General features: G+C 31.8%; 1 protein-coding gene across 2 annotated transcripts; it reads left to right on the top strand.

Moving 5' to 3' along the window:
* Nucleotides 1–1856: 1856 nt before the first annotated feature.
* On the top strand, nucleotides 1857–30451 carry LOC143066431 (uncharacterized). Of its 2 annotated transcripts, none has more exons than XM_076239361.1 (6): nucleotides 1857–2121; nucleotides 3892–4014; nucleotides 13931–14780; nucleotides 23402–23442; nucleotides 25082–25228; nucleotides 29477–30451. In XM_076239361.1, the coding sequence occupies exons 3-6, from the start codon at nucleotides 13946–13948 to the stop codon at nucleotides 29531–29533; spliced, it is 1080 nt and encodes a 359-aa protein (XP_076095476.1). In that variant the 5' UTR covers nucleotides 1857–2121; nucleotides 3892–4014; nucleotides 13931–13945; the 3' UTR covers nucleotides 29534–30451. The 2 variants fall into 2 exon arrangements, with proteins under 2 accessions (XP_076095476.1, XP_076095475.1); XM_076239360.1 differs by lacking the exon at nucleotides 1857–2121 and adding an exon at nucleotides 2139–2286.
* The last annotated feature ends 30497 nt before the right edge of the window (nucleotides 30452–60948 follow it).

The following is a 60948-nucleotide window of genomic DNA, read 5'->3' as shown; positions in this document are numbered from 1 at the left end:
AGCAAATTATTAACCTATTATGCAATCATCAAATATTTTATTGGAGTAATATAACTCCTAGTGTGCTGGTTTAATGCTATCACAAATGGAAAACAGAATACCTATGGGTTTTAAAGGTTTTTTTCAAAGTTATTATTTTCACGTAGCAGATCTAAAAATCAGTTTTATTAATCAAATGACGAAAGTGATTTATCACAGAACTGGCATAACAAAATCCTCGGAGGACAAACATTTTGTTTTGAAAATAACGAATATCAATTTAATTGGTAAAACGTTTATTATTTTCTGAATTTAATGAATACAAATAGGATCTTTAAATATCGAATGTCAGGATTAAACATACACAGGGTAATCAATCATATTCCTTGAATCGAGATGACACATATTTTAGCACGTAGAGGTATTTTCAATGAGCTGTGAGGAACAGATTGCATAAAAAGAATCCATTGGGATACAAAAGGGGAACAAATAAAAAGAGTGAATTAAACATCTGAAGTTGAAGAAAAAAAATAACACTATGACGAAAGAAAAGATGAACAAACCAAGTTCTCAAAACACAAATAAGACGCGTAACACGCGTGACATCCATCGAGTAACTCCTGTATACACATATTTAAGGATCATTTGGAGGATGTGCAATAAAAGAGAGGAGAAAGATACTAAAGGGACATCAAACACAAAAAAAGTTGAAAATAAACTGACAACGCTATGGCCGAAAAAGAAAAATGCCAACAAACAAACAAGAGTACACGAAACACATCAAGAGCAACTATTTAATCACCATCGAATAAAATTCCATTTAACTCATTGATAATTCTACATGTTTTGTTTTCGATTTGTTCTTAAACAACAGTATTAAAAAATCAATCCGAGAGAACAAGACAACATCAGGTGACGTTTTGTTGACATTATAGAAGTTGCTCGTTGCAACACGAATTTATGAGATTTTAACCATGTATGATCACTATATTTTCAACAACACAAATTACCTACCTAAAAATTCAAGTAAACAAAGACTGTCATGTTGACCGTTTTATTTTTGTACTTATGTGCATGTGTTTTTTTTCTTTTACCATAAATTAATATCCGTATTTGTCATTCATTGATCCCACAGAGTAATTGTAAATAAGTATAGGATAACAACTGTCATATTCCTATTTTGATACAGACATTTTCTTATGTAGAAAATGGTGGATTAAACCTGGTTTGATAGCTAGCTAAACCTCTCACTTGTATGACAGTAACATGAAATAGACAATAGACAATAGACAATAGAAGAAAAGTTCTAAAAATATTTAATTTTAAGCCGACCAACCTTCACATGCTCTTTGAAAATTTTCAGTACTAATCGTAAAAGTCGATTAGGCTTGAATTTGTTTCATTTCAGTTTGACCTTTATTTTTTTTATAAAACCTGATCTTTTCTAAAAATAACCAATCAGATAAGCCCATTGACTGAAGTTAGGAAAAGTAATAAATACAGCAACATCAAAGTTAAAAGGATAAAAAAAAACATTATTATGATGAATTTTCACCGTTAAAGTTAGAATCTCTTTATTCCAATAAAAATACATTACCAGAACGTATTAACAAAAGAATAACAACTTATAAGAAATGAAAGCTATATTCATAAATACATGCCTATAGTCATATGTTATGTTATTGAATAAGAATGTAAAAGTACAAAGTAATCATTAAAACATGTCTAATATTTCTTACAAAACACACAAACGCATAGTAACCCCATTTGGTATCATTATCGTATTTCGGAGTAACAAATAATCATTTTAGAAATCTTTGTTTGAGAACTTTCTGGTTGCGAAGAGAAACATAGATGTTCCATTTCAGTTTGGCATTTCAAAAATGACACAAGTATTTTCGTTCATTGAAAAGTTCATTATATGTTAGCTACGACTAACTTATGCTTAGCCTACCAATAACAGGAACGGAGAGTCTTTCATGCTTACAGATATTGGCTTTATTGAAAAACTAGCTTTAAGTGCTTGTATTGTAGCGATGATGCTCTGTTATTAGTGAGAATTCCAATACAAAGATGTAATGAAGGAAAATTATTGGATTTATATTGTAAGTACATGACGGATTAATAGTGAAATGGACAATAGTAAGTCGAACCTTTTATTTGCTTCATATGGATAATTCAATTATATATTGATAATGACATAATTAACAAATTTTTGCCTACCTCAAATCTTACATCGAGTATATCTTTACGCTATTGTTGATGTATATCGTTAGTAAATGGTGGATGCTAGGGAAATACACATAAGTAAGTTAAACCTTTTATAGATAACTTGATTTTATTGTAAAAAATTTAGACATATTCAAAATCTATATAAATTTTCTGCGCCTTGCTTTTTTTTTTTTTTTTTTACAAAAATGATGCTTTTATTTTTTGATTTTATATAAACTTGACTGAAATGTCATTTTACCTTTTTCTCTACTGACTCGCAAAATATTTTCACAAACTTTCTTTTGTTTTCTATATTTTCTTAATGACGTTACCGTATGAATTTATCTCTATGTACAACAGACGATATTAGGTATAAGAGATTATTATTTCTGTATCGAATGAATATACTTTTGTTTGAATTAAGCAATTGTAGGCAGGTTCAAGACAAAATTATCATTTGGAGTTAAACACACAAACAATTTGTTCTGATATGATTTTTCAGCATTGTTTTTATTACTAATCTTTTGCTTTGAATAAAACAAGACGTGAAGCTGCCTTATATTTTACGTGACTATTCAATTTAATACGTATTCAAAAGTTACATAAACAAAATGCCATGGTATTCGGTGCAATAAAAACAATTATGTTTCTGACAGCTGTAGTATATCACATTGCAAAGACACATGTATAAGCAAACCAATAGTCCAAAACACATATTGAGGCACCTTGCGCAGATAATATGTCTTGTCTTGGACAGTGTCAGTGAGACGGTTGACGATTGCGATTGTTGTTAATATGCATTTCAATCAATCACTACTTATGAACACGTCAACTTTTAACATTTTATCAGTTAGATTTAGCGTCCCATACATTCAAAATTGACGAACTGAAATCTTTATTGTTAGGTTTGGTATCAACATTCAGTCACGAATGTTTGCGGAATATTTGCAAATGTTATTTTTGTTCATTTTATCTCTATCATTTTGGTGGTTTATTATTTATCAATGCAGTAAACAATTTTACGAACAAAGATCGGAAATTATAATAAAAAATCCGGGTTTGTTTTTGCTAAATCGAATTATTACTTATGAACAGCGGTATACTACTGTTGCCTTTGTAAAACATATATTACAACCTCCTTGTTTCTGCGACCATGCTCTTGATTTTTTGATTTGACAATTAAGTCGGTATACTATTATATGAGTTAACATCTGTATGTGATCACATTTTTAATATTTTTAAGCGTTAGAAATATAAAAATTATTTTCAATGGTCCAAAACTACTGAAATAAAAGACATCAACATAGCATCATAATTCCTTGATTTTTCGTTTTATAGGATATTTCACCGCACACCTCAAATAAATTTCAATATTTGAAAACCGTTTTTTTTTTTTTTGTATATAAATCTGTCTCTCTTTTGCAAAAAAGTGAAACCCTCACGGGTTAAAATGCAAACATAATATACAAAATTGACAAGAAACATAATACATGATAAATGTTTTAAACAAGTGAAGTTATAATTAATAATATATATATTTAATACTTTAAGTATATAAGATACGTCGTTTGTTTCAATGCTTGAAGTCATAAGTTCGAACTTGGTTTGAAAATCTAATATTTTTCACATTTAAATTTGTTTCTTTTAACAAGATATAGTGAAATTTGTTCCGAATACTACATATATTTTGATTAATTCCAGAGAGGCTTTAACTTTGTGACAGAGATTTGCCATGACGAAAACTTTAAAGACAAATTTGAATCAAGCGATACATTAGTCGACGCAGGATCTGGTTTTACAGACTGTGGAAAGAACCTATATTAGGTGAGGAATTATGCATGTTATTCTGTTATTGTTAAGAAGATATAGAAAAGGCTGATTTATTGTTTTTGTATTGCATTTATTGCAAGATAATTTAAATAGACTATTGAATTGTGAATAGCTTTTGTTCGTGACGATTTAATTTGACGACAATCCTTACTGGTTATACTTTTAATTGTCAAAGCGCTAAAGGAGAGGCGAAAGATACTAAAGAGACATCCAAACTAATAATTCGAAAATTTACTAAGAAGCCATTGCTAAAAATAACAAAAATGTGTCCAAATGTACCCGACTCGCACTAATTTTCTATGTTCAGTGGACCGCGAAATTGGGATATAAACTTTAATTTGACATTAAAATTATAAAGATCATATCATAGGGAATATGTGCACTAAGTTTAAAGTTGATTGGAATTCATCTTCATCAAAAACTACCTTGACCAAAAACTTTAACCGGAAGCGGGACAGACAGACGGACGGACGGACAAACGAACGGACGCACGAACGAACGAACGAACGCATAGACCAGAACACATAATGCCCCTCTACTATCGAAGGTGGGGCTTAAAACCCAACAAACAATATCACACAAAACACAACGTAGAAAATAACAGGCTAAGAAAAACTAACCCCACCCTAAAATTAGGGACACATGTTATTCATGTGTTTGTTATTGTAATACTTTGAAAGGCCAGTGCGACATGATATCGTCTTCACGCATTTTTTAATTTTATTTACTTTTTTTCAGAAAATATTTTTACAGCCTATGGATGGGTTTTAGCCATCTCACATTGTGCAGTGTACAATTTAATTTTTGTTCTGTCATTAAAAAAGGTGACATATTTGATTCTCCTATTTAAATTTAAATGAATTATAGAAGCAGTTTCTGCAAATAATCGTAATCTCGGTTTAACCAAGTAAAGTAAAATTCAAATACAATAGTTTTTAATATTTGTATTTTGATTTGTCAGATTTTGTTTTATTCATATTACTATGAGGTAGTACATACTGTCTAACAAGTGAGAGGTTTAGCTAAATATAAATACAAATTTAATCCACCATTTTCTACATAAAGAAATGTCTATACCAAGTCAGGAATATGACAGTCGTTTTCGATTCGGTTGATGTTGTGTTTTTTTTTCTTCGATTTTTCCATTTGATAAGGGACTTCTCGTTTTGAAGTGTCCTTGCAGTGCGGTATTTTTGAAATTTTAAATTTTTATGTATGGTTAGCTGTTAATACTGTTTTTTTTCGTAAAGAACACTTCCATTGATGTTGACGTTTCAGTTTCGTTTAATATTTAAACGCAAACTGAACAAAAGTCCTTTAAATAAATAAGTTGTATTCCCCCAAAAAAGTTCAATTATGTTCTTCATACTTAAATAGAAATAAAAAACAAACATCTTGTTAGAATAAAGAATAATAGATGGTATTAATCCCTTATACAAAATTTCTTAAATCAGTTAAAGTTAATGGAAAAATTCCAATGAATATTCCGATCGAATAGCTCAAATACTACAGGCACTTTCCAAATACATGACTCATTACACAAAACCTCCTACTAGTGCATAAATTAACAATTCTACATTGAAACTTGACATGATAAAGCCAACCTATTCGTCAAATTTGCAAATACAGAATAGTCGCTAAATAAGGAGAATATGTCTATCCATTTCAATCCTAGTATGTACGAGTCGTAGTTATTTGTTTCTGTTATTCTATAAGCTGGTATAAACATAATTTCGTCAACTTCATATTTTTCTTCGAAGTAGAAAGTTCCAGATGCCAAACTGTTAAAAAATTATTACTTCTAAATAACCCTTGTGTTAAACAGTGTAAAAGTGTGTATCCGTTCGTTTGATGTGTTTGACCTTTTGATTTTTCAAGATGATTAAGGACTTTTCTTTTTGAATTTTCCTCGGAGTTCAGTATTTTTGTGATGTTACTTTTTACTCATCTCTTAAAATAATTTACTTTTGAAAAAGTCAGTAATAATAAAATGTATTGGAAAGTCTACAGTCTCCAATTTTGGTTTCAATACGCACCAATCGTAACAGAAGTGAATATGGCGGAACTGTTTGTAGTATTGCATAATTTTGAAGACGGAAATTGTTATCAGCAAAAGTATTGTTACATTGATAAAGTCTTCGTCACCCTATTTTGTGACTGACATTCCAATTATTGCCGATAATCTCGTTTTTTCAAACAAGAGCACAAACCCTTTTCTCTTGAATTTAGTTTCTTATGTAAATGACTGTGTAACAGACACAACACAATTAACGAACAGCTGTTTCTAACAAATACAAATATAAATACATTTAGACATACAATTCAGTGCAAATAAAGAAAGAGTTAATGAGTGCAGTTACATATGACTTCTTATATTTAATTCAAAATATAATATAAGATAAACCAGTTTACAACTATAATAAAAGAAAAAAAAAGTAAACTGGCAAAAATATTGGAATATTGTTTGCGTATGACAAATACAAAATTATAACATAATATATTAAACGATTTAATGTTTAAAAGTTTTTTTTTCGATTGAACGAACACAAGAGGAGTGGAAAAAGAGATAAGACGGAAAAAATACCAAAAGAACATTCTTAGTAATCAGCTGAAAATAAAACTGACAACGCCATGGTTAAAAAAGACACAAAACAGTTTTCAAATAAAGTTTGTTAAAAAAAAAACCTTCCAAAAGATTTAAGGTGGTACCTAACACTACAGGGAGATAACTCTGTAATATCAGCTAAACGTTGTATTCACGTTGTATTGTTAAGGGAATATTAAGCTTCTCGTTGATCAAAACTAGTCTTTGTCAAACTGCTATGTAACCAGTGTATTTTTCTGATAAAATGGTTGGTTCAAATTTTTTGAAATTTTTATATTTTTGTCAAAGGGTTAAAGTAAATACTTTGTCAAAATTTTATGAAAATTAAACGAGCCAAATTAATTTTAGTAAAGGTGTTGGGTACCACCTTAAGACGAACCATATGAATATTAAATAACAAAGCCTATTTAATAATTTGCTGGTCTACAGTTTGTTTACGTTAAGACAAGTGTGTTCATACATGCATGATATATATGCTTACAAAAGCTCAGAGATATGTATACGTACAGGTGTTAAAGCGAACTTTTCTATAATAGCACCAGACACATACACATACTCAATTGATCAGCAACCCCCCTCACATAAATTCATATACGAAAATATAAGTAATATACATTTCTAGTGAACAAACGATTTATCTATCATTCGTATCAATCTACACTGTTTTTCTAATATCAAGTTTTCTATGCAAATCAAGAATTTCTTAAAATTTCAAAATATTTTATCGTTGTCTCGCATTCTCATGTATCAGTCGAAGTAAGTTCTAAATCAGAAAAAAATTGTGACCGTGTTCAGTAGACTAATAAAACAAACGAAACGACTATTGTTTCTTGATCTTTTCTAATTCCAAGAAAACCTTTTATATTCAAATCGATATCGTAAAAGATTTGAGTAATTGGTTTCCATTATATTGTTTGAAACTGATAATTCTATTATGTGACTTGCAATGACACACTAAAGATAAACTGATACGTAAGACACCAAAAAAAAAAAAACATAATTAGTCAAAAACGAAATCTGGTTGCTTATTCATATATTTATTGATCTAGTTATTAGTTCATAATAGATATTTCTCTCTAATGTAAGCACTTTACTAGTACTCGACTAATGCACCAAATCACCCACTTTTAGAGGTAACAATTTGCATTAGAAATTTACATGAACAGGCCTACATGTTCGTAAAAATGCAAATGGTAAGAAAAGTCATGTAAGTTGGGGAATATATATCAGGTCTATTCTTATAGCAATGCTTGATAATACTGTTTCCTTTAGTTCTTTCGTAAGCTGGTATTATTTTTTTGTCTACCGAAGAAATAGATTTCCATAGCCGTATTTCGCAAAACCTTTCACCATTTTGGGTCATCAAAGCTCTTCAACTTTGTTCTTTATTTGGCCATTTTAGCCTATTTCATTTGAAAGTCAATGAGTTGTCTTTTGTCTAAACGAAAGTGCGTCTGCCGTAAAATATTTTAAACCTGTCATTGATGATGAATTATTTTCTCGACTAGTTCTTTATCCACTAGGCGAAAAAATCAGATGCAAAACTTCTAAATAAACCTATTAGTGTTGCACTCCTATTATCCATATTTCTATATAACGTAATAACGTATGCATACCCTTGTTTTCAAAAGAGACACCAATAATAATATCCTTATTCTTATTGTCCATCTAAAAATGTATTCGAAAGTTTAAAGATCAGCACTTGCCTTCAGTCTCCAAAAAATGTTTATACTTAAATCAACCGAAATAGAAACATATCTGATAGATCTGTCATTTGTATTGCATAATATTCCACTAGGAAATCGGTATAAAAAGTATTATTAAACTCACAGCCTCATGAAGTGACTGACATTCCAATTATACTCGATAAACTATTTTTTTCAACAAGCACACACTCGTCTTTTTTAATGTCTAGTTTCGTATAGCCTTAACAGCTATAGCAGACCAAATACAATTACCGGACAGCTGGTAATAACAGATGCAAATATATAGATGTAGGTTCTAACTTCGAATTCGGTACAAATGAAGAAATAATTTCTGAGATTTTTTTTTACATAAAATAGTGTATGCTATTCTCTCATAAATAAAATCGACGATCTTTCAAATATAAAAAGATGCAAAAAATTATTTTACCAAATTGCTAATCTAATATTATTATATTATGTTTTTCGAATGCTTCGTATTGAAATATTAATGATATAGACAAATCTGGTAGTCACAAAACATCAAGTTTAAGGTCAATTGTTATGAGAAACACGTGCTTCCTTAACATTTTATTCACTATTTCCATTAAACGTTAAACGTTTAACGTTAAACCAATTCACAACCGTTACAAAAGAAAAATAAAGAAATACTAGTAATAAAATTCATTAAATGGTCTTTGAACCCAACAAATATAAAGCTGCAATATGAATGAATGAATGAATATTTCAATATTAAAGTGCAACCTGAATTATAGCAAACAATGACATAATATACAATCAATTTTCAGCCAGCCAAATAGGCTTATGATGCACTGTACAAATAAAATAAATAAATAAATATAGTTCAAATTTACACGCAAATTATAGCAAATAATAAAAAGCTATATTATAATATTAAACGAATCTATTTAAGCAATGTTCAAAAGAATTTCGATAGTTTGTTTTTTGGTGTAACATTATTTAATCTTAAAGCCTATCTGAGTAATTATTTTATGGTTTGTATTTCTGGTCAAAGTAAGTAAAACAAAACTATTCAAGGTAGACATGTTGATGAAAATTAGGAAACGAAGGGTCCAAATTTCGTACAATGGCCTAAAACTTCCTGCTATCACTTCATTTTTATATCTGGTGATAAGTTGTCTCTTTTGCAAACATACCATATCTCCTCATTTTTATAAAAATAATTTCTTGATCTTTCTAACTAATAGAAAACTTTTTTGTTCAAAGGGATATCATGACATATTTGAGTAATTGGTTTCCGTAGAATTGATTGAAGATGGTGAGTTGATTATGTGACACGCAGTGACACGCTGTAGACTGTAATCAACATATACTTTCTATTGATACAAAAAAAATAATTATAGGCCAAAACCTTCTTGCTTATTCTTATATGAAATAATTTATAATTAATTTGTTTATGCATATGAAAGATTTTTCTCTGTGAAGTATTGCTTTTCACCGAATAATTATATATTATGCCATCATTATTCCTAGTAAAACAGAAGCGAATGAAACCGAAGATGACTGGTAAAATGCATCATTCCTCTTTTATCTTGAGACATTAAGATAGAAAAAATTTTCTGGGCTAAATGGTGACGATGACAAGATTTAGTTATTTCGCATTCTACCAAAATAATAAAATTTATCCTTATAGGAGTTTGTTATTTTAATCTTAATCGAAAAAGTTTTTTTAACTCATTTTCGTCTTCATTATATTATCTTAAAACATATAACTGACAACGCCATTGTTAAAAAAAAGAAAAAGACCAACAGACAATAGTGCATAAATAAAGGTAACAGTAGTATACCGCTGTTCAAAACTCATAAATCTATGGACAAAAAACAAAATAGCATAAACATCACATAGTAAATTCAATTGAATTCATAATTTATTTTAACAAAATTTGCTGTAAATTTTTAAACACCATTCTTAATTGGTGTAAGTATCTTGCTCATTCATATCTCTTATTCTAAAGTCCAGTTTTATCATTAATTTGGGGTCTTTTATGTTTTGTATTTGACATATTTTGGCCACTAGCATTACAGAAGAGACATTTATTGTCGAAACATCCATGTGCTTCGATGAAAATGGTGTATGTAAAGATATTATTTAGAGAATGCATGTGTTTACCACAAAGATTTACCTTGATGACAACATTATAATATATTTGGTTCTATATTCTTTGTGAACAAAGCCTATTCTCACCGGAATTCATACTTTTAGTGCCATTCCTTTATAGTCTTCAGTTATCTAACATAATAGACTAGTTCAATCAAGGAAACATTTTCAAATTGTAATTATTGAACATTCCAATAGAAAGCATGTTCTTTAATTAAGACTGCACATTTAAGCATTAGTGTAATTACACAACGAAAATGTATTACTATGTAAAATACTAATCATGCATTCCCGGAAATAATTTCCATTACAATGTAAGCTGCAAGGTAGATTACAAATTAAAACTCGTAAAACATCGAAAGAAAATTACGAAACTAGTTTATTAAACGTACAATGAAAACCCATGTGTCCTTCTTTCAAAATGGGTAATGGAGAGCAAGGTATTCATGACTTGATAATATTCAAACTGTTTGCCGGGTCCGTGCAAAAAATTATTTGTAAATGTGAGGGGTGGTCTTAGTAATTAAAAACAAATATTTAAATTTCGAGTCAAATATCGGTCTGATGTGTTATTATCCATAGTTAAAGGAATCGTCTTATAAAACAGACTGAGTATATACCTATAAAAATAAGGAGATGTGGTATGATTGCAAATGAAACCAATCAATACAAAATGAAGTATACCGTATTTAAATCATGGGTTAAACTCAGTAATCAGGGAGGGTTTTAATAGTGTGATCTTTTAGTGAATCATAGATACTAGGATTGAAATTGTGTATTTGCGTCAGACGCGCATTTCGTCTACAGAAGACTCATTAGTGACAATCGATTTTTTTTTTAATAAACCAAAAAAAGTACGAAGTTAAAGAGCTTTGAGGACCACTCTAAAGGTTTTGTCAAATACAACTAAGGTAATATATTCCTAAGGTAGAAAGGCCTTAGTATTTAAATTTTCACTGAATTGGTCCTTTTAATTAAAAGTTCAATGATTTGTCGGACTCGGTAAAGTCGTCAAAGAAACTAAAGATCTGGATTGTTTCTACCACACTTGGACAATACTTTTGACATCAGTGACACATATGTGCAAAGAAAGTGAAGCACATCAGGATGAGGTCCGTAAATAATTTGAAGAGATGACTTTGAGTGAGAAAATCGTGACAGGAAAAGCATGCACCAAAATATCAAAATAATATATATTCCACAAACAGAATTGCTGAAATGATGCTACATAGAAATGAAAACGCAATTGGAAAACTGAAATTGTCCCTGTAATCGCAAATAATGGTTCTCAAACGATCATCTTTGTCCATTTCTGGACATAGACAAAACATATAAAAATATGAATCAGATCTAACTGTAACTGTGTATCCATTTTGTCACGTAAAATGGATTAGTATAAAAATATTCACAAAAAACTTCAAATTACAGTGAGGATACATTTTAGATCATAAAATATTACCAGGGCAAACACATTTGAGGAAATTCCAACTTCCGCCTACATGTATAAAAGTTGAGTTATTGGCTAATCAGAATCAATAACAATAGTAGAAGTCAGAGAATGGAAAGTCAGCCAAACACTGCAATAATAGTTATCAAAGGTACCAGGATTATAATTTAGTACGTCAGACGCGCGTTTCGTCTATATAAGACTCATCAGTGACGCTCATATCAAAATAGTTATAAAGCCAAACAAGTACAAAGTTGAAGAGCACTGAGGATCCAAAATTCCAAAAAGCAGTAAATACAATTAAAGAAGATTGATGACCTAATTGCCTTAATGGTTCTGATATTTTCTTTAATTATTATTAGTACAATAACCAGGCATATAATGCAGATTATAATTGATAGGTTTGGCTATTATTTGTATGGGTCCCTTTCGGTAATTAAGCTCTTCACGTGTTTTGGAACGTATACATACTTGGCTTTTATTTTATATTTGTCTTTGAGCATTCCTGATGAATGTAATTTGAGAACAGAGCAGCGGACAAGTCAAATTTATAGTGTTTTTCGTCTTTCTGGCAATTAAAACAAAAATTACTATCCATTACACATGCATTTATGTATTTAATTTGAAACTTAATTTAGCTTAGGTTTCAATTTGTTTGTCAAAGTTTTATAAGTATATATATACATTGAAGGAGATTTGAGTAAATGAAAAAAAAGAATAAAACCCACAAAATAATATCATATTAAAAAAGAGTTTTTCTAACTGGTAAACAGAATGCCTATTTATGATATATAGTAAACTTTCTGTCGCCCGAAGCTTGACCGAAGCTTGAAAACATTAACACTATATTTAAAAAGTTACTTCTACAAATCTAACGCCAACACCAAGCTATTTTTAAGAAAAGAAAAACAATTAAGATATTACCAATGACTGAGAATGTCAATGTATCTAAACTGGGACAGCCACATGAATATTTGGCGACATAAAAAAGAATTTATTATTCAATCCCTCCCCCCCCCCATCATCTTCGTGTGATTAAACTAGATATAGATTAACCTATGAATTACATCAATCGGCAAATAAATATCATAAATATATACAGGGAAATATGATTGATAGGATATGAAGCTTTGTAAAAACAGCGTACTTTAGATTCCTATCTCATAAATGTGTCGTGCCCCATGAAGACATGTCACCTTTTTCTGGCATACTATTTTCTTAAGTTATCTGAGGTCGGACTTTCAGTTTACTCCTAAGTGTTATGGACGGAATGCAGGGAATGACAATTGAAGTGTATTCCTTTTTATTTTGGGGATGACTGGGTATAGAAACAATAACCTCCCACTCGTAGCGTGCGTGATTAAGACGAGCATACTACAGACGAGCGTATTATAAAGACGAATGTACAATTGAATTAGTTCTCAAGGATAATTCTACAAATAAATGAATCCATAGTAGTTTAGTGCACAAGACCCTGAATGTATGTCCACATTGACCGAATTCTTATAATGGATCCAATTTGACATAAGCTGCATGACTTTCATAGGGATCTTTGTTTTAAAAAAATGTCCAGTATTATTTTTAAGTATTGATTGACACTGCGATTTTATATTTATAGAATATTTGCATCAATGAAAAAACAATTTGCATTCAGTAGTTACACAGGTCAGAATAAATGTATTTAATAGAATCTCACATTATCGCTTTAAATAGTGTATTCCTTGGGGTCTATATTTAAGCAGTTTTCTTCACTATAGGGAATAAACTACCGTACATTTCAGTGTCATTCTAAAATTGCACGGTTTAAATTATATATTTATAATGTCGGAACAAATAAACGTTAGTTGGAAATACTCAAAACAGTTATAAAGCTGGGCCAAGTCTGATTTTTCTTCGGGGTTAACCTCGTATACATACTATTCATATTCATAACAAATTTAATACCGTTGTTATCTGTTTATGGCCGTGTACTTGACACTTAATCTTGTTTCAGAAAAAACAACATGTACTTACTGAGTTTGTTTTATTTTTTTTAGAGCAATGGACCTGAAATGGAAGTGAAAGTTATCATGTCAAGAATAATTGATTTTAGTTTGTTCATATGCCTGACGATTTTCGTGTCTAATGTTTCGTTATTGAACGACACTGACGTTTATTTGTATCAGCTGTTGAATATTACAGATACAAATAGAACTGAACGAGGAGTGTTGTCACATGTAAGAAAATTGTCTACTGTATCTGATCGAAACGTGTCAAATGGGGAAAGTTTTTACGCCTCGAATACAACAGAAAATATATTCAAAACTGATGACTCAGACACAGAAAGAAATACCGATTACGTGAAAGAACCATTGAAAGATTTAGACAAATTTGATATGTTTAGGGATAAAAATAAATCAACTAATAATATAGGAAGAACTAATACAGAAACCCCAGTACACACCATGGCATCTTTGTCATTATCTGATTCTGAATCAAGAACCGAAACGATGATCCAGACGGAGAGAAATAATCAAATGAATTATACAGTTCCTCTAGGAACAGATACACGAAGTAATAGGTCTAAGGAACATTTTATAGTCAATCAAACAGATTTGATGACTACAATAAAGAATTTTCTTAAATCAAATTTTACTTCTGTTCGGACTTATACAGAAAGCACTGAACAGAAGCGAAACTTATCTGAATTTACAACATTATCTGAGGAACATTATCAAAATGTAACGAAAGTAATTACAATAAACAAAGAAGATACGACGCTAAATCTTAGTCAGATGGGAACTACTATTCACGAAGAAAGACACTCAACAGCTACAATGAAGTACTCTGTACATCAATCTCCAATCCGAGTACAGCATCACCATCCAATGCACCACTTAAGCTTAGGTTGGTAAATGTATTGCAATCTTGATATTTATTTATTATGCATAATCCCTTGAAACGGTTTGTTAGTTCACTTGTATTCAAATCAACTTGAAGGATGAAACTATAAATATTTGAAGCATCAAATATATTAGGCTTATAATTTTGTAACCAAGCGCGTGTTTCTTATAAATATGACACCCTAAAAACGATTCATTTAGAGGTTGACCAATTGATATTCGGGGGAGGGGAGGGGAGCAAGAAGGAGGACTTTTAATTGAGAATGCAATGTTAATTTTTCTCTGTTGCCATACAGTACATAAAATAAGGTTCTTGTCTGAATAACTTTTGATCACAAGTATTTCCGGCATTGTCCTGGCAAAATATTTATTTTTCTGCTGTCTTGAGCAAAGTTATTTCTTTCCATTTATTACCTTATTACCAGGCCAGAATATTAATTTCCGAATTCTGCACTTGCCCATGATATTAAATCGTGCATTCCGCTAACTTTATCGTTCGGACTTTACAGATTATCCGTTATTTGTCTATGATAAAGAGTCAGTTAGAAATTATTTTACCTAAAAGTTTACTCTGACGTCAAAAATTGAATTCTTAATGTTTCTATTTATCAAAGAAAGTGTTCACAATATTATTGGTTTATTGGGACATTTTATTAGAATGTTCATTTATGTATGAAACCGGTACGGTAATTCTGTAATCTCATCATTAAAGAAGGATTTTTTTTTAAATAATCCAATTAGAGTTCATTTGACATGAAAAACAATAACATGCACTGTACAATGTAGAAGTCTTATTAATTTTATAATGCATGTGATTCTTTTATTGAACAAACTTGGATATTGCTTGTTGAAAAGATTTTTTTTAACACAGCGAAACAATGAATGGTGATCAGAGATACCAGAAGTTTATCATATGACAAATGCGCTGTTCTTTCTACATGAGAATAGTTATAATAGTTACCTTATCAGGACATTAGCAATTATGAAGTCAAAGAGAATTGCAAATAAAATTCTAGCCTCGAAAATGATATTTGAACGTAGCTGATGATGATTTGTTGTTTAACTTTCAGTGGCAAATCAAATGCATATTTGGGACGAAAACATGATAATTTGACTATTACAGCTCTTCATCTTTTATATAAGCTTTGGATTTCAAATATTTTGGCCACGAGCATCACTGAAGAGACATGTATTGTCGAAATCCGCATCTGGTGCAAGAAAATTGGTACCGTTAATTTTATTATTGACTATAAACCCTGTTTTGTACTATACTGACACGCTAAGCTGTATTTTGAGTGTACTAGATCACAGGAGAACATGTTACCCTGACCGGGCTTATAATTTTGACTCCGTACCGACCTGTTTTGCTCTTACTACTAAATGCCGGAAGCTTTTTTTGATTTTAAAGATTTAAACGTTTTATGATTATTGTTATTTTAAAAAACTAACACACAACTTGATTTGAATGTATTCACAAAGAGTGTTGGCTACTGGAATAGTGATTCCCTCAAGGAAGAAACAGTGATTTTGATCCAAAGACAGTTAAAATATTCTTAAAATACCAAAGTAATACATTTTTGTGTTCGAATAAAAAAAAAGTTTTGACGAATGTTTGCTTAATCCGTTTATGTCCGTTGTGGAAACGCATTCGTGTTTCGTGTGATTATAGTAAGGAAACCTACATCTCAAGATCTATAACTGTTGCATGTGTTAATGACTGTAAATAACCAAGAATACTTTAACTAGATATGAAATAAGACGATAGTAGTTTACTGATGTTTAGATATAAGAAACAAACAAACATGAGGGTTTTCTCCAAGGATCGTAAACAGGTACGTGGATTTGCAAATTCACATGTTGTTAAAATGTTACAACCGGGTATAAGACATAATCGATTAAATTACAGGTCATGCTATGATACTACATGAAAACTTCTATTACTCTATATAATCTATATTTTGGTTTTGTTAAGAACGTCGAAGGTTTGGTGAGGAAATATTTATGCCCCCTTTGACATAATTTGGAAAATAAAATATCCCATCTAATTTATTAATGTATGAATTTGAAATTTTGTGACCAGCAGCACTAGAATGTTAACTATTGTTGGCTGATAATAACCCGAGACTAGATTTTGTTTTCTACGTCCAATGGTAGTGACGTTCTTATATTCGTAACTTTTTAACAAGCAAAAATTAAAAATTAAAAGATTTGGTTGATGAATAAAGGCAACTATAATACACCGCTGTTCAAAAGGCCATCAATCGATTAAGACTAAACAAATCCGGGTTACAATCTCAAACAAAGGGAAACACATCAAAGGAATGAGTAAAACAACGAAACAAAAGAAACACTAAAGTTCAACTACAACGAACGCCAACATTCATAGAAACGAACAACAACTGTCTGATGTCTTTGTTTAAATTGTTTCACATTTTGTCCTGTCAGGCCCGTTAAGCTGACTTAACGATATGAATTTTACTCATTGTTGAAGGCAGTACGATGAGGGTCATAGGTTAATATATAATTGCTTAAATATACGTTATCTAGACTGTTGGATGGTTTTCTCAGTGACAATCTTACCACATCTTTACCTTTACTTATAAGCATTGTTGCTTTTTTACGAAACTCACAGGTTATGATGTTTTTTTAATTGTCAGCTAGTGACTGGTCATTGATTAGTTTGTTACTTGATATAGAACAATCTAAAAAAGGGAAATAAAGGCCCAGTTTTTAGACCAGCACCTCCACATCATTTTTGTTATTCTATCTTTTCATTTCACGAGTTATGACTATCGCTAGTAATGCCAGACAAGGTAATTTAACGATTTATTTCTTATAATAAATCAGTTATTTTCATCTGTCTACAGGATATTCATTTTGCGTGTCTACACAATATTATCAAAGATAATATGATATCCAATGCATATTAAATGGTCAGAACTTCCTTTATGTCAGTTGATTTATCTGTGGCAAAATCTATTAAGGCAACACTCGATTCATTGCTAGTCTTTTTATATTAAGACAACTCGTGTCATATTGTATCTTTTGTAATGGAACAACAAGACATAAATCGCTGTTTGGTACTGACAAATAAGTACAATAAAGAATCGAAATCTTTCTAGTCAAATTAAAAAGACCTATCTATAGGGAATTGTACAATGGTTAACGTAATTGCATTTGTTTATTCCTTTCTATCTGAGTTGAAGGATATGCCAAACAGTCCGTTTTCACTTTTGATCTTGTTTACCAATAAATATCGGTTATACCTACTTCCTAGTTATCCCAGATTGACATATAGCTTATTTGAAAATTGGTATTTGTCTGAAAACTACCACGCAACATCTACTATTCTAATTCCGGTAATCTCCATATTTTGTTTAGCTACTCTAACCTGATTGTAATAGCTTTGAATATGTATTCAGTATGGCAATGCCGAGATTACTATAACTACTTTGTGATTATGTTAAAAGGAGGTCAAGCTTTCCTTTTTGTGTGTAAATTAGAACAAATGTTAATAGGTAAAGTTTGAAGAAAAGTGCGTCTTAATATTAAATTCATATTTTTTACCAAAAATTCTATATGTATTCATAAAATTCAAGCGTTATTTAGCCTGATACAATGCAGTTTAATACAATTATGATAAAAAAAAAATTGAAGTTCTACATCATTTTGGAAACCTTTGCTTTCCGCCTAAAATGAATTGAATTTAATGGCAAAACTTTAGTTATTGTAAGGAATGTACTACCTTAAATTATTAAGGAGATATGAAATGATTGCTAATAAGTAAGTATCCACCAGAGTTCAAAAAATGTAAATGTAAGCAATTATAGACAACCGTCAGGCCTTTAACATTGAGGGAAAAATACATAACGTAAAGTCGTCTGTAAAATGTAAAACAATTAAATTAAAACGACAAAAACTAACGGCCGTATCAGTTATAACAAAAAAATAAATACGTAAATATCATACGACAGACATGAGCCAACGACAACCACTGCATTACATGCTCATTACTTGGGACAGTCTCATACAAAATGTCGCTTGGTTAAACATGTATGTGTTCAACCCTATACTAACATGGAGAGCACACCACAACTTGAGAACAAGGTGAAAAAATAATTAAAAAATCGTTACGTGAGAAAAAAGTTAAACAAAAATTCCTAACTGTAAGGTAAATTGAAAAAGGGGGAAGTCCATAAAAGCTGACATGTTTGCGTTATAACACACACACATTTGCGTTAAAGGGTATACGGTACAGTTTCGATCCCATGATGATTTGTTTTACAAACATCTCAGAATATGATAAATATTCTTTGATAAAAAGTGATGAATATTAATTTCAATCTAGTGAGTTAGCTTTTTAAGATACCTGGATAGCAATTTGAATGTAGAGAACATAATTATGATAATAAAACATCTTCATCTTATACATTTATTGCAAAAGGGTACCTTGTTTGAATCAAGCTAATCTTGTCATTGACATCTAAATACTAGTATTTTGTCATCGATTTTTAAAGAAAGTTTATGCTTTTTTTTTTAGATAAGTTTGTGATTTAGAATTATGAAATCAAGTTTTCATTCAATTCAAACAATCGTATGTGAAATAGCAGTCATACAACCATGACAGAACTTCATATGAGTAATTCTCATTTTGATTAAAATGCCAGTCTCTAAAGAAAACAATCATGTTATTAATCTTAGCTTCAACATGGTCCTTTGAACTCGTTGATTGAATTCGTGACTACTTTTTTTTTTTTAAAAAGATGATATTGAAAAGACAAAATGTCGTTATCAAAACCTTTACAGTACACAGTAACTGTTTGGTGTAAAACTGTGTACCTAAAAAAGAAAGTATATTTACCTTTCAGAATTCTTATTTTATATTTTGTAAATTTAATTAAAAGTAAACTTGTCTCCGATTTACCGAATCTTTGACAAAATTCATTTTCATTTTAAAGAAAATGTATTCCAAGTTGTAATTGTTTTCTGTCATTAAGTATGTGGTGGAGACATTAAGCTGTAGTCTTTCGGAAGTATCCTCAACATCGAGTTCACTGTGGTTTATGCCATGTAGGTAGTAATTGAAATTGTTTTTGTAGCGACAGGACATCAATGATTTAAAAGTCAAATTAAATAACTTTGCAATGCGTTTACTTTTTTTCTTTGGGAAGGTTCTTTGTGAATTCTGCTTATTACAGGAATGAGTACAAAAACAAATCGGACAGTAGTAATGCATAATAAGTACCATCAAAAGTCTCTGAAATATCCATCAGCAAATGTGTTGTCCATTAAAACTTCCAGCACTTAAATGATACCTTTGGTTTATTTGTTGTGGTATTCAGTGTGCTTTTTCACAAGGAAATTTTGATTATCGTGACCAATAATAAGGAATTTGTGTCGGCATTCCCAATTGATTTGTAGTAAAAGTTCTGATTAGTGAGACAGAGTAGTCGATATTCCATATGAGCATGGGAAAAAGTAGTATTAAGCTTCTGATATAACTGCAAATTGTAAATTTTTGTGATTGAAGATTGCGGAGTAGATCTTTAAAATTTATACGAATAGTCATTTGATCAACTTCGCCTGTTGAATATACCGTATCATTATCAACAGGATAGTTATCTTCATATTTATTAATAGATTTATGATCCATGGACGTTGGTCCATTAAAACATTATTTGATGAGTTGAGTCAATTCAAACTAAATTTTACATATTTTATTATACTATACTGTGACATTATTGTCCACGGTTAGGAGGGCACTAAGGCCTCACAAACATGTTTCTGCTCGCTACAATCGTTTTGTGTTCCTGTCTAGAAAGGCTGGAATATATAGCTCAGAGGTTGCCGTTTGTTACACTATTCGTTTTCGTTTTATGCGATTTGCATCAATCAGGCCGTTAGTTATTTTTATTTGATTGTTTCCCATTAAGTGATTCGGGCCTTTTAAATCATACTATAGGCAACATTGGGTTTGCCTATAGTTGACGGTTGTACGTTTAACTGTAGTTATCCACATCCTAGTTTGTTGGTCTTTTTCTAGATACCTGGCTCGTGACACCCGCTTCGTATCTTTTTGTTTTTATATGAAGCACTAGTTATCTCATTTTATACTTTGTGCATGGCAAAGCTCGTTAATCCCAAAACTGTCCATCTAATTATTGTAAAAAATCTACCCATGAATATAGTCGCCGATTTGGAGTGTAGGTCAGAGTGATTTGACAATCGACAGGCTATGCATTGTACTGTAGTCGTCCTGTCATTAACTTTCAGCAATCTTAAATGCAGAATAATTTATTATTATTTTCCATGTACCTGTGCTTATTTTGTCTTGTATAAAGATATCACAGGAACTGAATGTTCTCTGTACTTTATTTGTTTTTTTTTTATCCTTTTATATTAAGATTTTATTGAACTCATTTTTGTGTTACTGCTTTTAATGCATTAACGCGATTAAGCGAATTGAGTGCTTAAACCGATTTTAAACGATTTTAACTCTGCAACAGGTTCTTGTGTCTTGTAAGCAGTTGTCTTTTGTAATTTATTTTAATGTTATAGTACCGTTAATGATTTTGGTGTCGATGTCTGATCTTTCAAAGTCTCTATCAAAATGGCGTTATACATTTAATAAGTGTATTTAAACAAATATGTTCTAAAAACTATTTATCTATTAACAACTTTTATGAAAATTTGAAAAAAATGTGTTTGTACAGTCATCATAAAACAACGTAACAAGAACATCCATGTTTTAATAGAATTCTTTATTTGAGCGGTTAATGTGAACACTTATGTCCACCTTATATTTGTGTCGGCATAGTTTAAGCGAAGTACAGCAAGGTTTACAATGAAAAAGTAGTTTACTCTTCGGTTGATGGCATTCTGGGTTTTACAATCCTCAGGGTATCGTAGTCAGCCAAGATAGAACATGTGAGTGTTATTGCATATCAAGACAATCCACTGGAGAAACCATATGACATTAATTCTTCTTATCATTAAGCCAAATGATTATAATTGAGGATTGTACTTTTGTAGTTGTGTTGTGCAGATTAGACCTTTGTTATCGTATTCAGCATGTATTTCATCATCTTAGCATCACAATAATTAGTTTTAGAGATTTTAAAACAAACCTCTCTTCAACTGATAACTTTTACATCAAATGAAAATTACACCTTCTGGTTTTGAAAGATAACTTGTAAGTCGGAAATTGATTTGTTTGCTTCATTTCACTGACAGTGTAATTCCATCACGACTCTAAGTAATTTGTTCTCAGCACGGCGGAAATTGATATAAAGACAATGATACAATCCATAGAAAAAACATTTTGTTATCAGTTTTTAATTCAATTTGATAAATTGTAACGTACTATCTTTTGTACGAGTGATACTAATGGACAAAGGGAATATAAGTCATTTTATGGTGACTTTAAAACATTCATCACAGCTTGAATTCATATTTCGTTTCTTTGAGTAATTTTTTTCCTTATAATTTTTAAAAGTGATCTTGGTTTTCCCTTAATTGATTTTGAAAGATGAACCATTATGTCATAAATTACATGGTTAGCATGTCTCTGGCTGATGTTTCCGTGTGTTGTTTCTAATGAGATCACATACTATGCTGGAGTTGCTGATTAAATGTCACTTTTATACAGAACTTTTCGTTATGCTTTTCCATATTATATAAGATGCTTTGAAGGTAAAAAGAAGTAATTTTGCAGACAATAGCATTTTCATATTTTAAAAAAAAGACGGAAAGACAAACAACAATGCACATATGTATGAGCAAAAGCGCCTTTCAATTGCTTTGTATAATTTGTTCTTATGTTGTTCTGCTATACTAGTGTTCCAGATTAGGGAATGTGATTAACACCGCCACATTCTGTGTATGCGTGTCTCTATTCAGGAGCTTTCATGTCATGTGTGTTTGTGTAATTTATCAAATCTTTTTTAAATTTGTTTTATCGCAACAAATTAAGCCGAAACGTTCTACATGAGTCATTTATGAGTATTTTATAGTCTTTGTGCGGTATGGGTTATGCCCATTGTTGAAGCCGTATATTGACATATATGTGTTCCTTCTACCTCATTCGCTTTCATATAGTGGGGAGTTGTCTCACTGGCAAGTATACTACTTCTTCTTATTATAGACTGACGAGGGAAGGTAACATACGGCCACCGAAAGCTTTATTTTTGAAGCCCAGGTGGTCGTGTGGTCTAGAGGGACGGCTACAGTGGTGCAGGCAATTTGGTGCCACGATATCTCAGTAGCATGGGTTCGAATCCCTGCGAGGGAAGAACAAACAAATTGCGAAAGCAAATTTACAGATCTAACACTGTTTGGTTGATGTTTAGACGAGTTGTTTAGGCGAGTTGTATATATATATATATATATATATATATATATATATATATATATATATATATATATATATAATACATCGCAGTCATAGACCAAAAGAAATAGTTTTATAGTGGCATAAGATCAACTGATTAAAATGTTGTATGTGAAATATTTGTATAGCACCAATTAGTTAAAGCTGCAACCTTTTTCGTGAAATTCATGTTTCTACTGAAACGAACAATTAGTTCCATTTATTTAATCAAGTTCTTATGTTTATATGTTTTTTAGTACCTATAGAGGATGGACCCTTTGGAAGTCTGATATGGAAGGTGAGTGTATGTATGACAATCAAAGGCTGAATCTATTTCAAATAAGGTAGTTATCATTTAAAACGCCAGACGCGCGGTCGTCTACGTCGTCATCAGAGACGCTCAGATAAAAAAAAAATAGAAAGCCAAACAAGTTCAAAATTAGAGAGGAATGTTGACTTAGAATTCAAAAAAGTTGTGCCAATACAGGTAAGGTTATCTATGCCTGGGTTAGAAAATTCTTAAATAATTCATATTTTTGCAAACAGTAGATTTATGAAAATTATATATCATTGATATTCATGCCAACACCGAAGTACTCACTATTGGGCTGGTGATACCCTCGGGGACGAAACATCCACTAGCAGTGACATCGACCTAGTGGTGTAAAAAGTTATTAAAGGTACCAGGCTTATAATTTAATACGCCAGACAAGTAAATATTGTAAATCCAAATTGATCACAATTTCACAGTTTGGCATTCTGTCTTAGATTATTTTGCAATTTATGATATAAACTCATGAGATAACAATACCTGGAGACAAAGGATTTCTAGTGCAAATACATAAGAAACCCGAAGTATTGAAACTAAAAGGTGTCTATACCGATAAACAAAAATAATCTATAAACTGAAATTAATAAATATAATCGTATCATTTGTGTCATGACAGTATTCAAGCACGATGAGCGGATATTTGATAAGGGACTGGCCCCCTAACGTCATCGGCACATACCAGTGGTATAGTTGCTGTTCATATATCATGCAGAATTTTATGAATACCAGATTTGTTGATAAAATAACCTGCTAAAGATATTATTATCTTCAAAATTAGAGATTAAGAAGTCAGATACATATGATATAAGAATCAAGAAAATGTAAAAAGAATCACTTAAACGAAAATTATCAATCTAAAAAATTAAGCAAACGGGATGAACTTAGATGCTCGGAAAATGGTTTGAAATATTTTATATCTGGGATACTAGTGTATATCCTTTGGATAGCAACCCAACGGCACAAAAACACCAACAAATTGAACAGGGCAAGCAACAGTCGTCATCAAAATCGTTCCCAAAGCTACCAGGATTATAATTTAATACGCCAGACTCATCAGTGACGCTCAGATCAAAATAGTTATAAAACCAAACAAGTACAAAGTTGAAGAGCTCTGAGGACCCAAAAACCAGATGTTAAGTCTTTTATCGTCCAGTGTACAAAAGTCTCAAATATTTTAAACAAAAGCAATGAAAGATCTGCCATTGTCACTATCTTCTCCAAATACTGCATAATTTGTTCTAAGACAACCACAAATGATGTTCTTTACTTTGTACAGTCAATTTTTATACACGTATGTAATTTCAAATCTTGTGCACATACAAATAAGATCTTACTTTCGATCTAATTGATTAAGGATAAAAGGGACTGCGACGTTTGCTGCACTTAATATAATATGTAAAGACATTAACATGTTTTATTATTTCATCATATGTACACCTTAGTTATTTCAAAAAATATATATTCACAACAGACTCATACCTTGGAGTTCGTCATATAAAGCTTTGAATTGAGTTATTGACATGTATTGTTGTTTATGAGATATTGTAACTTTTTTTTTGCCTTTTTAAATTTTATATACATTTAAACATGATATTGTTGTTTACAGGATAAAAAGTATCTTATTAGTGTTCTGATACCGATAGTGATAGGAATAGTAGGAGCTGCTTGTATCATCGGAATGACCTATACTGCCAGATATTGTCAGAAATATGAAGCTAAAATAAGAGATATACGATCGACTATGATCGAACAGGTATATGTTAAGATTATAATGATTTTTTTATTTCATTATTTTTGGTTATGGATAAAATTTTAATCTTAAATGTAAATAACTCATCATAGATACCAGTATTAAAATTTTATATTTGCACCTGACGCGCGTTCCGTCTAAAAAAAGACCCATCAGTGACGCCCGAATCCAAAAATGTCAAAAAGGCTAACTACAGTACCAAAATGTATAGCGTTGAGTACAAAAATTCCGAAAAGTTTTGCTAAATACAGGTAAAGTAATCTATACCGGAGGTAGAAAAACCATAGTAATTCAAAAAATCTAAGTTTTGTTAACAGTCAATTTATAATTATGACCATATCAATGACAATTCATGTGATACCATCGGGGAATAAAAACTACACCATCAGTGGAATCGACCCAGTAGTTGTAATTATCACTGGTCCATTCACAATGATTAATTATTTCTTCTCATTTCTATAGTTCATACATTGACTAACCGTTACTTGGAAAATGCCGTGGTGTATTAAATCATAAGCCTGATGTCTTTGATAACTACTTCACCTGATTTTTAATAGCTCTTTTTTATGTTAAGGGGGCAGTATTAAATTTTGAAACACGGCAATGCTAGTGAATAGAAACAAGGAATGTCTTGTCACGAACTTAATGTATTGAGTTCATTATTCTGTACCCTAACACATTAATGCAGATAGTGACTTCCATTAAAAGTAATAATCATTATTTTATAGAAACTTGGTTTTAAAACACTTCAAAATGTAGCAGATAATTTTGTTTGTGAACTGAAAATCCATTTGAATAGTGCTTTATTTAATTAAAAAAGCTTTCCACGTCACTTGTCTGTAAATTCCAAGTTTACTTTCGGAAATAATAATAATGAATTATCTTTAAAACTAGAAAGCCGTACCTAAACAAATACTTTATCGTATTAAATGTGTATCTAATAAAACAAATATGTCTAGAAACAAATATGGAAAAATAATGTTATATGAAGAATTGAAGCAGGTCTAAAATATGAATAATTGTATTGATGGAAACATAGATGGGTTCTGTAGTTATGCCATTTATATTTACTCACTCGTTATCGATTGATTTTCTTACAGTATTGTATTCGATTTCACGTTTTATTGATGTACAGACACCTGCATATATATTAGTTTAAAGTCATATGAAACGTGTTTCTGGTATTTATGATGATAAGGAAAGTATCAAATATTTATAAAATATCAATTGAAATGGTTTAACTCAATCAAAAGACATATTACCACAAAAAAGTGAACATACACTGAACGAATAAATTTGATCGATGACACAATGTAAGCACAAAATCAATAAGATAAGGAGTGAGATGTTAAAAAATTTCAAATTACAATTGTGACTGTGTCGTTATAGATTTGCTGTATCAACGCAAAATCGTAACAATGTTCTATTTTTTTGGACGGTGTCCTGTGGAACGGGCATGTTCTGGTGAAATTTTTCAGTTCTGTTATTTTGGCGATTGAGTTCAGATTGCACCAAGATCCTACCAAATCCTTTGTTCCGGTGTAATTCAGAACCAATAAAACCTATAATATTCGTACGGTGTAAGAAAAACACTAAAATAATAATTTGCTTGCATGTCGAGCTTTAGAAACGGAGAAAACCCTGGCTTGCCGAGCTTTTTTATCAATAGATTTCATGTTTTTCTACACTGTACGAATATTGTTTTATCATACAATTGAACATTGAGCTAAACATTCATCCCGCCCCTCACAATCGTTGAATATGATTCTAAATGAAATTGACATGACTTAATCGATGAGGACCTAAAATGGAATTATGATACAAACATTCATTTAAATACAACCGTTCGCTCGCAACAAAAACTGGATACTATAAGAAAATAAACGTCAAAATACGTGTGTCTCTCCTTGTTATTTGTACACCTTAATTTGTGTGATAGGAAGATCAACTAAAGTATTATCGTATATAATAATATATTCTTTTAGGTGTAAAACAGTCATTTTTGTTTATTTTTGTTTATTTTAAAATTTGCAAAAACATGTGTAGCATTTATCTTTGTTTGGAATAAAACAAAATTTGTATGAATAAAGTTTAAAAATAAACAATAGTAAAATAGGTGAAAACCCACACTTTTTAAAGTTTTTGATTGGAAATATTTGAAATGTAATTTAGAAAATTAGGTTAAAAAATGTTTCAAAATATCTTTTTGAATTTCATCTAAATTTTCCAAGTTGAATTTTATTTTTCGCCATTTTGTTATGCTTTTCTTCACAAATATTATGAATTGTGATAAATATTACGGTTTGGTTTGAATTTAGTACACTTGGTATGTCAATAGACGAATTTTTTTCACGTTTAGAATAAAAAAAAAATCTTTAGAGCTGTTAGACTTATTATTCAGCATTGCATGTTTGTCAGGAAAAGAGGAACCATTATTTGTTGGATAAAATGTTATCTTAGAGTGATATTTTCCCAAAAGTTTAATGGTTTAATGACGTTCTTATACACATATTATTAAGTTAAATAACAAAAATACCGAACTCCATGAAAAATTAAAACAAGATCCCTTATGGCAACATCAAAAGCTCAAAATTATCAAACAAATGGAAAACAACTGTCATATTCCTGACTTGGTACAGCCATTTTTCATTGTAGAAAAATTATTTCCATCATGATTTATATTTTTTTTTTCGTTAAAGTAGAGTTATCTCTCTTACGATTCTATATAAACAAAAGAAAAGAAAAAAAAACCAAAATACACATAACTTTAAAATTCCATAAAACATAATGTATTAGTAAAAATTAACAAAATATGCAAAATATGCAAAACATTAAACTCAAAATTACAGATTGAGTAACATGAAATCCCCTAAAGCTGGGGTCACATTCACGATTTTTACTGCCGTCCTTAACAGGACCATTCCCGATTGAAATTTGTCAAAAGTCTTCATTCCCGATTGAAATTTGTCAAAAGTCTGATCAAGATCCTGTGAATCGTGGATGGAAATTCAAACTTTAAATAAAATTTGTAAAACAAATAATTTTATCACGACAACAATCAGATATTGTTCAGGAAGCGTCGATATTCAACCGTTTCCAAGCGAATTTATCCCGATAATCCCGTTCTCAATCCGCTTCTTATCCAATTTGTATCTTTCGCCAGGTAAATTTCGACCGAGTGTGTTACGACTGCGTCCCGATTCTACCGAATGTAATCCGACAGAGATCAGACACTGACCAGACAGTGAACCGACGTTGACGGAAGTTTTCCGTTCGAAATCTGTCGGCATAATCGGGATCAGCAGGTACTGTCAGAACGTAATCCTATCACGGTCCGCTCTATCGCATTGCAAACGGCTTTGTCTGGTCTCAGTTGTATTGTATTCTGTAATTGTTGGGACTCTGAAGTGGGTATTATTGACGAATTTCGTATTAATAACGGGACTGTTCCGGAACAGTTTCCTGCAAAAACGGTTCGCAATCGACAAGATTTGGATGCAATCTGGACTCAAACGGCAGAAAAACAGCAATGAAAATTTTTCCAGATCATTCCCGTTCCACAGGACATACCCTAGAATACACAGAACATTGTTGGGATTGTGATCCAATACTTCAGAATCTGTCACGACATAGGCACGATTGTAATCCGACTATACTAAATCGGCTGAGTTCCCCCGAATGTTACGGGACGCACCTAACTGTCGGGGTGCTTCGCCGAACTATTCGGACTCTTCCCGACCCGTAGGAATCTGTTACGAACTTAAACGACTGCGATCAGACAATGGTAGGACATTCCAGATAATTGAGGATAGTTATCCGACTTTTTCACTTTTCGTTTCGTATCGCTGTCTGATCTCAAACGGGAACAATAATCGGCAATGTGTGAACCCCGCATTAAAGAACGTTAATAACTCGGAAGGGTTGGCTGTTTCTGTTTTTTAAGTGACGCATGTAGTGTTATTTGTTTAAAGGTTCGTTTATCGAAACCAAGATAATCGTTGTAACAATGAATTATTTTTAAAGGTTACTGATAAATGCAGTTTATATTTCTTCTTGTCTTTTTAAATATGTTAAATTGCAAAAATAACCAAAACAGAGAACCGGCACATATTACACCATTGAATTATTTCTCGTGGGTAAATTTTTCTTACATATTTTCAGAAACACTACAGAACAACAATAAGGGATAGTTCTATAACAATGACTTCATCATCTGTACTGAGTTGAAGTTTTTTTTTTTTTCATTTTCAGACTTCAACAAACAACGATCAGATCGTTTTGCTGACAGATTCTTCGGACGAATTATGACAATGGAAGATCCTCAAAGTTTCTCTTACCAATAAATATCACAAATATTGTATCTGTAAATATTTATCAACTTATACTATCTGCAAATAATATTCGAGTTTCAAGATTAAAAGGAAGGATAGAGTAGTGTTCACATATGTACACATTGATGTTTCTAACGAAAAACAATCATAACATTGAATGATATGATATTTATAAATATGTTTTATACATCGTTTCTGAAATGTGTTGGAAGCTTCTGGTGTTCAATATGTCAAAAAAATATTGATTAACAAAAAAGTTCTTGAGTAACTAATTTCAGTTGGATAAGATTATGTCATAAGAAGTAAAAAAATCAAGCCAAGGAGAAGCGAAAGACCACAAAGTGATATTTAAGTGTACCAGTTTAAATCTTTAAAAAATGTACAAGTACAGAAGCACTAGGAAATTTGGTATTAAGTCGTTCATAATTATTTTTAAAATAGAATAATGGGATAACGTTGAAGTTAGGAAGAGATCAAATTTTCTATGCATGTCTTATTAATGTGTTAGTTGTTTTAAAGTTCTATTGGGGAAATAACAATTTTAACGACTATGACATCCAGTTTTATTGAAAGATCATTTATTCAATTTAATCTGAAATTTTCCTTTTTTTCTTAAATAAATCCACGCTGTTTAATTAGATTGTGTGGTAGTGTATTGGTTATACAATCTGATTAAAATACAGAGGATTCTGCTATCATTGTGAGCGAAACCTGGACTCAATGGTTATACAATCTGGTTAAAATACAGAGTATTCTGCTATCATTGTGAGCGAAACCTGGACTCAATGGTTATACAATCTGGTTAAAATACAGAGTATTCTGCTATCATTGTGAGCGAAACCTGGACTCAATGGTTATACAATCTGGTTAAAATACAGAGTATTCTGCTATCATTGTGAGGGAAACCTGGACTCAATGGTTATACAATCTGGTTAAAATACAGAGTATTCTGCTATCATTGTGAGCGAAACCTGGACTCAATGGTTATACAATCTGGTTAAAATACAGAGGATTCTGCTATCATTGTGAGGGAAACCTGGACTCAATGGTTATACAATCTGGTTAAAATACAGAGTATTCTGCTATCATTGTGAGCGAAACCTGGACTCAATGGTTATACAATCTGGGTAAAATACAGAGTATTCTGCTATCATTGTGAGGGAAACCTGGACTCAATGGTTATACAATCTGGTTAAAATACAGAGTATTCTGCTATCATTGTGAGCGAAACCTGGACTCAATGGTTATACAATCTGGTTAAAATACAGAGGATTCTGCTATCATTGTGAGGGAAACCTGGACTCAATGGTTATACAATCTGGTTAAAATACAGAGTATTCTGCTATCATTGTGAGCGAAACCTGGACTCAATGGTTATACAATCTGGTTAAAATACAGAGTATTCTGCTATCATTGTGAACGAAACCTGGACTCAATGGTTATACAATCTGGTTAAAATACAGAGGATTCTGCTATCATTGTGAGCGAAACCTGGACTCAATGGTTATACAATCTGGTTAAAATACAGAGTATTCTGCTATCATTGTGAGCGAAACCTGGACTCAATGGTTATACAATCTGGTTAAAATACAGAGGATTCTGCTATCATTGTGAGCGAAACCTGGACTCAATGGTTATACAATCTGGTTAAAATACAGAGGATTCTGCTTCATTGTGAGGGAAACCTGGACTCAATGGTTATACAATCTGGTTAAAATACAGAGTATTCTGCTATCATTGTGAGCGAAACCTGGACTCAATGGTTATACAATCTGGTTAAAATACAGAGTATTCTGCTATCATTGTGAGCGAAACCTGGACTCAATGGTTATACAATCTGGTTAAAATACAGAGTATTCTGCTATCATTGTGAGGGAAACCTGGACTCAATGGTTATACAATCTGGTTAAAATACAGAGTATTCTGCTATCATTGTGAGCAAAACCTGGACTCAATGGTTATACAATCTGGTTAAAATACAGAGTATTCTGCTATCATTGTGAGGGAAACCTGGACTCAATGGTTATACAATCTGGTTAAAATACAGAGTATTCTGCTATCATTGTGAGCGAAACCTGGACTCAATGGTTATACAATCTGGTTAAAATACAAAGTATTCTGCTATCATTGTGAGGGAAACCTGGACTCAATGGTTATACAATCTAATTAAAATACAGAGTATTCTGCTATCATTGTGAGGGAAACCTGGACTCAATGGTTATACAATCTGGTTAAAATACAAAGGATTCTGCTATTTTTGTGAGCGAAACCTGGACTCAATGGTTATACAATCTGGTTAAAATACAGAGTATTCTGCTATCATTGTGAACGAAACCTGGACTTAATGGTTATACAATCTGGTTAAAATACAGAGGATTCTGCTATCATTGTGAGCGAAACCTGGACTCAATGGTTATACAATCTGGTTAAAATACAGAGTATTCTGCTATCATTGTGAGCGAAACCTGGACTCAATGGTTATACAATCTGGTTAAAATACAGAGGATTCTGCTATCATTGTGAGCGAAACCTGGACTCAATGGTTATACAATCTGGTTAAAATACAGAGGATTCTGCTTCATTGTGAGGGAAACCTGGACTCAATGGTTATACAATCTGGTTAAAATACAGAGTATTCTGCTATCATTGTGAGCGAAACCTGGACTCAATGGTTATACAATCTGGTTAAAATACAGAGTATTCTGCTATCATTGTGAGCGAAACCTGGACTCAATGGTTATACAATCTGGTTAAAATACAGAGTATTCTGCTATCATTGTGAGGGAAACCTGGACTCAATGGTTATACAATCTGGTTAAAATACAGAGTATTCTGCTATCATTGTGAGCAAAACCTGGACTCAATGGTTATACAATCTGGTTAAAATACAGAGTATTCTGCTATCATTGTGAGGGAAACCTGGACTCAATGGTTATACAATCTGGTTAAAATACAGAGTATTCTGCTATCATTGTGAGCGAAACCTGGACTCAATGGTTATACAATCTGGTTAAAATACAAAGTATTCTGCTATCATTGTGAGGGAAACCTGGACTCAATGGTTATACAATCTAATTAAAATACAGAGTATTCTGCTATCATTGTGAGGGAAACCTGGACTCAATGGTTATACAATCTAATTAAAATACAAAGGATTCTGCTATTATTGTGAGCAAAACCTGGACTCAAGATGATTTGTTTCAATCACATCATATATTATACAGAGTACATACATCATTAATGTCAGCAAATACAAGTTGACATCTGTGCTTTTTAACACTCATGAAGTAGTTAAAACCGCAAGACAACAAAAAATAAGGAGGTTTCTTTCAAGTGATGATAGGTTTAACTGGGTCTAAAGAAAACAGAAACGATACTTGCGTCTTAATTGACAAAGACTAATTTATTAAGACGAGTGTTTTTATTTAGATAAGTAGACGATATGAGACACCAATGAGACAACAACTATAGGTCACTTTAAAAAATTCACAAATCATTTTAAGTAAACTCTATTCCGTATACCGGGCAAAATGAAATTTCTAACAATTTGATGAGAAAAACAACGGTCTGATATATTTTTGAGCAATAAGTGGAAAACAAATATGGCAAAAAAACAAACAACGATAACCATTGAGTTACACGCTTCAGACTCGGGAAGATACATACAGAATACAGCGAGATTGAAAATGTTTGTATGCACTTAATCCTTTCTATATATCCCGAACATTGATGTAACAACACACTATAAAATAAACTGTAAATTTCAAATATGAAAGGGCATAACTGATAAGATCGACGAACAAAGCAACAAAAGCATATGAAAAAAGTAAAATCACAAAAAAACTGAACTTAGAGGAAAATCAATTCGGAAAGTCCATAATCACATGGCAAAATCATATAACAATACGCATCAAAAACGAATAGGCAAGAATTGTCATATTCCTGACTTAGAAAAGGCATTTTCAAATGTAGAAAATGGTGAATTAAACCTGGTTTTATAGCGCTAACCCTCTAACTTTGTTGACAGTCTCATCAAATTCCGTTATATTTACATTGATGCGTTAACTAAACAGACACAATAAATAAAATTGTCAAAATATGGGTACATCAGTCATCATCGTATAACAATTTTAAAAGGAACAATTTAACAGAACACAAAAACATCTTTCATTGATTTGTGTGTCTGACGTCAGAAAATTTTATACGTCACATAAATTTGTCGTTCAATGTGCATACAAACAATTTTAAAATGTACATAGGCAATGTAAACATACAGGGTTAAAAAATCAAAAGTATGTAAGAATAAATTTCAGAAATAGACCGAGATTTAAAATAGTCCAAAAGTTGTATATAGAATTCATAAGAATCCACAAATAGTTAATTTCACTACGCGATTGAATGATTTTGACGTTTGTGGATCAACGTTTTTTGTAACTCATAATAAAAATATATCATAATGACATAAAATAGAACAATATCATACTGACGGGATCTTTTAAAGTACAGAGTCACGTTATAAGAACCAAAGAAATACAAAAAATTGCACATACAAAACATACCACCAAAAAATGAAAGATAATACAAACACATTGAAGAGATGTATAAATACCGAGCCACGTCAAACGGATATCATATAAAACCATTCAACAGTAAAAGTAATATTAATAATAGGACAAAGACAAATGAAAGAACTATAAAACACGATATTAAGATGATAAACAACACCAGTACGCAGAATCTATACATCAAGACCATCGTGTATTATTTGTGAAGTTGATACGGAATATTTATCAACAAGGTATTGGTACCTTCCGATGAACTTTTTTAAGAAAAAGGACGAGACGTTCTTTGACATACCCCTGGTTCATCAACTTTCTACTCAGACACTGATGACGTTTTACACAGTTTGAGTAGGAGCTGCAAGCTCTTGAATATCGAATAAGTTGGGAAATATATATCCCATATGCAGGTGAAGTTGGTATATTGCTACTAAGGTGGGGGAAATTTATAATTTCAAAATTAAAATCGTCTTGTTTGTCATAGATTCTGGTACTGAGATGACTGTGAAAGTCAAATTCGAGATATAAGTCTAAAAATGAGGCGGAGGAAGCCGTGTCTGTTGTTTCTTTAATCTCTAGTTCTGGGGGATATATTAATGGAACCCAATCAGAAAAGTTCGGATTGTTTATGGAAAGAACATCATCAATATATTTGAAAGTGAAATTAAATAATCTGGCTTCTTTGATCCTCTTGTTTTTGACAAGTGTCTGGAGGAACTCCGATTCATATGAAAATAAGAAGAGGTCGGCAAGAATAGGCGCACAGTTTGTTCCCATAGGAATGCCGACAATTTGTTGGAAAAGTCTACCTCCAAACTAAACAAATATGTTGTCGATAAGAAACTCCAGCATACTGACCCTTTGTTCTTCTGTGTAGCATGTTTTACCTTTTTGTTTGTCAGTATTAACGAATTATGCCTTGTGAAATCCCAAAGTAATAAATTTATAGCGTATGCTACCATTTTTATGTTGAAAGGCATTGTGGATTATTTCTTTTAGGCGATTTTTCAATTTCACATGGGGAATGGTGGTATACAGGGTTGAAAGATCAAAAGTTTTGATAGAACTAATTTCAGAAAAAGACCGAGATTTAAAATTGTCTAGAAGTTCTTTAGAATTTTTAAGAATCCACATATGGTTAATACCACTACGCGAGTAAACAGTTTCACAGTATTTCTGAAGACCCTCTTTCACTGCGGACAGACTTTTAGTCAATCTAATGGACAAGTCTTTAGGGGAACATGAAGATGAGCCAGCAATATACCGTTTTTTGTACGGAATTTTATGAAGCTTTGGTATCCAATACAAACAAGGTAAGTCCTCCGATTTGGTGTTCAATGTAATGTTTATTGAAGCGATGAAGGACTTATGATTTGCTAAAATCTCATCCTTGTCAAATGATATGTCTTTGTATGTGGGATTACCTGAGTGCTCCTTTATACCCAATTCTTTTACAAGACATTCGTAGTAATACGATTTACATACAAAGACAATATTATTTGAAACTTTGTCCGCAGGAACAATAACATACATATCATGAAGAGATGATAGACATTTCATGGCCTTTTAGTCTCTGAAAACGGACTTTGATCAATCGTTCACACAGTTTTTCAAATTGTGAATGCGACGTTTTATCAGAGACCTGATAGTTTAAACCCATTCTGACAAAGTGTCCAGTTCAACTTCTTCTCGTTTAGCCATTGCTCTGGCGTAGTCCTCAATGGAATCCATAATTATTTTGAAGTTATGGTTCCAATTGATGTGTTGGGGTTCTCTAAACTTAGGACCATGAGAAATTACCTTTCGAAGATTTTCATGTTGAATTATGTTTAGATCCCCAGTTATAACATGACCAGAGGGGCTGTAATTATAAGGCGAGTGACACGATCTTATAGTACTCGCAGCTACTGAAAGCTAGTCAAAACAGGTTTCAAATTATAAATAAATCCAGTTGAGAATGTTTCCAGACTCAAATATCAATTAAAACCAATTTAAGTGTAAAAGCTCATCAAATATATCAGGCTCGAGACCTTCTCCCCGTTACCTTTCTCAATTATTTTTTTTTATATTTGAGAACATCAGACCTACGCTTCGACAACTGAAGAGATATGAACAGTATGAAAAAGGCCTGAGCTTGTGCAATATTAAAATATATGTATCGATAGAATGTAGAACCAGGAGTTTTCATTACTGCATAACGATACATTTCTAGTTATGTTGTTATATATCTCTCTATATATATTAGCAAGTCTAAACAAGTTACAACTATACGACAGATTCATTCATTGGATCACAATTATTGAGATACACGGCTGAGAACACATTATATATTTATAACTACTCCAAATATCAGCACAACAATGGTAGTTGTTAAATCTGAAAATTTGCGGAAGCAAAGTTTAATTCTTCCCTCGCCAGGATTCGAACTCATGATATTGGTATATTGAGATAACATCGCCTGCACTGTGTCCACCGCAGACGACCACTCGACCACCTAGACTGAACCAAATAATTCAGCTTCTGGTGGCATACTGTTAACTCCCTCGTCAGTCGAATCTAGAGTTGTGTAACAGTACATGAAATATTACGCATGAAGATGGAATTGATTGCAGATAAGCTAAATATCTATCGTAAAGGACAGTAAGATACAGTCACAGAAATACTTATTATAATTAAGTATGACTAAACAAGTGACACCTCGGCACATTCGTACCGTCAAAGATACTATTAATCCACATTTATACTGTGTTAAATTAGTAACTTTTATACAAGAGAGGAGAATCGTAATGTTTACAGCTCTTTACATGAACAATATCACTGTTAAAATAAGGATGTGATATCTAATTCAATAAGGTTTCTAATATTACAACAAAACTTATGAATCAAAAAGTTTTAGAAAAGATTTTACCTAAGTTATAGTAACTAAAACCTTGATTTAATAGTTTACCAGTTATACATAGATTATGTTCATTGAAACCTAAATTGTCTGATATAGATACAGTCATATCGAATGATGTGGATAATGAAATAGGGGGGAAACCCTTTTTTTCTTTAGTCCTTTTGTCGTAATCATTTGTATAGAAATTCCGTGTTAAACTGTAATATCAAAATCAAGAAAAGTGCAATTCATATAGGATTTGTTTAAAAATGAAAGTACGAAGGCGTGTAAGACAATAACAATCAAAACCAAGGAGTAAACAAAGACTCATAAAACCAAAAGATATTTACATCAACAGTTTACCAATGAGACATGTAACCACCTTAGACCAAATAACGTTGAAATAAACATTTATAGGTCACCGTACAACTGCCTTCAACAATGAACAAAACACGTACCGCATGAAAGAAAATCAAAGGCCTGAAATGAAAAATGAAAATCTATCAAACGAGAACAGTTGCAGAACAATAATTCCCTTTTGTGACTGTCCTCAATATGATGAGAGTAATTCTCGAATAAGCAAAGCAAAAACATTATCATTGCAACATACGTGTTATGTTATTCGATCTATTAAATTGAATATATAGTGAAACTTATCTTTTTGCCATTTCAAAACATGAGTCTTAACTAATGGTTAAACTTTGAAGTACTCAGTATTCAGTAAAAAGTGTCAATCGTAGCTTATCCCATCCATTTGTGCTTTCTATGTCACACCAGTCAATTATGGTGATGTCGTTTTGGAATTTTGAAAGTTCTGCTAGAGGAATATCTTCCGTACTTGCATTTCTCATAATGACTATTATTTTTTGTAAATATTTTGTAAATTTTTCCAATTTAGCTCTTTCGATTTCAAATCTACCCCATGGGTAATCCTTATAATTCTTGGAAATAATTATGATTACATGTCTGCTCGTTTCAATAGCATTTGCCAGGGCATCAGCATGAGCATCACCAAGTAATATATCACGATGTTCGATACAAATTTTCAAATGCCAAGAGTTTTCAACTTTCGGAATCAACTCGTTTTTAATCCAATCTATACTATCGTCTGCATACGAAACATAAATGTCAAACATAAATTTACGGCGCAGAATAACTGTTTTGAATTGTCTATATATCCAAAACAGGATTTGCCATTTAAAATTAAAAATAACGGCTACTATAATTGTTATGGTTATGAATGTAAAAAGACTCCACAGACCAACCTTCAACCAGATGCCATTACTGCAGTGAACAAATAGCCGATGGAAGTCGTTGTAAACGGTCTTTGTATCAGTAATAGGTCCATTACTTAGCTGACAAGTATAATTTCTAGACTTAATATCGAAATTCAGCTTCGATCTAAAGATCCACTTTATAAATTCAGTAGTGTCACAATTACAAAGGAACATATTGTTCGAAAGATAGAGTTTGAATTTATTTTTCGTTCTCTGGTTTTGACTTTCCATCCACGATCGCATCGTTTCGTTTATCAACTGTAACTGATTATCTCTTACATCTAGTGTTTCTAAAGAGTCTATATGTGTGACTGCAAAGGGTATATCCAGCAAGATGTTACTAGCCAATATAAGATGATTTAATGATTTGCTGTTACTGAACGTGAATCCATTCATATACCAAATATTGTTTTCAGAAATATCAAATATTTTCACTGTTGAAAGTATTTTAGAAATCAGATCACTGTCACGAAATATTTGACCAAGATTAGCATCTATCATTATAAGTGTACTTACACTTGTGAACGAATTAAAAAACGGTTTTTCAAGAAGAATTTTAGTGTCAATTCCAGAGACATCTAAGTGTTCAAGGTTTACTCGTCAATCAAAAGTAATTTCATAAAATTTATTCATTTGGAAGTAAGAAAAATCTAGATATTTTAAATTAGTCACATTCTTGATAATAAGTCTCTGGTTATTATATCCATGAACTGATAAATAATTGGACATTCTAATAGTATGTAGCTTACTTGGAATTGTTAAAGTTAATGTTGGCGGATCTTGAATATTATCTTTAAGTGGTGATTCTAAACATTTGTAATTTTTATCAGATTTTCTGCTTAAACATTTCGTTTGCTTGAACTCGTGAATCATCTTCTGTTCTACCAATGGTTGAAAAATAGTGGTATCACTTAAAAACGGAATGTTTAAATACTGTATTTTCTTTTATTTTATTGGATTATACGAAAAGTCAAATGTTTTCAGATTGGTCAATTCAAAGAGCAAACCAGTAAATTGTGCAACATCAGCGAAAGAAACTAAGGAAAATCTATTTCCAGACAATACAATCGTATTAAAGCAGTGGGAATATTGAAAAGATGCCAAGGTGTTTGGGCCAAGGCCAACAATATCATTTTCTGCTAATATCAATGTTTTGACACACATCTTTTTCAAATATGATACCATTGTTTCTGTAAGTATAACTGAATTTCCAGACGATATGCCAATTTTTTTTAATACCACCGCTTGCATAGACTTATTTTGGAGTGGATATAAGATCTCCAAAGCATCAGAAAGTCTGCATAGCATCCATGTCAAACTTAACACCTGAAGATTTGGAAATGGCTTCAAAAAGTCTCGCTCCACAATTGATATATATGGAATATTGTGGATGTTATTTCCGAAATAAATCTGTTGTACACTGTCAGGAAAATCTTCCAAAGTTATATTTTTCAATGCTGTTAAATAACAATGTTCAAACCGTATAATCTTTAGTTTTGTCAATTTTTTTAAACCACTCAAGGTAAAATTAGGGTTGATAGTCAAGTCAACATATAAATATATGAGATGATGCAAATGTCCTAAGTATGGATATGTCAATGATTGGTCCATGCTTTTAAAATTTAGTCGAATATTTAAAAGTTCCAATGATTTAAGAGGACGAAATGTTTCATTTGTATTCATTTTAGAAAGGTCAATAGTATTCCATTCCATTGAGAGATTCAACAATCTTTTAATTCCAGAAAAGGCACCAGTTTCAATCACAGACAATCTGTTATGGTCAAGAATTATTGTTGATAACATCGAATATCTTTCGAAAGATTTGTTTGACAATTTAAAAATCTTATTCCTGTGCAAATTTAATGAAATGATATCTACGGGGAGATCCTTCGGTACGGATATAAGTTCTCTATTACTGCAGTCCACTGTATTATGGAATATAGAACAATTATGGCTATCACTTGTTGCCAAGGAAAGTAGACTAAAAACAATACATATGGTGAACGGCATTGTAAAAAATCTGAAGCGTAAGCTATTCTAGATGTAACCTCTTTGTTATTCTTTGTTAGGTGTCTCGTATTGTAGTCGGAAACATATTATATACATGCGTGCGCTAAAATATGTGTTATAACATTATATTCTAATCAAACAAGTCATAATAAAAGTAGATTACAATGTATCGCTTGCCACAGATTTCTTCTTGACCAATCAATGAACGTTGCCTTTTATTGATAACAGTTTGTTGACATCTAGATTTATTTTTTTTTATTTTTTTTAGTTCTTTGATTTCTAAACCGTTGATCCTCTTGCCTATATTCAAAGCAAATTGTTAAGGCAAGAAAATCTGCTTCATATTTTGATATTTTAAATGTTGAGAACAAATATAAACTATTCAAATTAATAAATATCTTATTCAAAAATATTTAGATTTTTACTGTCGCCTTCAAGAAATGATTCATTGATTCTAGTACATGGTCTCAGTTGCTAAAATCACTAGGCCAACGCTGTCATGGTTTAACATTGACTCTCGGATTAATTGCAATGTTTGACATAAAGTGTTAGTAATCTTTTCATTATGAAATGTCATAGAGTTCAAATAAGGAAGTAATTTATGAGGGGAAACCCCCGTAGCGAGAATTTTGCACATCATTTGATACTTTAATTGTTGATAATTATTTGAACATTGGGTGAAATATATATATTTATATCAAATATTTGTTTATTCTTTTGATTACATGGCAATTTTGAAATTTGAAGGGTTTACGCCGTATTAATATAACATCTACTTCAAATATCTTTTAGATCTATATACATCTTATAGCCAAAATTTATAAAATATTTTTTAATTTACCGTTCTCGTTTAACACATATATGGATTAATATATATAGTTTATTGAATAAATGCACATCTGGACCCCAATGGGGTTGAAGGCATACATAAATCAACACAATAGATCATACAAAAATAACAACAAAAGAACAAAACATTGTACATATATGTTTCTATCATGCAGTTGTTGAGTCCACCATCCTCAGTGTCCATGACTTTTTAACAAATGGAGCAGCATATATGCATAATCAAGCTGAAATATTTGACTATACGATTTAATTACATCTTGTTTGATTATAACTATCGTATAGCTATATCGTTGCACAAATCTTAAGACTTTTATATATTTTCTTTGCAGTGTCTCCTATTTATCAGATTATTATGAAAAACTGGTATTATTCAAAATAGATGAATTATATATACGCCTAAATAGTGAACAAAACCAAAACAAAAGACAAAGGGGAGAACTAGTCAATATGATGATATACTGAATCTTATCAATCTATAATTTAAATCTCATAGTTCAGTAACATTGACGGTGCCAATTTTATTGCATCATATCCTGGATTTTAAATAAGGAAGTACCCTTAGATGAAGAAAACCCGGAAGCTTGAATTGTGCACATCAATACTTACTCTAATTGTAGATAAGCATTTGTGCATTAAGTGGAATGATAAATGTCAAGTATTTATGTACTCTTTTAATGCAAATTGAATACAATCTTTATTTACAAATTACACCAATCTACGTCAAGCTAATACCTGTCGGACTCGGACTTCTTTTAACATAAGTTTCACAGTGAGGTAAAGGGTCAGGGTTTGGATCTCAAAAACATGTTAAACTCCGCTGAACTGGTATACTATTTTGTCACTTTACTGTGAAGTACCTTCACTAAAATGCATGCTTCTTTCGAATGCAGATTGCAAGCTTAAATTTTCTTTTATGTATATGACAAAGTTCATTTATAGAAAAAAAGACGCGAAATCCTATATGTTATCAAAAAGTGAGATGTGAGACTCTTCAATGATTACACGTTCCACGAGAATGCCGCTACAAAAAGCTAACACAAAAAACATTCAAGCAAATAGTAAAAAAAAACATTATTTTTTTAACAAAAACAAAATACCCATATAATGTACATATAGTAAGCTATGAGAGTAACAGGCTGAACCTATCAAAATTGTGAAGGGAACGGTCTCACTCTATATTTCTACTAGAATTAAATTTAACACGATGAATTTTCGTCAACCGAGATGCAGGATTTTTAATTTTTTTTAAACAAACCGAGAAATTTATTTTAGATTCTCCCTCGCCAAGTTCGTCCTATTTTATGGTATTCAATGGGTTGGTTTCTCGAACTAATTTCTTGTTTACTCTTGCCATACTACTTTTTTTTTAATTAAAAGTACTGATTTCTACCAATCACAAATCACATAAATAAAGGCAACAGTAGTATTCCGGTGTTCGAAACTCGTAAATCTATAAATCTATGGACAAAAACAAAATCGGGGTAACAAACTAAAACTGAGGGAAATGCATTAAATATAAGAGGAGAACAACGACACAACATTAAAATGTAACACACACAGAAACGGACTAAGCATTAGACAAAATCCGATGAGAATAACAAATATAACATCAAAACCAAATACATGAATTTGGGATAGAAAGGTACCGTGACACGTCTTATAGTAATGTGAATTCACACTCAGCAAAACAGTCACAATCGGGAGAAGTCACGTTCGGTAATTTAAAGATTAGACGACGTAATGACAAACCACAATCTACCATGTGGTAAAAATGTCCCTAGCTAGTTTGGTCAAAGACACATCGTATGGATCAACTAATTCGTGATGGTGTCCATAAAATTTACGGAGTGTCAATTTTAATCTGTCCTCCTCGTAACTTTGTTGAAGCAGTTTCTGTGTAAGGAGCACACTTCTGTATATGAAGTCCGTATAGTGTGAACAAGCACGCGAATAACGTATCGATTGTAAACACCATACGAAGGGGCAGAGGGTATGTTACTGCTGAGAAATGGGAAATTGATAATTTGGAAGTTGAAATCGTCCCGTTAATCATAGATTTTCGTGTGAAGTCGTCCATCTGCGTCAATATTGAGGAAAATATCAAGGTATGCAGCAGTCCTTCTAGTATCAGTAGTATCCTTAATTTCAAGTTCGCTGGGATATATGAGATGTAAGTATTGGCTGAAATATGGTTTATCCAATGAAAGAACATCATCAATATATCGGAAAGTAAAATTAAAGAATTTCGCAAGGTGCTTTTTCTTTTTGTAATACATGCAATTCACATACCCGCAACTGTATAGAATAGAAATATGAATAAGTTCGAATTGTCGTATCTGCCATCACTATGTACCTTAAAAGGGTACACTAAGAAATGCGCTTTGAACGCATAAAATTTATAAAGTGTTATTTTTATTCTTTTATCTTTTATCTTTTATTCTATTGTTCCAATTTCACCAGTTCCTTCATTGTTGTAATCGTACAAACTGGTTTTGAAAAGTTTGTTTAGTGATAAAAAAGAGGCAAACAATACCAAAGAGACATTCAAATTCAAAATAAACTGACAACGCCATGGCCGAACAAAGAAAAGGACGAACATCAGTACAACAAACCCCATAGACAGAGAAACACAATCCCAACCAAAAAACTTGGGGTGACCTGAGGTTCTCCAGAAGGGTAAGCAGATCATGCTTCACATGTGGCACCCGTACTTTTGGTGATGTTAATTCAAACCCGGTATATTGTGTAATTCAGTAGGTCACATTCGGAGGAAGGGGGACGAGATTGTAGTGACGACAATTGAAACAGTTCGGTCGTCATCTGTGAAACAGATATTCCATGCCGTTCGACCGACTTGTGATGGAGTCCGTAAAATTTAAGAAGGAATATTTGACCTTCACTACTTGGAGTTATTAGTTAAATAGCCTCCTTTGGAGCAGCAACCTTCTCCCAAGAAAGTCTTTATAGTAAAGACGAGTCCTCGAATACGTTTCAACTGGGTGATATATACCCTGAATGCGAGCGCTGTTGGAATGTTGCTACATAGAAACGGAAACTTCACAATTGGAGCTAGATTCATCTCTGTTGTCTTATAGTTTTGTTTTCAACAGACCCTCACTGTCAATTTCTAGATGTAAGTCAATATATTCGACAAACTTCAGTATCTGTTGTATCCTTTGTCTCAAGTTTAATGGTACAAATGCGTACACCATAGTCCCCACATTTTAAATCATTTAGTGAGAGACTATCATTTATATATAGCGGAATGTGAAATTAAACGTTACTGCTAACTTCTTTTCTTTCTTCCTAAGAAGTTCCTGTATGAAGTGTCAAACCCCGCAACATTCTGTATGTATGTTCCTGTCCCAAGTCAGGAGCCTGTAATTCAGTAGCCGTCGTTTGGTTGTGTGTTACATATTTGTTTTTCGTTCGTTGTTTTGTTAATAAATTTGACCGTTAGCTTTCTCGTTTGAATTGATTTACATTTTTCATTTCGGGACCTTTTATAACTGACTATGCGGTATTGGCTTTGCTCATTGTTGAAGGTCGTACGGTGACCTATATTTGTTAATTTCGGTGTCATTTGTTCTCTTGTGGAGAGTTGTCTCATTGTCAAGCATACCACATCTGATTTTTATATATACAGTGATGTGTGACTTCATGCTTATATACATTGTGTTTTGGGTAAAGAAGTATACTTACACATGGTGTTACATTCTAAACAACATAAAGTACTCTTTTGAACAAGGCATTGATACAGAATATAGTTATCGAAGTTTTCATTTGTTTTATTTTGTATATCATGCAGTATTATAAGTAGTTTCATCCTTGTGTTTTTTTATAACATAGATATAACAAATGTGGTGTGAGTGCCAAGGAGACAACTCTCCATCCAAGTCACAATTCGTAATAAGTAAACTATCATAGGCCAAAGTACGGTCTTCAATACGAAGCATTGGCTGACACCCAACAGCAAGCTTTAAACAGCCCTAAAAATTACTAGTGTAAAGCAGGAAAACCAATGGTCAAATTCGTATAAGAAACGAAAACGAGAAACACTTAAGCACCATATCAACAAACTAAAATCATTTAACAACAGGTTCATGACTTAGGACAGATGCATACACATGTAGCGGGATTTAACGTTTTAATGGGCGCAATTCTTCGTACTAATCAGGAATATAGTGTAACATTACAATATAGAAAGACACATCATAAAATTTCAATTGAAATGTCTTTACTTAATCAAACACACATATTAACAAAAACAAGTTTACTTTTTATAGATTGTGACTTGGATGGAGAGTTGTCTTATTGGCACTCATACCACATCTTCTTATATCTATAAACACACATTGAAAGAATACATTTGATCTATGACACATTATAAATACAATATTGTCATAAAAAAGGCGGAAGGAGATGTAACACAATATCAAAAAGACAACTATAACCTTGTACAAAATGGCTTTAAATCTAAAAAAAAAAAAAAAAAAACGTACACAGGTAAATATTATAATTGTGTTGTATTGAGTACATAGAGTACGGAAATATTTTTACAAAATAAATATGTCTTGTCCATAGTACGAGAACAGAATTTAATTTTTTTTTAAATAATGAGATGAGATATTACACCAAATAAGTAAATATTTGATAACAAAAATGCATTACTAATTAACAGGTAAACTCGAATTGAGAGACTCACAGTTACTGAAAGCTAGTAAAAGGCCAAAAAGGATTAATGATAAATCACTATTATCAACAAAGGAACTTTTAAAGGAAAATTCAATTTCAGGTCCATTTTACTTCAATCGTTGATACCTAAGGTATGACATACTTGTGTAGCTTTTACTACCTTTAAACGTGTCACAATATTCTAAAGTTTTCTGTCTTTTTACAAAGGTATCTTTACCATGAAGTGAATCAATTCTACAATAATCTACAACCAAACAGGAAAACGTTTTAACCCACATCATAAACTTGGAATACTTTCAATTGTTCCCTTGAATGTAAATATCAACCCCATATTACTAAGTACTAAAATTGAGAAAGGAAATGGGGAATGTCTCAAAGCGACAACAACCCGACCATAGACCAGACAACAGTTGAAGGCCACCAATGGGTCTTCAATGTAGCGAGAAACTCCCGCACCCGTATGCGTCCTTCAGCTGGCCCCGTAAAAAATATGTATTATAGTACAGTGATAATGGACGTCATATTAATCTCCGAAATATACACAAGAAACTTAAATTAAAAATCATACAAGACTAACAAAGGCCAGAGGCTCTTGACCTGGGACAGGCGCAAAATTGCGGCGGGGTTTAACATGTTTATGAGATCTCAACCCTCCCCCTATACCTCTAGCCAATGTAAAAAAGTAAACGCATAACAATACGCACATTAAAATTCAGTTCAAAAAAAGTCCGAGTCCGATGTCAGAAGATGAAACAAAAGAAAATAAATAAATGACAATAATACATAAATAACAACAGACTACTAGCAGATAGCTGACATGCCAGCTCCAGACCTCAGTTAAACTGATTGAAAGATTATGGCTTCATCATATGAATATCAGGCACAATCCCTCCCGTTAGGGGTTTAGTACCATACTATCATAAAATATATGAGAAAAAACATAACTCGTGTCATGCCAACAACTGTTTTTTTTTTAAATAAATGCGTTTTGTACCGATGCAAAGACTCTATAAGTGAATCAATATTAAAGCCAAAATATGCAATCTTTAATGACCTGACAACAGTATCGTAACTATATCCCTTCTTAATAAGTCTGTTTTAAGGTTTTGTAAGCTTTTGAGGTGAATACTGACATGTTTGTGCTTTGTAAAGAATATTACCATAAAAGATTGGATGTGAAATACCTGAACGTATAAGATGTATACATGTTGAGTTATATTTACAAATTATTTCCTTATACCGATGATAAAATTTAGTAAATGTTTTGACTAGTTTGTGATATCGAAAACCCTGGTGTTATAATTTTTCAGTTATACATAAATTTCTCTCATTAAAATCTAATACGTTGTTACATACACGAGCGAATCGTACAAGTTGAAATATATAAACACCATAAGATGGTGACAAGGGAACGTCACCATCTAAAAATGGATAATTAACGATAGTAAATGAAAAATCATCTCTTTTATCATAATTTTTTGTATTAAGCTGCCCGTTAATGCTATAGATATCAAGATCGAGGAAAGGGCAGTGGTCATTGTTAGTATTAGCTTTATTTAAAGTAAGTTCAACAGGATAAATTTATTTTAGTTTATTCAGCATATATAAATAGTTATTGACCTGTTATAAATTAAAAAAAATACACACAAGTTAATTAATACAATATAGCATTTCTGAAAAATGATTTGACAATTATGCAAGCTAATACAGTGACTCTAATCTAGTGGTGTATACACATATGAGTTCAATGAATAGCCCTAATAAAAAAAAAATACTATTACAATTGTACTTATAAAATTATAGAAATATGCATTCGTGATAACATTCACAAATGTTAGAAGTTCCAATGTATTATTTGTAAAACTGTTTCTAAAATTTAGGAAGGCTGTTTGAAATTGCTGTATGTCTTGTATTCATCATGAATCATGTAAAAGTCAATTTGACATAATCAAACTCAGACTAAACGCTTTATTCACTTACGACTCTGGAGTACGTGTCCTTAGGTCAAACATAGAATGTCATGCATACTTCCAACTTTTCTTTTTTGCATCTTTAAAGTAACTTGAATTTTGAAATTTTGTCCTTCAAAATATGTGAAAATCTTAAAAAAATTCTAACCATCAAATAAAGGCAACAATAGTATACCGCTATTGAAAAGTCATAAATCGATTAAGAGAAAAAAAAATCCAGGTTACAAACTTTAAAGGGGCACTAGCTGTCAAATTCATGTTCACCGATTTTAATCAAAATCTCATATTTTATTTATAACAATGTAAAACATTTATCCAAACTATTAAAAGTCTAAAAATAAATAATAAACAGGGCACGAGCATGAAAATACGTAGCTTCGTTTCGTGTGTATTTTAGTCCAGACTCCATCTAATTGTCTATCGAGTTAACCTCTAAAGTCATTCGATGACCATATAAGCGATGTAAACATAAATATAGATATAAATAGATTAAGCAAACTCCCGCTGTAGGATTATTCTAGGTCTGTTTAATTTCATTGTATAGATGAAAAATAAATGTTTATCATCTTTTCACTTGTATAAGAATGAATTTTTGTGGATCGAATCAGTCAATCAAATGATTTATCTTTATCACTTTCAATGTTGACATACTTTTCCTTTAAATAACTTTACACATACACCTCACGTGTTATCCATCTGAAGCTAACGGGTTAAATTGAAGTTCACACGAATACAGATTCAATGAGGTCGAATTATTCACTTGCACGTAAATAATTCATAATCAACGTTTTGTAGCTTATTTTGACAAAATTGAACAATACTAGCTGCTAAAAGCTAATTATTATTTCATTATTTGCATTTCGTTACTGATTGAGCAAGACAAAAATAGTATTAGATTTTTTATACATATCGTAGCTAGTGCCCCTTTAACTAACTGAGGAGAACAAAGGAACAACAGAAACAATCAAATACAACAAAAACAAACGCCAACATACATAGAAGCGAATTATTTGATAACAACCTAAATGTGTCAATTCACAATATTTGTTATCGTTACAGCAATGTTCTATCTCATTAGTCTTTTGTTGAAGCAACTTTGTGACACAGTAGTCCGAGCACGACTTGTGTTTCTATAAAGTGGTACATGTATTTATACAACAAAAATTACTTAAAAATTTTCAAATTTTCGTAAAAAAAGACTCAAAAGACTCCATTTTGACGTTAGAACGATGTTTATGAAGGATCGCTTCGATTGTTTACGAAAATCAGCTCGAGAAACATGATGACCAGGTTACTAAACCACAAAAAAAGGATTCAAAATATTTTAATCGTTGACAGAAATGTCAGGGTATGATCGAAACAGTATATACAGTGTAGGTTAAAAAAAATTAAACGAAAATGACTTTGCTTTGAAAGCACCTTTATAACGTTATCCTTATATATTTGCACCGTCTTACGCCAATATTTTCATGGGCAAATTAGAAAAACAAATTATTGCAGCATCTTTATCCAAACCTTTGTCTTGGTTCCGTTTCATTGATGATGTTGACATGAAATGGATTGAACCCCAACAAAAACTGGATGATTTCATTAGACACAACCACATCTATAAAGGACGGTGTCATATCAACAGACCTCTACTGTAAACCCACAGATAAACATCAGTACCTTTCTCCCCAAAGCTGTCACCCCAAACACTGTACAAAAAGTATCCCGTACAGTCAAGCTCTCAGAGTCAAGCGGATTTGCTCCTCTGAGGAGGCAGTCACGAAACGGTTACAGGAACTTCGCGGATTTTTGACAAAACGAGGTTATAAGAAACTGGACATAGATAAGGGGTTTGTGCGCGCTAACAATAACAGCCGCAATGACCTCTTACAGTACAAACGGAAGAGGCGCAGCAAAATAGTCCCGTTTGTTCTAACATACAATCCAGCCTTTACTAACCTTTCACGTTTGATCCGTGCCAATTGGCAAACTATTGCCAAACACCCTAAATTATCCAAGATCTTTCCCAATCCTCCTGTCTTAGCTTTTCGGAGACCAGCAAGTCTGAAAGACTTATTTGTTAGAGCTAACGTCTCCTCAAATAAAAGCTGTTCAATTGCAGGATGGTGCAAGTCATGTGGTAACAGACGTTGTCTGACTTGTCAACAAATACTAAATACTCAAACATTTACTTGCCACTCGACTGGGTCTGTGTACACTATATTTTGCAATGTAACTTGCAAAACCCAGAATGTTGTATACCTTCTTCAGTGTCGATGTGGCATGCAGTATGTTGGCGAGACAGATCAGCCATTCAACAAACGCATGAATGGTCATCGAAGTGACTACACTTGCAAGCCCGACCTACCCGTAAGTCTTCATTTGAGATCACCTGGGCACACACAAGCTGATCTCAAAAACCTTACCATCACAATCATAGACCACAATGAGGGTTGGTCGAAGGTCGACAGAGTCGCTCGGGAAAGATTTTGGATAAGAAAGTTACGGACAGTTTTCCCAGAGGGCATAAATGAAAAAAACATAGAATGAGTCCCTCATTTTCCAATTATCACTTGTTTCCAGTAACTCCGGCTTTAGAACTGGCTTTACAGTTCGAAATTTTTTTTAAATACCAGTTTAAATTACAGGACTTCATTCGGGATGGATGTATAAGTACGTAGCCACGTTCAATTATTTTATCTCATTAGATAAAACTTATTTTTCTAATCATTATTAGACTGCTATTCGTTTGGGAGGCTTTAATATGTAGTTTCTGTTGCAATTGCCCTACCGTTGTCAAATTTGAAATATTATACCAACTTGGATCGGTTAGGACATTTTTGATTTTTTTGTTTGAGTACTGCCCTCAATGCAGTTATAACATCTAAACTGTCACAACCTTTGGAAAATTAGAGTTGTGTCAGTTCTCATCAAAAATAACTTTTTTCATTTGGCATATCTTTGTAATCTTTGCGCCGTGTTTAGAAATTTTAAAATTGTATCAGCGTCTGTGGTGTTCGCTTAAATTGTATAAATTTCAAGATTTAGAAAAAGTTTCTCAGTTTGAATATACATGTATTTACATGATTCATTTGACATCGTGCTATTATTGAAGAAGGATATCTGTTATCCGAAATATCTAATATTTGTTCATTTTATAGTTATTTAATGGTGATGTTGTACCCTTTTTGACTTGTTATATATGTATATATATATATATATATATTACTGACAGCCAAAAATTTAATATTTGTACCAAATATTTGATTCTGATCACTTTAATTGATACAAGAATTTATACTAGTTCAATAATTGAATAAGTAAAAGATGTTACTGTCCGGAGGTCGAACTGTCATTACTTTTATAAAAAGTTTGATGGGTTAAGGTTGCAAAACGAATAGGACGATTCTGTTACAACATATATACACATATACTTTGACAAAAAGGACATGTGTAGCAAAGTATGCCCCGCTCACACGATCACATTTGTATATTTAGTCTTGGTCAAACACTTATTTATCCTATGTTTTCAAAAACGATCAAATCAAAATGACCATGATCAATATACTTATTTTTGATATCTTAAACTTCGTGGTAAAAGTCTTACTTCGGATGCTCACCGGAAATTGAAAGTATCAATATTATTGCAGGCTTGACAAAACATCAACTAAGAATTCAATAATCAGTAGTAAATGTCAATCTAAGCTTATGTCATGCATTTGTATTGGCATTGTCGCACCATTCAATTACAGTAATATCATTTGGACATTTGACAAATTCTTCTTAGGTAAATTTTTCCTTACGTGTACCTTTCTCAAAGAATGTTATTTTCTGTAATTTACTGGAGCATTTTTCAACTTCTGCTCTTTTTATTTCAAACTTCCCCCAAATTTTCGTCCGATATCCTTCAAAAATAATGATAAGAAAATTCCTGCTTTTAAATTCCATTCGATAATTCAGGGGCGACAGACATATCCAGCTGCAATATCATGGTCTACAATACACATTCTCAAATTTCATTACTTTTCAATTGGTGGAATTAATTCTTTTTGTTCAACGTTTATACTATCGTCAGCATAAGAAAGAGAAATGTCATATTGAAAATGATAAAACAGTTCTTCTCCTGATTTTCTATATATCTTAAGAAGAATATTTATCATTTGGTAAAACTTTGAAGTACTTAGTATTCAGTTAAAAGTGTTAATCGTAGCTTATCCCATCCATTTGTGCTTTCAATGTCACACCAGTCAATTATGGTGATATCGTTTTGGAATTTTGTAAGTTCTGCTAGGGGAATATCTTCCGTACTTGCATTTCTTATAATGACTATTATTTTCTGTAAATATTTTGTAAACTTTTCGAATTTAGCTCTTTCGATTTCAAACCTTCCCCATGGATAATCTTTATAATTCTCGGAAATTATAATGATGACATGTCTGCTCATTTCAATAGCATTTGCCAGGGCATCAGCATGATCACCACCAAGTAAAATATCACAATGTTCGACACAAATTTTTAAATGCCATGAGTTTTCAACTTTCGGAATCAACTCTATATTATCGTCAGCATACGAAACATAAATGTCAAACATGAATTTATGGCGCAGAATAACTGTTTTGAATTGTCTATATATCCAAAAAAAGATTTGCCATTTAAAATTAAAAATAATGGCTACTATACTTGTTATTGTTATGAAGGTAAAAAGACTCCAAAGACCAACCTTTAACCAGATGCCATTACTGCAGTGAACAAATAGCCGATGAAATTCATAGTACACTGTTTTTGTATCAGAAAATGTTCCATTGCTTAGTTGACAAGTATAATTCTTAGTTCTACTATCAAAGTTTAGCTTTGATTCAAAGATCCACTATATAAATTCCATTGTGTCACAATTACAAAGGAACATATTGTTCGCCAGATATATTTTGAATTTATTTTTTGTTCGTTGATTTTGACTTTCCATCCATGATCGCATTGTTTCATTTATCGATTGCAACTAATTAAACCTCATATCTAATGTTTCTAATGTGTCTATATATGTAACTGCAATGGGTATTTCCAGTAAGATATTGTTTGTCAATATAAGATTGATGAGATTTTTGCTCATGTTGAAAGTAAATTCATTCATATACCAAATATTGTTTCCAGAAATATCAAATGTTTTAACGGTTGAAACTAAATCAGATATTGCTGTCACGAAAGGTTTTACCAAGATTGGTATCTTTCATTATAAGTGTACTTACATTTGTAAAAGAATGAAAAAACGAATTTCCTAGAAGGAGATTAGAATCAATTCCCGAGACATCTAAGTGTTCGAGATTTACTTGTCCATCCAAAGAAATCCCTTTTAAAAAATCCATTTGGAAGTATGAAAAATCTAGATATCGTAAATTAGACACATTTTTGAAAATTATTCTTTTGATGTTGACTCCTTCAGCAGACAAAAAATAGGACACTCTTAAAGTTTCTAACCTGCTTGGAAAGGCTATAGTTAAAGTGGGAAGATCTTGAGTTTTCTTGGTTAGTTTTGATTGTAAGTAGTGGTCACTTCCATCTGGTTTTCCGCTTACCCAATTCTTCGATTGCAACTCATAGATAATCCTTCCATGGAATGGTGGTTGAAAATGAGCTACGTCATTAAGATATTGAATGCTTAAGTAATTTATAGTTTGGTATTTAACAGGATTATACGAAAAGTCGAATATTTTAAGATTAGTCAATTGAGGCAGCAATTGAAGTAACTGTCCATAATTATGATTCGTTACTAAAGAAAATCTGTTCCCAGACAATACAATAACATGAAAACAATGAGCATATTGAAAAGACGACAGAGAGTTCGGTTCAACTTCAACAATATTATTTTCAGCTAATATCAATGTATCAATACATACAGTTTTTAAATATGATGCCATTGTTTCTGTAAGTATAACCACAGTTTCAAGCCGTATGCTAATTCCTCTAAATATGACTGCTTTCATAGACTTATGTTTGAAAGGATGTAAAATTGTTAAAGCATCGGAAAGTCTTCCATCCAAATTCGTCAAACTCAACACCTTAAGATGTGTGAATGGATTAAAAAAGTTCAGCTCCACTAGTGAAATACGTGGAATTATTTCTCTAACATTTCCAAAATAGATCTGTTTTACGTTATCTGGAAAATTTTCAAAAGTTGTATTTTTCATTGTTGATATATAGCAATTCTCAAATCTTATAATCTGCAGCTTTGTTAATTTTTTAATATCACTAAGGGTAAAATTCGGGCTGTTACTCAAGTCAATATATAAATATCTTAGATTAATCAAGTGTCGGATGTATGGATATGTCAATGGTGATAGTAGTAAATCGTTAAAAGTTTGCCGGATATTCAAGAGTTCTAATGATGCAAGATAACGAAATGTTTCATTCGTGTTTAATTTAGAAAAGTCAAAATTATTTTTTTCCATTGAAAGATTTAGCAACTTTTCCATTCCAAAAAAAGCTGTTGCTTCAATCACAGATAATTTATTGTTGTCGAGAATTATTGTTAACAACATCGAATATCTTTCAAAAGAACTGTTTAACAATATTGTGATTTCATTGTTGTTCAAATCTATCCACAAGATATCCAAGGGTAGATCCTGCGGTACGGATTTAAGTTCCCTGTTAGAACAGTTTGCTGCATTATGAATTATCCCACTGTAATTATTTCCCGCACTTTGAATTATTTCACAATCATGACTTCTTGCTAAAGACACCATGCTAAAAATAACACATAGCGTAAGCACCATCGTTAGATTTTTTAAGAGTATGAATTTATAAGACGTCATATTTCAGTAATATTCTTCGTTAACTCTCTTTACTGATATCGGCGGCTGTATTCAATGAACATTAAAATATTTTTATGTGAAATAATTTACTTGTATATTACTAAATATACCACTGTAATGAATGTGATCAACCATGCATAATGAAACCTAAATACAAGCATATATTTTTTAAGACTCAGGTTAACACAATAGGGAAGAAATTATAAATCACTTAACATATTACTTCTGTTTTAAGTAAATTATAATATAAATGAACGCTTTGTGGGTTTGAATTGTTAGTAAAAGGAAGACGAAAATAATTATAAGAGGTCACTAAAATCCAAACTGACCAATCGAAAAGAAAAAAAGAAAAAGAAATAAACAAAAGTAAACAAAACCATTCACACTAAAAGTAACGTTGATGAAAACAAATCCAATCCAAAGAATCTTGGATTGACTCGTGTGCAGTGCCTATTCTACTAGTGACAACTGCAACATTTTTCTTGATTAAACAGTTTGATTAATCCTATAGGCCCAAAACTGTAGCGTACTGTCATCACCAAATTCGATATCATCAGTATTTTCTCCAAATCTGAAACTTGTCAAAAAATGTCAAAATTTGAAATAAAAACAGGATCTCCCAGGACAAAACGGATACTCAGAAGGCAAGCTTCCTATTAAAATACAACAATGAAGACTCAAGCTAAAGCAATGGTAACTCAATAAAACAAAATAGGATTGAATTCAAGTGCTAAAAATGAATAAACAATTCCTTCCTCTCTTGAGGCATCAATCTTTTGATACATTGCAAGTTACAAAAGCAGAAAATAACAAAACAAAATCGTACTCCAAGGAAAATTTCAAACCTTTTGGATTATAGCTCATCATCTTTTATATAGGCCTTGGATTTCAAATATTTTGACCCCGAGCATCACTGAAGAGAAATGTATTGTCGAAATGCGCATCTGGTGCAGAAAAATTGATACCGTTAATGTTATTAAAACAGAAAGTCCCTTATCAAATGGCAAAATCATAGGTTCAATCACAGCAGATGCAAAGTTACATGCCTGACTGTGTACAGGCATTTTCTTATTTAAAAAAAATAGTGAATTAAACCTGGTTTTATTGATAACTAAACCTATTACTTGTGTGACAGTCGCAAGTTGGTGATATGTCTTATTGAATGAAGTCAACATCGATATAATTAGTTTCAAATAATATACCCCTTTTCAAAAGTCATAAAACGTTTGAAAGAAAACAAATTTGGATTACAAACTAAAACCGAGGGAGACACATCAACTTAAATAGGAAAACAACGAAACAACAGAAACACTCAAGTACGACAATTGAACACACACAGAAACGAACTATAAGATAACAACTGCCATTTTCCTGACTTGCTACAGGACATTTAAAGAAAAATGGTGGGTTGAACCAGTTTTTGTTTATCTAACCAAACCTCGCGCTTTTATGGCATGAATAAAAAATTGAAAACAACACGTTTAATAATTTCTTGCGTAGACAATACGATTCAGTTCAATAACTAATCTTTTTTTTTATATCTCACTTATTAAATGCTTGAAAACGTACATTGCCTTGATATTTATCATTATATTCTAAAACGGTCGCTATATTTTCAGCGTTTTTATTACCAATGTTATTTCAACTGATCGGGCGGATCTTATGTTTTAATTTGCATAAGGACAGTCTATTTGAAGATGTGCCGTTATAATAATTATTGAATTCTAATCATCAAACGCATATACAAAAGAACTGAGTGTACGATATGGGACAAATAACTGGACACTTCATTGATGAGTTTATCCCATAACTCCTGTCTATAGATGGACTGGTCTTCAATAAGCGAACTTCTTAAACCCCGCCCAGTCAAGTAAAATAAATCTAGTAATATAATATGAAGAAAACCAATCCTACAACATAGTATAACCTGTCAAAATACCCTTGCAATTCTTATTATATACGGGAACTCTTTCAAATGCTTCCTGAAATGAACACAGCCACTTAGTGATAGTTTATCAAAACGATATTTATAGATTATCGCTATTTGACGTATGACGACGTTGTCAATTTCATAGCAATTTCATTAACAATGCCAAATGCCACCTTAGTTTCTAGCGATAATTTTCATATCAATCGACTACACTGAGAAAGGAAATTACATGTCAGCAAGATCAAGGGAAAATTTTGTAAAATAGCGATACAAATAGTTATAGATGTATTCTTACATACATTGATGTACATCCATAGCATTTCGGAATATCGATTAAATATGTGTGCAGGTGTGTGATGTAACCCTGGTCAAGTGCTGTATACACAAATGATTTCAATAAAATAAAATCGACTCCCTTGAATATTCTAGTGATAATTATAGAAATATGTATCCACGATAACTTTTTTAAATGTTAGAAGTTCCGAAGCATGATTTTTATTTTTTTTAATTTCTAAATCTTCAGAATATTGTTCGAAATTATTGTACTTCATGTATTCGTAGAAAGCTATATAAAATAAACGTTGACATGAACTTTAATGCTTTCAGTTATAATCTTTTTTAATTCGTTTATACTTGCTAGAGATATGCTACTTTGGAGTCCGCGTCCTTCAGTCCAAGGATAAAATGTGAAATTATTCTATATTTCTGAATGACTAATGATCTTGAGAGATGGTTATAAATACAAATACGTACTCGTTTGTCTTTGAATCAGCTGAAATTTCCACCACCCCTTTCATAATTTGTTTGGATTTTGCATGATTTTCTGGTAGACACCCATTTAAGGAACATATAAGAATCTAATAAAATTTCTACATTTGAATATGCTATTTCACAGTATTTGTTTATGAACCGTAATGAAGTTCTATTTTATTGGTGATTTGGTTGAGCAACCTTGTGCTACAATAGTGCGAGCGCGACATACATTTTCCATACAAAATTTAGACTTATGCAGCACAAACGATGGGAAAGACTTCAAATATCATCAAAGTCTCTTATTTCAAAGTATGATCGATATTACGAACGATCACTTTGTCTGGTTTACGGTAAGCGACTCAGGAAACATCGTGGACATAAAATGGAAAAAGAGAGTCTCTTGAATTTACATTCTGCAGAAGTTATACCTAAAAGAACTATAGACTATATTTTTTTCATAATCTGACCGACAAAATTATTTTATATCTCTACCTGTGTGACGTTAAGATTCTAACGTCAAACACGCGATTCTAATTCAGAGTTAATGTTTATCTAAGCGGCGTTTGGTGCAAGTAATTAAAATATTTCAATCCTTTATGGGCTGATGATTAAACATACATACATAAAATACAAAAAACAAAAAAACCATGAATGAGGTTGTTAAATTTGATATACTTGTATGCCATTTTGTGATTCTTTGTAAGATATGTGTTTGTTTTTTGTGATTAAGATAATAACACACTGTTGACTGTTGTACCCCTGTTTTGACATTTAACCCATTATGTCTGTTTGTTTTGGTTAATTCATTGTTGCCAATATAATGGAATTCGATGCGACTGTCTTACAAGTGGGAGGTTTAGCGCTATACAACCAGGTTCAATCAACCATTTTCTACATAAGAATATGCCTGTATCATGTCAGGAATATGTCAGTTGTTATCTATTCGTTTGATGTGTTTGAGCTTTTGATTTTTGCCATTTGATTAAGGACTTCTTGTTTTCAATTTTCCTCGGAGTACATATTTTTTGTGATTTTACTTTTTGAAGCTGACCAGGTTATCGAATGTGTTTTATGATTCAACATCTGGATTAATACAACATGCTACAATCAACAGAAATATAGATTGTCAGCAAAAAATCAACAAAAAAGGACTCTGTTCGACATAACGTTATCAGTATCTACTACATAACTGTTATCTATATCTACTACTGACATCTAAACATTTAACAAAAGTAACAGCTATTTAAGTGTGACTACTTTTATTTACACAAATACTAGTTTCATAAGAATCTGACTAGTATATAACTTCTGTTTCACGTATGATGAATTCAGTGGTCAAGTCTGCTAAAGAAAAAGAACAAATCTATAAAGCTCAATCCATTATGTACACATTAACTCATGAGAAAAATAATATGTGTAGCACATCACGCACAACTCACCCGATTAAAGTTTTATATACAATAAAATCTGCATTCTAGATCAAACCTTTATTTTACTTATGTTTTTAAACAGTTCACATCATGATGAACACCATTTGAACATAAAGCTCTTACTTTTAACTACAACCTTTAACCTGATACAAAGAGGACAAAGAAAGTATAACAACTATTGAAGATTAAGTAAAACGTGCATTAAAATCTCAGCAATTAGTAGAAAGTGTCAATCCAAGCTTATGCCATGCATTTGTGTTGTCATTGTCGCACCATTCAATTATAGTGATGTCGTCCTGAAATTTGGCAAGTTCTTCTAGAGGAAAATCTTCTGTGCGTGCATTTCTCTCAATGACTATTATTTTCTGTAATTTGTTGGTGAATTTTTCGACTTTTGCTCTTTCTATTTCAAACTTTCCCCATGTTTTTTTCCTATACTCTTTAGAAATAATGATAAGAAAATGCCTGCTATTTTCAATTGCATTTGATAATTCATCGGCGACAGACATACCAGCATAAATGTCACGGTCTTTAATACACATTTTCAAATTCCAAAACTTTTCAATTGTTGGAATTAATTCCTTTGTTATCCAGTTTATACTATCGTCAGCATAAGAAATGAAAATATCATATTGAAAATTATGATAAAGTTTTTTTCTTGATTTTGAATATATCCAAAGAAGAATACGCCATCTAAAATTAAAAGTAATAGCTACTATGATTGTTATTGTTATGAATGTAAAGAGACCCCAAAGACCCACCTTTAACCAGACACTATTACTACAGTGCACAAAAAGCTGATGAAATTCATTGTAAACTGTTTTTGTATTAGATATAGTTCCATTACTTAGCTGACAAGTATAATTTCTAGAATGAAATTCAAATGTCAGATTCGATCTGACGATCCACTTTATGAATTCCATATTGTCACAGTTACAAAGGAACATATTGTTTGCAAGGAAGAGTTTAAATTTTTTTTTCGTTTTCTCATTTTGACTTTCCATCCATGATCGCATCGTTTCGTTTATTGACTGTAATTCGTTATTTCTCACATCTAGTATTTCTAATGCGTCTATATGTGTAACTGCGAGGGGTATTTTCAATAAAATATTATTTGACAATATAAGATGCTCTAATTTTTTACTGTTACTGAACGTAAATTCATTCATATACCATATGCTGTTTCCAGAAATATCAAATTTGTTCACTGTTGATACTATATTAGAAACCAGATCACTGTCACGAAATATTTGACCAAGATTAGCATCTCTCATAATAAGTGTACTTATACTTGTTATTGAATTGAAGAACGGGGTTTCTAGAAGAAGTTTAGAGTCAATTCCAGATACATCTAAGTGTTCAAGGTTCATTTGTCCATCAAAAGTAATTCCTTTAAAAACATTCATTTGGAAGTAAGAAAAATCTAAATGCCGTAAATTAGAAACATTCTTGAGTGTTAATCTCTGGTTATTATACCCATCGACCGATAAATAATATGACATTCTAAGTGTATGTAACTTGTTTGGAAGAGCAAAAGTTTTATGAGGTCTATCTTGAATATCACTTTTAAGTTTTGATTCAATACATTGGTTACCATGATCAGATTTTCCTTTTACATGTCTTGGTGTCTGGAACTCCTGAATCAGCTTTTTCTTCTTCTAATGGTTGAAAATGATTTGTTCTACATACATATGGAATTTTTAAATACTGTATTTTATTGTACTTAACTGGATTATACGAAAAGTCAAATATTTCTAGATTGGTCAATTGATTGAGCAAAGCAAAAAACAGTCCATAATTTGAGCCAGAAATCATGGAAAATCGGTTTCCAGACAATACAATAGTATTAAAGCAGTGAGCATTATGAAAAGCCGCCAGAATGTTCGGGGCAAGGCCAACAATATCATTTTCAGCTAATACCAATGTTTTCACACACACATTTTTCAAGTATGATACCATTGTTTCTGTAAGTACAACTGCATTTCCAGGAGGTGTGCCAATTTGTTTGAATATCACAGCTTGCATGGACTTATTTTGGAAAGGATATACGATTTTTAAAGCATCGGAAAGACTGCATATCATTCTGCATAAACTAAGCACTTGAAGATTTGGGAACGGCTTTAAAAGGTCGCTCTCAACAAGTGAAATATGTGGTAGTAAGTCGTTAATATTTCCAAAATAGATCTCTTCTACACTATCAGGAAAATCTTGAAAAGTTATATTTTTAAATACTGTTAAAAAACAATG

Source organism: Mytilus galloprovincialis, chromosome 3, assembly GCF_965363235.1.
Source record: "Mytilus galloprovincialis chromosome 3, xbMytGall1.hap1.1, whole genome shotgun sequence".
Classification (NCBI taxonomy): domain Eukaryota; kingdom Metazoa; phylum Mollusca; class Bivalvia; order Mytilida; family Mytilidae; genus Mytilus; species Mytilus galloprovincialis.
Note: the sequence above shows the minus strand (reverse complement) of the source record. Positions and strands in the feature narration are given on the sequence as shown.

What these genes read in the sequence shown, in the direction of transcription:
- LOC143066431 (XM_076239361.1), top strand. Translation starts at nt 13,946, where the DNA reads ATGGAAGTGAAAGTTATCATGTCAAGAATAATTGATTTTAGTTTGTTC. An exon ending in AATGCACCACTTAAGCTTAG is followed by an intron (nt 14,781 to 23,401) that starts GTTGGTAAATGT and finishes TATGTTTTTTAG; the next exon opens with TACCTATAGAGGATGGACCC. An exon ending in TTGGAAGTCTGATATGGAAG is followed by an intron (nt 23,443 to 25,081) that starts GTGAGTGTATGT and finishes TGTTGTTTACAG; the next exon opens with GATAAAAAGTATCTTATTAG.